Below are 71,631 nucleotides of genomic sequence, written 5' to 3' on the forward strand. Positions count from 1 at the left end.
CTCTCTCTCTCTCTCTCAGCCTCTCACTCTGACCTATTCCTCACCTTTCTCTGTTTGCCTGGCAACCCAGCCTCCAACTCTGCAAAAGTAAACTACAACCAGCGCTTGTGTCAGCTACACAAATCCAGTGGATTTAGCTGTCAGGCCTCAGCCAAAATGCTAACTGAGGCCATAACAGAGGCCTGGATATCGGCCAGTCGCTGATATGGTAGCGAGGCCTCTTGCCTTCAAAGAAATTTGATTTTTGTTGCACTTTTTTCAGTTGCTTAATAGTCTAATCTTTTTTGGTATGTTAATTCAAAAGGCAGTAATGTATCCCAGACTTTCTCTTTGCATTTAACCAACAGAGTGGGTCACCCTGTCTTTAAGAGCCGCTAAAACTAAAATAATTTCATCCATTTGGGTTTTTGTTGCACTTTTCCAGTTGCTTAATAGTCTAATCTTTTTTGGTATGTTAAATCTTCAAAAGGCAGTAATGTATCCCAGACTTTCTCTTTGCATTTAACCAACAGAGAGAGGCTTCACCTTGCCTTTAAGAGCCGCTAAAACTAAAATAATTTCATCCATTTGGGTTTCAGTGGAGTGTTTTAGTGTCCCAGTGATGGTAACCGTCTTGGTGAAACACTTAATGCTTGTAATGTTTGGCCACAGAAGCAGTCAGATTGGCAGTTATTGGATATCGGCACAAAGTATTGGTAGCTCCAGTAGAATAATATTGGCATTGGACTTCAAGAACTGGGAGAAGCCGGTGCAATAATAAGATCAGCAAGGAGATACAAACACTAACACACGAAAACAGATTCTGTGCCGTCCCACAACATATTTGTGGTGATTACATGTATGCCTAATTCATTCTTTCATCATCTCTGGCTCTAGTTGATCATTGGCCTCCTTCTCCTCCATGCGGATGAATGCTAGGCAGCTTAATAGCGAACATTATCAAATAAACTGGTGGCAAACTGTAGACACACTGCCTATACAACATGATGCAGTGTGTGTGTGTGTGTCATAAAAATATTTGGCAGTGTATACATATATTTACAGATGTAGAACCCCGAGGTGCTCCTGTCATGTGAGGAGCGAATGCGTCTCACTTCTGGTTGTCCTGGCTGATTGTGGCTGCGGAGGACGAAAAACAGACGGGAAAAAAAAAACAGTTCGAAAAAGCAGGCGAGTGGACAGAAAGACGAGCTGGAAAACAGCGAGCTGAGAACACAAGAAGTCATGCACGGCAAAGCGGGGTGCAGCCTTTGTTTGTGGCATTGTGATTGACACCCACATGTGCTGGGGAGCTGGCTGGCTGGCTGGCTGGCTGGCTCATGACAGTTCATGCCCAGTGGGAACTGGGACAGGCAGGCTGACAGATGACTGGCTAAACGCTGCAGTGGGCCAGTAAACCCGGGCATGTGAGCTCCGCTGGCTCTGGTATGTAATGAGACATTCAGGTACCTGAAGTGTGAACCATAACTGGAGGTTACACTAAATATCCAAGGTAGCCTGCCTCAAACTCACCGTGTCCAGCTCGCAGGCTTCTGATGAACACCACTGGCTGATACACTGCAAAAACGCAAAATCTTACCAAGATTATTTGTCTTATTTCAAGTCAAAAATGTCTTATTTCTAGTCAAAATATCTCATTACACTTAAAATGAGACATGATCACCACAGAAGTAAATTGTTTATAACTGTGTTATTGCATTATGCAACCGCAGAGGGCAGCGTGAGGCGCGTTCCTCGTGCTCTTGCATAACAAAACACTTGGAGGCGCCGACATGAAAACTGCTGGAAAACAGAAGCGACCAGCAAAGGAAAAGATGGAATTGAATTTGTTCCTGTGTAAACAAAAGGCAATGGTGGCAGATTTGGAGGAAAAGTTGGCAGAATTTATTCGCATGCCACCTTCGTTTTTTTTTTTGTTTGTTTTTTTGGCGGTAGTGGAGCATCACGTAAAGTTCCTGCACGGCAGTCATGCATGTGAGCAAACAGCTTGTATAGGTCAAGCCCTTGAGTTTGCATATGCCTGCCTTGTGTAGATTATGTAACAGGCCGTAGCTGATAAACTTTATAAGCTCAGCCTTGACTGGCAAAGTTGGATGGCAAGGAAGGAGCTGGTCCAACAATGAAAAACTGAAATAGCAATGACATTTTTCAGATGTGATTTAGTAATCTGGGAAGGTCAGCTGGCTCGTGTAGAGATATTGGCTTAACTTGATAGCCCACAGTCTAGCACTAGGTTTTATAATATTGGCTTTCCTCTTGTTACCTTTTGTTTTTTCTCTGGGCTTCAGTTCAATATAATTTGGAAACTCAAGGTTAAATACTTGGGACTCCCCATCAGTCTGTCAGGGCCGAAACAGCTTCTTGGACGAGACGTGAAACATCTTCAAGAATCTACAAACAAGCCCAGCTGACCTCGGTTCAACTCCTATGTGGATGTGGTTCTTTGGCTCCGCCCAGCAAAGCTCAACTCAGCCAATCACATCATTTCTGCCTCTGACAAATGTTTTGAATCGCTAAAAACTCCACACTGTTCCCAACCTGGCGACTTTGCCTCTGGATTTAGCGACTTTTCAAACCGACGGCCGGCAACCGGTGACAAATCTAGCAGCTTTCACCGACCGGAGGGGAGGATGCTGCCGTCTGGACTCCGGTTTATGCCACACGCTCGCCTGATCCGAAGAGATCACACCGTTTCCATAAACAGCAAAGCCCCGTCTCTCCGCGGGGATACCGCTAATTAATTTATGATATCATCTGGCAACTTTCAGCCACTCGCTCCACCTGCTATGAACCTTGGAAAGAGCGCAGTCTTTTCTAAACAGCCAATCTGAAAACAGACAGGGTTTAGTCTGACGGGGCGGGGGTGAGAGGGCGGGGGAGGAGAGGGGGTGTCGGCTTCTCATTAGCCGTCTAGAGAGCGCTGGTCCCGGGCCAAGGCATTTCAGACGAGCGGGGGAAGTACAAAGCTCCAGAGAGTTTGTGCACATCTGCGCCTCTGTGCAACGGATCACATGCCAGGCAGGTCCAAAATTATCAGAGGTGATATACAGTGGTGGGTGGGGGGGCGCGGCCATTAACATAGCGTGGCTATCGGTATGGCTTTACATGGTGAGTCTCGGAGGCTTCGTGTGTGTGTGTGTGTGTACGTGTGTCCCTGTGTGTCGCCAAATGTCACAACCACTTCTTGAGAGCAGAAAAGAGTCTTGCATGTAAAACTCAGATTATGCCTCACCTCTCTCTCTCTCTTTGAGTTATGACTCCCTGGAGAGTTGATGTCCTTAATCTGGATTACAGCGGTCCCTCGTCAATCGTGGGAGTTACGTTCTAAAAAGAACCCGCAATAGGCGAAATCCGCGAAGTAGTCCGCTTTATTTTTTACAATTATTATAGATGTTTTAAGGCTGTAAAACCCCTCACTACACACTTTACACTGCAAAAAGTCAAAATCTTACCAAGATTATTTGTCTTATTTCAAGTAAAAATGTTTTATTTCTAGTCAAAATATCTCATTACATTTAAAATAAGACATGATCACCTCAGAAATTACTTGTTTTTAGACAATTTTCACTTGTTTCAAGTGAAAATTTACTTGAAACAAGTTAAAATTTGCTTGAAACAAGAAACAAATTCTGCCAATGGAACAAGCAAATTTTTACTTGTTCACTTGTGTCACTAGTAAAAATTTATACACTTTTCTCAGACAGGCATTAACATTTTCTCACTTTTCTCTCTTGTTTAAACACTCTCAAAGTTCAAACCTTCGTAGAAAAATAAGTCCAGTAAAAAAATAAGCTAAAAAAATCCGCGAAACTGGGAGACCGCGAAAGGTGAACCGCGTTATAGCGAGGGACAACTGTACTCTGATTTATTTTATTTCCCATGCTGGTCGGTTCCTGCTTTTATGTCCTGGCCGTCCCTCTTTGTTTGTATTTCACAACAAAACGGCAAAGCGCACAGCCCGCTCACCTCACGCAGCCCCTGATTGGAGGTCACATTATGACCTACATTCTTGGCCGAGGGAGGGAGCGCGGAGCTGTCATGACGGCTGCGCTGGTGTGGCAACATCTGGTCCAGAAATCCGTGCAGCCAAACAAGCGGCGTATCGGCGGCTCACATCGAGCGCTTCGAGTCAACAAGCGGCCGTGCCAACCGTGTGGTAAACAACGAGGTCGCATGCAGCGGCCGAGGTTTCCAGGTCTCATTGAAGTTGCATGAGTGTGTGTGAGTGTGTGTGTGTTCAGAGGGGGGTCAGAATGGATATAATCTAAAGCTGACCTGAGAAAAATATCATTCTTATTTCCTATTTCAAGGGTAATGCAGTTTCACCAAGTTATCTATGATTTTGCAATGTATAGTAAAGGATTAGACGGAGTAAATGTTATTTTAAAGGTTGGTCGCGGTTTGTAAAGTGCTGAGATGAAGAATATGTGCATGAGACAAGCTGTGACTCGCATGAATCACAAACACCCACAAGACGCCGAAAGCTCGACTCAACACAGTTCGTGCAGCTGTTGCTGTCGGTTCATGACAGATTTTCACTTCCTGTTCCCTAAAGCTCACCGTGACTCTCCTCTTTTATTTCACAATAAATGAAACAGTGGAAATCTTTTGTTGTTGTTGTTTTTAAGTGCTTGTTGCTGTTCTCTCTTGTCTTTTCTCCTGTCCACTGCTCATGCTAATGACCCGGTTTTTCTTCTTTTTCCGCCCAAACAAACTGGAAATGTAAAATGCATCACTTCCCAGGAAAGCTGCTGTCCAGTCCTCCTCACAGGGAGACTGACAGCTGCTTTGTTTGAATGGGAGTCAATGGAGGAGATGCTGTAGAAACAAATGCCTATCTTTACACAATCAGCCATCGCCTTGGGTGTGTGTCCCGTCCCTCCCACCGAAAGAAACGAAACATTTTATTTATGTCATTCACCTAATTTATGCACTCTCATTTGATTTCAGGTCAGTGTGAGAGTCTCTCTTGCATTTTGCTTTCATTTGCAGGCGTGCTAGTTTCTTTCCTCTCCTCTCACAGGTGAAGTGACGATAACATCGACTCAAGCTGACCACAGCCCGTCACGTTACTGTAAGTGCAACAAAAGCCTCCCGACAAGAGCATTTTATTAACAGAATCTGTCTGAAACCAAAGCTGTGGAGACGTCGACCACAAACGCCCGACACTGCGGCCAAAATTTCCCCCAACTTGTTAAACAGGACTGCTTTCACTGCTTGTTTGTTCAGGTTTAAATGTTCGGTAATGTTGTGATGAATTGGGTTGAACAGTCAAATAAACAGGACTGTCACATTCACTGCCAGGATCTGCGATGGCTGCTGGGGCTAATCAATAACATCCTACTCACACAGAGTCCATCAGCTACAGCGGAAATTTATGTGGAAATGTCAAAGATGATTAAATTAGATCAGATTACTTTGATCTGGGATGATGTGGCACAAGCAAATTCAAATGGTTTCTGAACTTCAAAGGACATATAATGGGGCCGTGCATTAGCCGCCTGCAAGCAAAGCAAAGTCAGGCCGAGCAGATATCGTCTCATCAGCGAGCTCTGAAAGCCACAGGCTCAGGAAATGACTCGAAACAAAACATGAGAGCAGAGTCGCAGCATTTCAAGAAGTCGGCGAATCAGAGAGCCGTCCACAAACGGACGGACAGATGAGGCGATTTGAGCGGTTTTGCGCGGGTGGGTGTCTGACATCGGCCATCAGAGCGATCCTCATCACTGGTGAGTACAGAGCACTGGGAGAGCACTGGTTTGAACTGTGACTGTCTTTCCTCAGTCACAGATTAGAGGCTGAGGCCGGTGCACCAGCCCCTCTGCCCATGACAGCTGATGTCTTCATAACTTTCTCATTTTTAAATTTTTAATTATCTGAGGTCAACCGTAATCAACAAATCTGTCCTTTGTCTGAATTTAGTTAGATTTTCTGGGATTACTGCACTCCAAAATGACAACTTTTGCAGCGGCTTGGTTCAAAATGTATGGTGAATTTTGTAACGTTGTTTGTCTTTGATTGAAAAGTTGTTTTTTGTTTGTTTGTTTGTTTTTTTCAAGAGCATAATTTCAAACAAGGATATGCAAAATCTACAAATATGGAAAAAATAAAGTTTAGGACAGTGTACACACAAATATGAATCTCTTTTCCCTCCACTCATTCTATCTATGACAGCGCACACACACACACACACACACACACACAATCTTGTACTTCAGCCTTTGTCATGACATTATTATTGACTTCCATTCACTCCTTCCATTCCCAAACCCTTACCCTAATGTTAACCTAAACCTAATTCTAACCTTAAACGCCAATCTTTACCAATAACACCGAATTTGTGAGAATCGGCCAAAATGTCCTCAAAAATGTCTCCACTCTGTTGGTTATAAACGTGTTCTGATCCTCACTCAGTAGCATTTACAACTTCCAACATACGGACAATTTCTGCAGAGATCGCAACAATATCAAAAAAAATCCTGGAGGGACTGAAAATCGATCAATATCTGATGTCTTAGTATAAAAAAAATATATTATCGAGGGTGGCATGAGTCTGAAACTGCTGCAGAAGCAAAGTCAATCACGCTTTAAAAGACGTGTAATTAATTTGTAGGCGCATGACTCGGCTCATTTGTTAACTCTGAACAGTGAAACTGGCACAAAACAATCAAAATGAACTACAGATTGTCCAAAAAGAGGGAACGATATGGATCTTGTTGTTAAAACCTGGCTCGTTACAGGAAAGGGAAGCAACATAAAATCAGATTTGAGTTTCTCAAATGAAGTTATGAAGCACCAAATACAACCAAAGAGATCTCTTCAAACACAGGCTTCAAATTAGTGACCATGAGGCAAGATCGATTGTTACAGTAACTTATAGCCTCAAAACATATAGAGAGATTTTTTCCTACTACAGCCAATCACAAAACCAGGCATCGAGTTTTGTCACTTGGTCCATTTTCTATTCATATACACTGTTTATATTATATATATATATACTGTTTATATTTATATAGGCTGTTTATATATTTTTTTATATATATTTATTATATATATACTGTTTATATTTATATAGACTGTTTATATATTTTTTTATATATATTTATTATATATATACTGTTTATAGTTATATAGGCTGTTTATATATTTTTTTATATATATTTATTATATATATACTGTTTATATTTATATAGACTGTTTATATATTTTTTTATATATATTTATTATATATATACTGTTTATAGTTATATAGGCTGTTTATATTTATTCGTATATACTGTTTATAGCGATACATACTGTTTATACTTATACATACTGTTTATATTCATATATACTGTTTATACTTATATATCTTATTTTTTTTATATTTACACTTCTTTTTTTTTTACCTTGCTTTATTTATTTATTTAGGCTTATACCGGGACCTGAGTCCTAATTTCGTACCACTAACGTGTAAATGTGAGCTGGTATGACAATAAAGTTCCTTGGATCCTTGAAAAGAGCCCTATCAATTATTAAGAAAATTATTAATATCTCAAGATGCTTTACAGAGACCCGACAGATTTTGGCTCATCCTTTGAATCAAAATCTGAAACCAAAACAAACAAACAAAAAAAAAAAAAAAAAAAAAAAACATGAGCAAGCACATGGTGACAGTGGTGAGGAAAAAAAAAAACATTTAAAAAGAAAACTCAAGCAGAACCTGTGTCTGTTTGGGTCGAGGCGGATATTAATTGGTATTAAATTCAGTCTATGGGTCATGTTTTTATGCCTTGAGTTTGTGAGCCAAAGCCGCAGCGATCTGCCAGGTCCTTCTGCTCGCTGGACGGGACCTGTTACATAAGAGGTCGAGCGCTGGCCACCCGAAACACCACCTGCCTCACCCACCGGACACCCAGAGCGCCTTGAGTCTGACGCAGAAAACATATTTCCACCGTTAACGCTTGGGGCAGGGCGGCCCGCTGGTCAGAGGGGGCGTCTCATGGCTGGCGGGTCATGGGTTCAATCGCGGCCGAGCCAACACACTGCAGCCGTCCAGGAGCGAGACACCGACCCGCCCCGGCTCCTCTCAACCCCTCTGATCGAAAGTGTGTCTGCCTGAGAGGAAAAGTACCGAGCAAATCCTCATCAAACCACGTGGAACGCGGTGACGGAAGCGTGCTAAAATGCAGATTTGCACTCCGTCTCCCGGGTTTATTGACGGGCCGTATTCTGCTGAGGCTGCTCCTGTGTTTTATCCACTTCTCATTTCGGCCCCTCGCTTGTGCAAAAAGGTCATCCGGGTCTCAGGGCTGCCAGAGGAATGCGACCCGGGGGGCTTTAAAACGAAAGTTAGCCGAGGAAAACTTGCCAGGGGAAGACTTGCTGAGCATGTGGGCTCTTTTTTTTTTTTTTTTTTTTTTTCCGCAACTCGAAGCTTCAGCTCTCACTCGGTTACAGACAGTCACACCTGGTCGCTCCGCAGCTCTAAGAGTCAATCCTGTTAAATGCCACTTCCTAGATTTTGAATTTCAACAATCTTCTCTAACGGGACGGTCAGATGTATTTTTAGCCGACGAATTTCTTCTCTTGATGGAGCAAAAATGACCGGATGTGGTGGGACTTTGCTGCTTCTTATTATTTACCATCTGCACCTGTCTGAAGGTGAACCGCCAACCGAGCCGCCTCGCTCTGCTGCACATTTTTGTAATTTTTGACGATGTTCAGTCGAATAAAACACAGCATGTATGACTACCTCCTCCCCTCTTTTGGATTTTCGACACCGCCTAGTCGTGTTTCTGTTGTGTGGTCAACAAATCTGAGCACAAATCAGAATTGATCTGCCACCAGAAACTAATATTATTCATGTCCCTTAGAGGGGGTTTGAGTAGGACTGAGTTGGAGGAGAAGCCTTCAGAATAACTAAACTGTGGCTGAAACCCCTGAGCATGCCAAGAGTCACACAGTCCATCCTGAAACTTGGTGATGTGGAGAGAGACGGGTTTCTCCTCAAGGTGCTTTTCAGTTTCCAGGCACCGTCGTCATGAGAGCACAAACACAACACCGCCTGTAGTGTTTCTAAAATATTTCTGCCTCCAAAACACTGTTATCCAGGCTGTAGCTGGTGAACTCGCAGGTTTTAACACTATAGCGCCACCGTGGAGTGTGCTGGTACTGCAGTCAAATTAGAAACCTCTGCTGCAGTGGTCATTACTGTGAGCCAAAACTACTTACCAGCAGTTGATATTGCATTGCTGTGCACTTAATTTTTGCCAGTTTTTTTTTTTTTTTTTTGCCATAGGAACTCCTTTAAAGGTGCACTGCTACACCTGTTAGTGTGTGAAGCCACTTAAACCTACAGTTCAAATAAATCACTTTGGAATACACTTACATTTAATGCATTTTTCTATGTTTTTGCTCTAAATAAGACATACTGGAATCAGATTGGAACTGAAAAAAAGTGGATTGGTGAATCCCGGATTATAACGTCCTGTTTTTAGATTACAAAGCTTGCACGACTGTGAACTTCAACAAGACACCACTGATACTGTGGACTGCCTCTGTACATGTGCACCGTTCTCTACTATCGCTCTACCTGTTTGTTTCTCCAAAATAAGAGCGTTAACACAGAGATTCTAAAGAATGAGAAGAATGATAAGAGCTGATGACTTCACAGCTTCTGGGCTTGATTATCAAGTCCTATTCTTAGATTACAAGGCGTGCATGACCGTGAACCTCAATCCACCAGAGATACACTGCCTCAGCGTGTGTTTCAGGCACTCAAAAGACAAAATCGTTCGACAAAAATCACATTTTTTCTTTCTTAAAACGAAGATGACATTTCTCATGAACCCATTTCTGATGTACAACACCTTTTCATGACAGGAAACTGAAATTGAAACAGATACAGTTACACTAAAATCTCAAAATTTTTATGCTCGTGATTTAATATTGATAATCTGACACAAGTAGCGACTTTAATCTCAGATTCAGACTTTAATCTCAGATTAGGCCTAGTTTTTTATTATGTTTTAGCATATCTTACCACTGTTTTTGGCTTTTTTTAAAAAAAATGTAAAGCGTGTTGCCGCAGATTGGTTTGTTAAGCAAACTCTACACGGCTGATAACAGCGTCGGCTTTGCTGTGGCCCTCAACATTCAAACCTCAAGGTGCACATCGCCACATAACTGTTAAAGATGTGCATCTTGCAGCCGGTCGGCATGCCTCGCGGTGTGCACATGCCACGCTGCAGCTAAAATAGGCATGCGAGCTATGTTTAACTGTGTGTGTGTGTGTGTGTGTGTGTGTGTGTGTGTGAGAGAGAGAGAGAGACAAACTGATGTGTAATTGATGGTGTGCCTTATATGAGGTATTTTAGTTATCAGTTATTCAAATCAAAGCATTTAGAGGCGAGCCTGTCTACAGAAAGAGTCGACTCCAAAAGAAACTTGTGTCAGAGCCGGTTGCCTGGAGGTCAGAGGTCAGCCTGACACAACTCGCACTGCCAAGCTGTCCTTGAGCAAGGCATTTAAAGAAACTGTTCACCCCAGAGTGACAATGTTGGCCAGTGGAAACTCTGATGAAGTACAACCATCAACCATCAGAGTGTGGATCGGGCCGAATATTCGAGTCCGAGATTTTGCTCGTCCTCCATCTCTAGGTCACATTAATCGTCTGTAATAGCCTACGTGTTGCCTTCAGCGTCGTCACGTAAACTCCAACACTATAGAGAAAGTTGCCCAGAACAGACAGTAGCTCCGTCATTTTTCACTAAAATAACGCCAACCTGACCGAACTCGACCCACATCCACACTCTATTCCCAACAATAAATAAATAAATAAATAAATAAATAATAATAATAAATAATAATACATTTTATTTATAAGCGCCTTTCACAAACACTCAAGGACACTTTACAAAAGATGAAACAGCAATAAAAACACAGGTAAAAGACTAACTAAAATACAAAGGAAACAATGCAAATACAAAGGAAACAATGCAATTACAGGGAGTACGCAGCTTTAAACAGGTGAGTTTTGAATAAATAAATAAGAGACTTATAAGTAAAATAAATTTAGGAAGCGATATGCTCTAAGAATAAACATTTTATGCCTGGACTGTTGCTGCAGGTCAGGCTAATATGTGGAAAAGCTGAGCAAAGGAGACTTTACAGCCGACTCGCATTTCTGCAGAAAAAAAAAATGACTTGGCTGGCTCGGTATTGGTGTTACAATACTCCATTCTCTGAACCAAATCCTCAGTGGCCTAAACTCATTTTCCGATCAAACACTCCAAACCTCAAACATTGTTCAGGTACTTGGACACAATTTGCAAAACTCATCCGCTCTTTTTTTGCTAAACCTTAAACACATTCTCAGTCACTAAACACATTTCTCACTGTCATACTCTCGTGTTGCAAAACTGTTAAACACTGAGCAGCTAAATGTGAGCACAGCTCCAACACAGCCGTCACATTTTACACACAACAACTCAAAACTGAACACACACGTTTCTAATGATGTGATCAGACCCACTGGGCAGGATAAAAGTCAGTGCACAGGTGGCAGAGGAGGAAGAGGACGTATGAGAGGTGGTGGACGAGGAGGAAGGGGACGAGGAAGACCAAGAACTATCATCACTGATGAAATTTGGGCAACTATTGTTTACCATGTCCTCGTTTATGGGATGACAATGAGGGAAGCAGGACAACACTGCAAAAACACAAAATCTTACCAAGATTATTTGTCTTATTTCAAGTAAAAATGTCTTATTTCTAGTCAAAATATCTCATTACACTTAAAATAAGACATGATCACCTCAGAAGTAACTTGTTTTTAGACGATTGTCACTTGTTTCAAGTGAAAATTTCACTTGTTTCATTGGCAAAATTTGCCAGTGGAAAAAGTGAAAATTCACTTGAAATAAGTGAAAATTAGCTTGAAACAAGAAACAAATTTTGCCAATGAAACAAGCAAATTTTCACAAATAATCAATAATCTTCAAATAAATAATCTTGGTAAGATTTTGAGTTTTTGCAGTGTAAAGAGTCCAACCCAGTTTGAGTAAATCTTGCCTTTGACGTGGATGAAGTCCTCTGGCTGGACCCCCTAACAAAGACATGATGTTGGAGAATGAATCTCAGTGATAGTTTGATTTTGACAGAAAAGTCTGGGGTTTTGTGAATGTAATTTGAGTTTTGGGATTTGTGTTTAAGGTTTTGAGAAAATGGGTGGAGGTTTCAAGAAATGTGTTTTAGCAATTGGGAAAAACTGTAATTGCTGGAAAATAATCCCACAAGAGGTGAACCAAACAACACAGGCACATCAGTTTATTATTGTGGTTATGGATCAGCCTGTGTTTGAACAGTCAGAGTTAAAAACGTTTTACAGGTCAGTTGAACTTTAGTAGTTTCAGACGGTGTTATCAGACAGTGTGTGACACGTTGCACCTTGTGGTTTGGCTGCTGAAGACAGCGAAAGAGACGGGACACTGTCTTATCAGATGTGTGCTGCTCCCTCCTTCCTGTCTGTTGCAACACACACACACACACACACACACACACACACACTGGCTCTGCCTCTTTGACTGAAACCAAACTGTGTTTTCAGAGTATCTGCTGCTGAGTGTGCGGGCAGATGGAGCAGATTCTGAAGAACAAACAGGTGGGTCACCGGAGGAGGAAACACACACACACACACACACACACACACACACTGAGAGGTCCCTGTTCAAGTATTTAACCTTTTGAAACCTGAGAAAATAGAAAATTTGCTTGATTTCATTCTCAAACAAGGGGAAAAACGCAATGAGCAACTCGGCAAAAAGTTTACAAGAAGTTTAGAAAATGAACTGAGAGAGAGAGAGAGAGAGAGAGAGAGAGAGAGAGAGAGAGAGAGAGAGAGTAGGGAGTTAACATAAACATCCATAATTATTATTATTTGGTCATTTAATATCAGTTTAGATCCTTTTTATTGCCAATATTTGGGTCATTTTCTTGTAACCCTTTTCCTAATTTCTTTCTCATTTTTGGGGGTCATTTCTTGTTAAGTTGCTATTTGCCTTTTCCTCCTGTTTTTGAAACAAATCAAGTCAGTCTGCTCAGGTTTCAAAGGGCTAAATGTTTTCACAAGCATTTTAAAGATATGACATCTGACGTCCACCCAGGTTTGAAAGGGTTAACCTGCATCGACCCTACATCAGCTCCACTGTCAAATCAAGTCGATTGAAATTATTAGACAGTAAAAAACAAATATCAAATGTCCCTCAGACTAACTGGTGGCCAACCAATGCAGCGAGTCCAGACAACAGACTGCATCAACGCTGAAACCCTCTGTGAACGCAGCAGTGTGTATCGTGATTAATCCATCAGTCAGTCAACGGAAAATTAATTGATCATAAAAAAATCCTGATAATAAAATAATGGTTTTAGTGTAAAAATGTCATTTTTTCTGACTCATAAACATCACAATTCCCCTGTTCCTGTTCCCTGTTCAAATCTTTATAAAATTATTATTTTTGGTTTGAAGCCATCACTTTGGGCTCTCAGGTCACACCCTGTCTCCCAAAACTGTTTAAATATTCATTACTAGTCAGTCATAATGTCATATTGTAAAAAAAAAAAAAAAAAAAAACTGTGCTTGTTTGACTTAACATTGGACTTTTCTGCTCCTGCATGTCACCACCTGTGAGGCGCTCGTGTCGGCTTTACAGGCCATTAAATCTTTCCATAATGTACCACCAAGAGCATTTTTTTTTTTCTTTTACGGGTTTGTATTTTATTTAACCCTATAAAGCCATTTGTATCATGTATGATGCACGTTATGAATTCACACATTCCGTTTTCAGTTTAATCAATACTTGACCAAAATACTGTTGTATACCTTTGAACCCTTCCCCTGTTCACCCTGGACCATACCATTGGCACTTCAAGTACATATCATATATCATACAACAGAAAGGTCATGTACACTGCAAAAAGTCCAAATCTTACCAAGATTATTTGTCTTATTTCAAGTAAAAATGTCTTATTTCTAGTCAAAATATCTCATTACACTTAAAATAAGACATGATCAGCTCAGAAATAACTTGTTTTTAGACGATTTTCACTTGTTTCAAGCTCATTTTCACTTGTTTCAAGTGAAAATGAGCTTGAAACAAGAAACAAATTTTGCCAATGAAACAAGCAAATTTTCACTTGTTCACTTGTGTCACTTGTTTCAAGTGAATTTTCACTTGAAACAAGTGAAAATCGTCTAAAAACAAGTAATTTCTGAGCTGATCATGTCTTATTTTAAGTGTAATGAGATATTTTGACTAGAAATAAGACATTTTTACTTGAAATAAGACAAATATTCTTGGTAAGATTTGGACTTTTTGCAGTGTAATGTCATGTTTTCTTTTTTTTTTTTTTACATTTTGTTATGGGACTAAATAAAGGGTTCCATTAAAAAAAAAACTGGAATTTTCTGCCAATTCTTTCATAGTTCAGGCTTTATAAGGTTAAGCACCTTGGTAGGTAAGCTGCACACCTTCCAAAAGCTTCAGCAGAGAGCAAAACTCGATTTCTTCCCTCTTGACTGTGCAGCAGACGGTCAGGAAACACCACGGTCTCTCTCTCTCTTGCTCTGTGCACGTTTCACCGGCAGCGTTTTGCTGATGAGCCCTAAACCCTCCGGGGCGTTACGGCTCCCGCCGCCCGGCACCAACAGCCTCAGCGACTCCTGGATGTCGAGGAGTCAAATTTCAAACAGTGGTGATGCAACTCGATTTGCCGAAAGGAGCCTGATACCATGACTGAGACCTTTATCTCACACTGAGTAAACAGGTTGTGAAATCACACTTCTCCTGCTGCCACACACTGGTACGAGCCCTCCATCCTCCCCTCTCACACACACACACACACACACACACACGTGCAGTTCTGCGTATGTGGGGAACTGAACATGAGCTGGCGTTGCTGCTCGGCCTCTTTCACAACAAACTGTTGATGCTCCGAGCTTTGGGGGTGCTGCGTTGCGTTGTGTTGTTTGTTTGTTTGTTTGTTTGTGACGCTGCGTTGTTTGTTGTCTTCCTTTCTCCTGTCAGACCTCAGGTTCGCTCTGATCGGCGCCGGCATCGGCCTGTTCTTCGCCGCCGTTTTCATGGTCATCAAGATCTACATGATCAGGAAGCACATGCTGGACAACAGGCCAGGTGACCGAACACACCAGGGGAAAACACAACAATGCAATTTATTACTACATTATTTTATCACATGTGTAATGTGCCACTTTTATAATTTTTTATCCATTTATTTCTCTTTTCTAATGCACATTTTTACACAGTATTGATGTTTTTGATTGTATATGATAGGGGTGTAAAAATAACAGGTAGCAAAAATATACATATTTCATGTGTAAATCTGTTCTCCCCCATATAGGTAACACGATGAAGAGACCTTCAGAGGTGAGATGGTGACACTACAAGCGGCTAATAATCATCATACGGACAGCTATAATCACAATCACAGTAATAATCACCATTTCCTCTCTCTCTCTCTCTCTCTCTCTCTCTCTCTCTCTCTCTCTCTCTTCAGACTTTGTCGCTGCACAGCCGACGTGAAACCAGACCGTAGACATTTTCTGACGTTGGAGGCTAAAATCTTGCACATTCCTTTTTGTATTTTTTAAAGATGAATATGTTGCTTTACACTGAAGTGAATGTGAGAAACCCTGAGCTGCTGAATTCATTTCAAAGTGTCAAAAATGGCATGACTTAAGGGCAATTTTTTTTAATGTTAAATGATTTAAGTTCCCTCACAGTGCAGGTTTTCTAGCTTTTTACGGTAAAAAAAAAAGAAGAATTTACAATATATTTCAACAATTTTTCACGTCATACTCGACCACAATTTTAAAACCATTTGCAGAGCGCACACAGGTAAGCTCACTTGCGGGCATTCCCAGAGGAGATCCCAGCCTCAAATGGGAGCGACCTTGGCTCGCTTTAAGCCAATCAGATCGTCCCGTGGTGGTGGTTTCCAGTGGCAGGCGGTGTTAAAGGTCAGGCGGAGTGATTTACTGGGTGATGTGCACCCTGCAAAAAGCAGCACGCAGGTCAAAGGTCGTCTCCAAAAAAAAAAAAAAAAAAAAAAAAATTCTCCACACTGACAAACTGAGAGTAGCCATCGCTGTTTGTTCCTTGAAAACACGCAGCATGAGGGTTTGTTTGTTTGTTTTTTGTTTTTTTGCTGCTTTTATTAAACCTGAATTTCTAAAACCAACCACCTTGTGATATTTCATTTGTATATTTTAAAGAACTGAATAAAATGTTTCAATATGCTGATGAATTTGTGTTTATATTCATTACATCCTTGGGGAATCTTGATCCTCTCACACACTCACACACACACACATACACACACACACACACACACACACACACACATTCAACAACACTCAGCACAAAGCTCAGGCAGTAATGAGCAGTTACGACACACTCCACAAGGAGGCGGTATTCACCTCAGAGAGCAAAATGACATTTTCCTCAACCTCAGAGGTGTTGTGAACAAACCATGTGCTTCCCTTTGATTATTGATTATTAGCTCCCATCAGAGCTAAAACAAGACTGCACTGCAAAAAAAAAAAAAAAAAAAAAAAAAAAAAAAAATAATAATAATAATAATCTTAATTTAGAAGTCGATCAGTGTTCAAATCTTGCTTTCCTTCAAACACGGTAAAAAATCTGCCAGCGGGATGAGATAATCCCACCTGTCTCCAACTTGTTTCCTGAATTTTATTGATCCTAGTGGCTGATCTGCCTTATTTCAACATATTTACACTTGTTCCTAGAAAAAATCCTGACACTGCATTGAAAACAAGTGGCATTATCTCATCCTACCGCCTTGTTTGAAGAAAAACAAGATTTTCAGGCTGCATATGAGAGTAAATGACGGGTTAAGATGGAGATGTTTTGCAGCGTGGTGAGCGGACGGATCTGCACCCCATAATGATGACAGCGTCTCATGGAGCGATGTTCCCAGTCTCATTAAAAAGAGGAAAAGTAAATCATCAGTTCCCATCGTTTCCTAGCAGTGGGATGCAGGGTTACTGTGGATGCACTGGGAGAGCTCTGATGGATGAAGATGTTTACAAAGAGGCCAAACAAGCACAAACATTTTCACTAAATCATATGATGAAGCAGTGAAAGGTTTGGAAACTGTTTTTAAAACAATATCAGAACAAGATTTTCATCCCCATTCCTCAAAATAATGCAGGGAAGCAGCGGAGGATCACTTTGGGACGCCACCTCGACTTTCATTTTGGTGCTATAAAGTTTTATTTTGGAAAATGGGACCAGGGAGCACAGAAACATTCGAGCAACCGATCAACGGCGGGATTCAAACTGTCTTTCTTTCTTTCTTTTTTTTTTCCAGTTAAAACCAAACAAAAACAGCATCAGCGGAACACACAGAAGTGAGAAATCAGAGCAAAACACGACGGAGAAAAGCAGTTTCCACCGCCTGTGGTTACGGCTCATGGCTCACGTCCCACACCTCGCTGCAGCCACAGCATTTCACAATAAAAGGCTTAACGGGTCACTGAGGGACACCGCGCAGAGTATATATTTGCTTCTGTGTAAGAGGATGACCGGGCCATATGGAAAGGAGTTTATTAAAAGTTTCCATGCCCTAAATAAAACCCTCTCTCTACTCACACAGCCTCTGTATAGACAAACCTCGAAATATCTCCGAGGCTGGTCCATACCGCTGCTTAAACAAACGACCTGCATAGCTGAAACATGTTCGCCGCCCGAGTTTAGCAGGAAGTCAACTGCCCAGGGAGTCAGCCACTTTCTAGGGCGTCCCAATGCCAAATTCCTTCCAGTTGTCTGTAAAGTAACCTCCCCCGTAAAACTCCCATGACGCATCGTAAAAGCCAGCTAACACCTAATCCGTACAAGCTATATTTACTCAGCAGAAGTACCACAGCCGATGTAAATGTTGGCTGCGTCTTTTATTGGGTAGATATGGAGAGCGATACTCAACCGCTAACGCCGTCAAACACTCTTAACAAATGTTGTCACAGGAAAACGACACATTTTTACTGTGTTTTGATCCTTGAAACCAGCTAACTCCAGACTTCCTTTAGATTAAAACGTTTATGAATATATAATTAGGTTAGCTGATGATAAAGTGCCACAGTGTAACTGTATAACTGTCTGTTAGATTAGGGTGACCATGTTTTCAAATACCCAAATCAGGATCCTTAAATTTACCACATTGGCGCAGTGTAACATACACTACTCACAAAAAGTTAGGGATATTCGGCTTTCGGGTGAAATTTCAGGATGAACCTAAAATGCATTACAACCTTTCCAGGTGAACTTAATGTGACCTTCTGTAAACATTTGAATGCACATGTCCAACTGTTCAGTGTTTCAGTACTTTTTGCACAAGTTGCTGTTCTCTAACAAGGAGTTTAACGGCAAAATTCACATCAGCTGTTTGATGCTCCAGCTCATCGAGGTCGTATCATTAGGGAACGGCTGCTGGAGACTGGGGTACCTCAGATGGAGTGGCCTGCACTTTCTCCAGACCTGAATCCCATAGAAAACCTATGGGATCAGCTGAGTGGCCGTGTAGAGGCTCGGAGCTCTGTACCCCAGAACCTCAATGTCCTGAGGGCCGCCCTTCAAGAAGAGTGGGATGCCATGCCTCAGCAGACAATAAGTCGACTTGTGAACAGCATGAGACGTCGTTGTCAAGCTGTAATTGATGCTCAAGGGCACATGACAAGTTATTGACACTGACATTTTTTGTTGTGGTATATCCACCACTGTTGTTGGCTTTTGTTTCAAGAAATTGTTTGAGATGAGGAAATCACCAGTGTATGCTTCTCCTTAAATGCCCTACTTTCATGATATAATATCACTGTAGCGTGAACTTTTTATATTTTCCATAAATTTCACCCAAAAGCCAAATATCCCTAACTTTTTGTGAGTAGTGTATGTGATGACTGTCAGATACCTTTCAAAACAAAACACAAGGTGATCTGTCTGAGTGCTAAATGGCTGACTGACATTTTCTCTGCTGGCTAATCTACATTGAACATGATGTTGCTGGAATTCAGACAAAAACACTGAACATTTTGGTATGTAATAAGTGTATGTGCGGCTCAAACTGGGGGCATGAATTGCGAAAAACTTGGACAATTTGGTAGTGAACGTTGAAATCGAGGACGTTTTAGTGTTTTACAGATATTTTGTTTGGACTCGGGACACCCAGCTTGGAAACGGGATGATCCCAGACAAACCGGGACGTCTGGCTACCTCAAGTTAGATTTGACTGTTCCCCAAGATCCCCTCCAGCTTCAGCTTCTAGTCAGTTGCTGGACAGCCGCAGACAAATTACAGACTTCGGTACAGTGACATAGACACAAAGCTCATCTGCAAAGACGAGGAGCGCAGAAAACAAAACAGCTGAGACAAACGAGAAACAAAGTTGTTAGATGCACGAGGAAAGACGTGGATCCCAGCAGCGAGCCACCGGTCGCCCCAACCAGGTCAGTTTCACAACTTATTAAGAAATTGTACAAAAATGACACTCTTTATTTTAAGGAGCGTCCGACTGACATGCTAACCTAGCAAATGTTTCATGAGTCATCATCATCCTGTGCGACTGTTAGCTTTCACCGCGTTGCACATCGCTGACTCAGTGTCCCAATATTCATCAACTTGCTTAACCAGATCCTCTGAGTCACTGTCTCCTGGACGGGACGTGGGTTGACAAACTTGCTTTAACCGATTTTTACTGCTTTCAGAAAGGTCAGAAAGTTTGAAACTATGCACTTTGAAAAGGGGAGGGCACCCCTCCTTGTTATGACATGGTAAAGAATGATTAATTCCTCAGAAACGCCTCAGGAGGTGAGGACGAGTCTTTTAGCCCAGAATATAAGAGCACTGTTTCTGTTTTTTGTGTACATTCAATACGGGTTACATTAATTCTATAGGGTATTAGTTTTGGCATGAACCTGAGGGGTTTCCACAAAAACCAATGGAGTGAAATGCTCTTTTATTTTGGGTTATTAAGGGGGTAAAATATTTATCCTGAAGTGTCCTGAGGCATTTCTAACATCTAATCTTTCCAGCATTGAGTGTCATTTATCATTCTTCACCACATCATAACAAGGCGGCCTTTGAAACTGCATCGTCTGCCTTCAACAATCCATTCGGTGTTGAAATGTTTGCCGTGTCACTGCCGGCTGCTTTAAACACCGTTCATCTATGAACTGGGATTTATTTTATTGTTTCGTTCAACTGAATAAACACCAAATAAACACCAGGCGCATGCACAGGTTTCCATCAGCCGACACATGCAGCGTTTTTTTGGCACCGAGTCCCCTTCGGACTACATGATCCGTTTGACCCCACAGTGGAGCCTCAGCCCGCTGCCAAGTTTGCGAGACCGCCTCGTCCATCCAAGAGACGGATGAAGACGAACCAATAAAAAAGCCTCGCGAAAATCCTGGTAACTCTATACCAAAACATAGAATAATAACTTACAGATGTAGCCATTGTTGGAGTCTCGCTGTGCTGCACTTTGACTCTTATCCACGAGAGGAACAGCCTGGAGGAGGAGAGAAAGAAAAAAAAAAATCTGCTTTTTGGTCTTTTTTCAGTTATAAGAAGTTGCACTGAAGAACGTTGCGATGACCTCACCGACTTGAGATCAGTTTACCCCCCAATTTATTCACCACTAGATAATTCATTCTGTGCAGATGGAGCTCTGTTTTCCGCCGACCCAATAATGCACTGTGAATCCATCCTCAAAAGACAAAAAAAAGGTAAAAAATACAAGTTTTGCATGAGGTGGAAAGTAACTAAGTACATTAAATGCACTTCAGTCGAATTTTCGAAGTATTTCCATTCAGTGAGACTTTCTACTTTTCCTGCTCTACATTTCAGAGAAAAATCTTGTATTTTTCTTGCACTGCATTTGCCTGACAGCTGGATTTACTTTGCAGAAGAAGCTTTTCCATGCAAAACATCAGATGAGCTGCATTGTTAGAGTGTAAACCAGCCAACAGGATATGGAGCAGTTAGAGCGGCAACATTAAAATACTAATTACAGTTCAATGCATCAACAATTGAACTGTTTGAAAGGTGCCATTCTTCATTATGATGACTTTTACCTCATTTAAGGATGTGAGGACTTTGGGGTGTTTTTTTGTACTGCAACAAACTAAACCGGCTCTTCCATGATAGTCTGCAGGATAGATGCTGCACAAATGCATTAACAGGGACTGCAAGAATCACCCAAAATTACTGCTGCATGTAAAGAGCAGTTATTCTATGAAGTCTGTACAGGGTTTTGGTGAAGTGAGGGCTTCTTTTCTCAGAGAGAAGAGGAGGTTGGGGAGGGGGGGTCTGCGATTGTCAAAACGCCTCGAGTGTCGAAGCACTTAGCGGTCCCTGCAGGCTGCCTCGTTTTTTTTTTTTTTTTTTTTTTTTTTTTTGTTATCCGCGCATCAGAGGGGTCCCAGATCTCCACACGGCCGCTTTCAAGGGTCTGATGGATCCGGAGCAAAGCGTCCCGAAGCCCCTGACAACCCCGAGCTGAAGGACCGAGGCACAAAGATTCACTGTGGGATCCTGTTACATGAGACGCAGGGCGATGGATGTACACTTCAACACACACACACACACACACACACACTGAGGGACACAAGGGTTAGACTGAGATTGCAAGCCAACATCAGTGCTGATATTTTGTGAGTGAACCTCCAGAGAGCCTACATTTTGTGCAAATGCTGAAAATCGTTTACATGTGACTGTTTTCATGCCAAAAAATAACCAGTATTTAGTGTTTCCCTAAGAATTTTATCGCCCAGACATACACAGAGTGCAGCCCTCCCTCTCTATCACTGGGAGTGTGTGTGTGTGTGCGAGTGTGGGAGGGAGTGGGGGGGCTTACAAAATAAACGCCCTGACAGAGATGTGTGCCTGCTGTTCGCCACAGCTGGAAGTGTGATTTGCTCGGCGTCAATCTCACCAAAACACTCCTCCCTCCCCTCCACCCCGCACAGGAAATTACATTTCCCACTCTCCTGCCAGATGCAGAGGTGTGTGTGTGTGTGTGTGTGAGAGAGAGAGAGTGTGTGTGTGTCCTTGCAAATGGTCACCTGTCTGCATCTCTGTCCGTTTGTGTGTGTGTGTGTCTGAGTATGTGTGTGTGTGCGCACGTGAGCCATGCCAAATGTGTGTTTTCACAGAGTGTCAGGGGGGAGGGGCTGAGGGAGGTTCTGAGTGGAAACAGAGCGGCCAATGTTTCATATTACACTCCACCGCTGAAAGGGGGGAAAAAAGCAGAAGAAGAAGAAGAAGGAGGAGAAGGAGAAGAAGAAGGAGGAGGAAGAGGAGCAGCAGCAGAAGAGGGAGCAGAGGAATCCTGGGCTTCTTTTCTTCAGAGGCTTTTAACTGGGAGTTTATGGAGGCTGCTGCCGTGGAAAATGAAGATCTCCTCTGTGGTCTTCGCTTTCCTGACTCGCACGCTCTTTGAAGGTAGGACAACTTTATTCAGCTTCACACCAAAGAAGATCTGGAGGACATGACGTGTTTTGAACAGTTTTATCTATTTAGAAAAAAAAGGTTTTGCAAAAAAAATGGCTCAGTTTATAACTTGAAGAGATGGGGGAGAAGGAGGAAAAAAACTGTTTTGGACAGCATTTTTTGGATAGTCTGACACAAAGCACTTTAACAACTTTGTTGACTAGAGCAAGCTCTCAGTGTGATGGTGAGTTGGAGCCGAAATAAATATAATCCCAAGTATGATTGCAGGGTGTGATGGCAGGAAAATAGCAAGTTTATCACAATCGAATATTTCTGCAGAAATGAAAGGGGAAGGCAAACAGAAAATTGGTGGCTTCCCGTCAAGTGTACGAAACTAAAACAAAGTCTGCAGTTTAACTTCGGCGTTAATTTGGAGCGACTGCGACTCCTGTCAAAATAAAAGCTTGAACGCAGTCGTCTAGAGTTTAGAGCATAAACAGGCGACAACGAGAAGCCTCTCTTTATCCGGCTCTTGGCCACATTTTCTTTGTTTTGTCGTGCGAAAACCAAATGACAGACAAGCGTCTCAAAGGAGATGCTGAAAGTGAATTACGAGTTTCTCTCTGTGTGTGTGTGTGACAGAAATATGCTTACGTAGTGTGGAAAGTGTGGATTATGAAATGGCCCGGTGTTGGAAAAAAACAGATGTGTGATATATTGTCATGCAAGTGAAGTTCCTCAATATTCCTCCCACGTCAGCCGTCGCATGCCAAAGACAGCAGTTGTCAGCGGGAGAGGGAAGATGCAGCCCTGAGTCCTGCTCTGGCCGGATTTCAAAACTGACCCTTGGCTTCACATTGTGGAAAAACAAAACAAAACAAAAAAAGAAGACATTGATGACATTTGTGATATTACTCATCCGTGTCCTTTGCTGTTCTTTGACGGCGCCGAAAGCATCAAGAGGCAAATCCGGGTCAGTCGGTCAGGCGTTAAGACACATGCCTCCTCTCTACCTGCGCACCTTCAGTCTCAATCGCAGCGCTCGGGAAAAAACAGCTTCCTCGCATCACATCTGCTGTTTCATCAGCAGGATGTCGTTAATGACGGGAAGTAAAACTTGTATTTTTTGTGAATTGAAGGCCTCAGTTATGGCGGTGACTTTCCACACATAACCCCCAACCCTCTTCTCATAATCAGAAATAACTATCTGCTCATGTCAACATATGAGGAAAAAATCTCCACATTTTGTAAAAGCGTGCAATGTGAATTTCTTTGGGCAAATTGAATCGTAGGCAACTGGACTTGTATTTGTCTTAGGACAAGACTCTTTCCTAAGACAAATACAAGTCCAGTTGCCTACGATTCAATTTGCCCAAAGAGAACGATGACCTGGATAAATGAGAATATCCATAGACATGTGCAATGTAAAATATACATTAATACAGAATCTGTACGTGTTGTTCACCTTTGGACCACTGGGCAGCTTTAAATTTCAGGAGGAGGACAGCCAGGGTTTCCATCCTCTTTTAAATTAAAATGATCACAAGCACCTCTGATTTTATGGGATGTTGGAGAGAAAACACTCCCTTATCTCCTTGGAAATGTTCGTGAATCCTGTCATTGCTGGATTTCTCGAGCCAGCCCTGTCCACCAAGACGAACCGGCTGCGTTCACACTGGAGCTGCATCTCAACTTCTGGCGTTTTCCAGTCAGCGTGAACAGCAAAAAGTCTCATTTTTTTTTCAATTCTGATCTCAAATCAGATCCCGACGCATGCGATCTACACGTGATGTTAGACAGAAATAATGAATGCTGCGTCATTCGTCTGAGACTGAGCCAAAATAAGCGTCTTGACTGTCATTTGGGGGGGTTCATTCCATCAAAATTCAAAGGCACATTTCATATCTTAATCTGTAGATACAGAGCAGATGTGGCGTGTTTTGTTTAAACTCTGCATCTTTTATACGCTGCTGTCATTTTCACATTGGTAATGGGAGTTAAATTCTAAAAATAGATATGAAAAGTCATCCAAAAATCACATATGAGGAGGAATTTGGCATTAAGCATGAAGGCCAGCAGTGTGAACACAGTCCTTGTGCTAAACCTTGATACCCAAACCCTGCTGCACGCCAAAAACAGCTTCATATTCCTCCGGCATGTGCAGTTAAATGATTTTTTTGTTGTCTAAATCTTCCTTTCCAGATCTGTGTTGGGCCATCAACGTCACCATCACCCCTTCCCCTTTCACGGTGGCCCAGGAGGGTCAAAACGTCACGCTGTCCTGTGTCGTGTCGCAGCGCCGCCGCAACAGCGCTTTACCGGTGGTGAAGTGGACCTTCCTGCCGGCGGGCACGGACCGGCCGGAGGACGAGCTCCTCATCGCCCGGGTCAACATGAGGAAGGCCCGTTTCTACGGCAACTACACCAAGAGCTTCCCGTGGCCCAAGCTGAAACTGACGGTGGTGAAGCAGGGGAAGATCTTTGACCTGCTGATCCTGAACGTGTCCGAGCGGGACAGGGGGCTCTACATGTGCCGGGTGCAGGAGTTTAAAAAGCACCAGGACCGCTGGAAGGCGTCCAACAACTGCACCGCCGCCACCGAGCTCAGAGGTGAGGGGGCCGATGCGCTGTTGTGCCTCTTTTATCTTTATTTAACCTGGAAAGATCTGCTGAGCACACCCACACCCACCAATTCACAGTCACCGAGTTACAGACAAAGCTGTAGTTGAGAACAGCTCAGTTGAGTTCAAGTCCAAATTAGGAACAAAGGGGACAAACTCTGATTCAAGACTAGAGCAACTCAAGTTCAGTTCAGAACCATGACCAAACTGGGAAGCAAATAGTGTACATGCCTTTGCAAAAGTAAAAATAAAGCTCAAGGAGTTCTTTAACGATGAATATAATGTGGATCTATCAGGAGAAGCTCTGGTCTTCAACATCCAACTAATTGGGACATAGACGTTTGAGGACTTACATGTCTGTAGGTCCTAGGTCATCCAGGTCATGGTTATCCATGTGGAGTTGAATTGAGATCAGCTGGAATCTTTGTAGACTCCTGAAGACGATTCATTTCTCATCCAAGAGGCTTCTTCAGTCCTGAACTGACGCCTTGAAGAATCTACAGATAAGTCCGGCTGATCTCGATTCAGCTCTACGTGGATAAGACCATCACACGAACAACCTTAAATTGTAAAGCTGGAGACAAAAAAGGTGGACCAAGAGGAGACAATCATATCTTTGTTTTTAATTTTGGATAGGTTAAAGTCAAGTCAACATTCATTAACGGCAGCGGCCAAGCCAAATCAGAGTCAGGGGACAGTTCTATCCCAACATTGAGGGGGTTGAGTCCCCACGAAATTGCAACTATAAATTACAGAAGAGAAATCCACAGTGACAGTTTGAGGCGTGGGGCCCTGTGTGGGACTCCGGTGTAAAACTCAACCGTTCCCTTCAAGTTTCATCCAAAACTGGCAGCAGAGGCTCAGAAGACGTACAGGCCGGACAGACAGAGCCCAATCCATAATCCCTGCCCCGACTTTTGGCTGTGGGGGACAGTGACTCACGGGTACGGCCCTGCTGGTAAAAGCAGCATTTACAGTGGAACAGGACCGGAGGAGAAGCCAGTAGCTGCAGCAGCGAGTCTGACAGAGTGACTTCACAGAGCGTGTCGGTGGAGGGTGGAGACTTAATGACCGTTTATACAACCACAAAACAAGTAATGAAAAACGCTGTTTTCATAAGCATATGCACACAGACGGCAGGCCTCTCCAGCAGAAACACTCAGCGGCAGATATTACAAGACTGTGGCTGTACTGAGCAGCTGCCAGGTGTGTAACGCAGATTTTTTAAGATGGCCTTTTAATCTACAAAGATAAAAAAAACAACAACTCAGGATGTGTAGTTTTAAGCCTACAAATATATCCGTCAAAACATCTCCTCCACCACAACACTGGCAGAAGTTGCATTAAAGCAAATGCATCATTTTCACCTTAAGACACAAAGTGCAGCCCCGCCTACTTACTTCTCAATTGGTCAAGTTCTTGCCCCAATACTTGTCAATCATCTTAAAGGAACACTCCAATTTGTGGTCAAAATAGCCTTTTTACAACTTCCCCAGACTGAGACGAGATGTTTGATACCATTTTCACCTCTGTATGTCCAGTGGTTCACTTCCTATGGCTCGCATTTCAGGTTAGCTTAGCATAAAGACTTGATGTCTATGGGAGTCGTTAGCCTGGCACTGTCAAAATAAAACTTACAGCAACCCCAAAGCTGTCTAATTTACACAGTGTATCATGTGGACTTGGATTACACATTTTGGGATTTTAAAAAACTGCCTCAGAGTTGCTGTAAGGTTTATTTCTCCACTTTGAAGAACCCAGGCTAACGACTCCCATAGACTTCAAGTCTTTATGCTAAGCTAAAATGCTATGCTACCCAAAGGAACCAAACCACTGGACGTCCAGAGGTGAAAATGGTATCAAACATCTTGTCTCAGTCTGGGTAAGTCAGAAAAAGGAGATTTTGCCCCAAAATGTTGGTGTATTCCTTTAACGAGCAGTCAATTCTGCATTTAAAAAAAAAAAAGCGTAGCCTGATGTTTAGTATTTCTGAACATTTAACTTCATTGTTTTTCCTCGTACTGCTTCATGTCAGCTAATCTCACCACAGGGTGTCATACTGATTATATATGTGTCCAATTTGTTTGTTATTTTAATGTTAAAGAGTTGCATATTGCAGCTTTTCAGTTACGTTGTGTGTGTTGAGTATAACATAGCTAACATTAGTAGGTGCACGCAGAAATCAATCAGACCGCTACAGGAAGCAAAAACCGAAGGCGGAGACTTTAAAACTATCTGTGCTACCACAACACTGGGGAAAGTGAAATTTAATTGTGATAATGGTAGACCATAGATAGCAGAGAAAATATTTGTCATTGGGGAGCAATGGTGTGTCTCCAGTAGTAGCGGTTAGCCCGACCGCAGCGGGATGACCTAATGCATCTGGCTGAAGAGGCGGTGAAGTCAGTTCACCGAGCAGGAGGACGGTCCTGCTTTTGATTTGGGAGGGGAAACGCCATTGGTTCGCAGCGAGCGCGGAGATAAAAGGATCCTCCATCGCCATGAGCTGCGGCTTTGACAGAGCAGATTATCCTGGAGAAAGAGCAGAGAGAGAGAGAGAGAGAGAGAGAGAGAGAGAGTGGTTTTGATGCTGCGGCTGGCACTCGAGCCTCTCACACAGTGGAATGGATGACACATCGACGTTGTACCCGACGCTGCAAAGAAACCCCATCGTTTTCATAAAACAAGCAGATTTAAAAGTAGATTTTTTTTTTTTTTTAATCTCTCTCATGAGTCATGACTCATTCGGTTGTGGCAGATTTTCAATTTCAGTTTCTTATCGCCAAAAAGGCCCGAGTGCAAGATCGCTGATTTTTGATTTAGTCTCGATCTTTGGCGCTGATTGGTGCGCCGTTTCTGCACCGCACTTCTGATCACCTGTCAATCAAACAGTGTGGGCGGGACTGAGATGTCTCTCTCGTTGACATTTCCGCTGATAGAGTTTGAGTTCCTGCAGGTGGCTGACATACCGAGAAGAAAGAGCGACTACACTGTATAAAACATCCATCTTAAGTCATTTAATCTCATTCTGTGGTCAAATCTTATCTTCTTCTTCAAACAAGGTAAAAAATCCACCGGTGGGATGAGATAATCCCACTTGTTTCCAGGGCTTATCAGCTTTTTTTCCTGAATTGTCTTGAATTAAGTGTCATTTTCTTGATCCCAGTGCGCCAATCTGCCTTATTCTGCCTTGTTTCAACAGATTTACACTTGTTCCCAGAAAAATAACTGAAACAAGTGAAGCTACATTGGAAACAAGTGGGATTATCTCATCCCACTGGCAGATTTTTGATCTTGTTTGAAGAAAAAAAAAGAGGTTTTAACACTGACAGTCTAAATGACTTGTTTATATGGATATGTTCTCAGTGAGTGTCCATGTAAAAAGGGTTTCGTAAACCAGTCATAGGTCAAAGGCAGCAGCAAAATGGACATTTATTTATACGCAGATTACTACTTTAAGTGCGGCCTCATCCAACGAGCAACTGCCTCGCAATAATTCATCCCTGCAGCTTTCTGAGGACGACTCATCTCATTACTGCAGCCTTCTCCGCTTTTGAGCAACACCGAGACGTTGCTCACCACATTTTCCATGGAAGCGTTCCTGCAGGCGGTGACTTTCGGGGCATCTACGGCCAAGTCTGGGGCCGGGCAGACACGCCGTCCCCGCCGAGCGCTGTTGACGTTGGCCTGGACGCGGAGTTTCCCCCCTGAAAGTAGAGCAGACACGCGGAGTCCGGAGAGACTCAGCAGAAAGGGAGCAGGAGATAGTCGTGCCTGCGGAAGGTGAACGTGCGATGTTTGTCTGCAGCGACAAGGTGAGTGGGCGGTTTGGCTCGCGCCGCGCCCTCAACCTTTTAGTGGTCAAGGATGTGGGCTGAGCTATTTTCATCCGAGGAAGCTCCAGGCCACGGTGGGTTTGCAGCAGGGCGGCATGGTATAAATAAAAAAGTCCAATTGCGACATTTTTGCTGAATGCTGCAGTTGTGACAGGAGTCTTTTTCTGGCATCACGATTATTTGAGGTGGGCGACTTCATGCATGTGTGTGTCTTTATTTCTTAGCCAAAGACCCTGAAAAACACCAAAATAGCTGCTTTGTCAGGGAAGTGGTCTGAAAAAGCTCACAGGCAAACTGAGCTTTGAGATTTTGATTTATGCACAGTTTGCAGCCTCACTTTTCTGGCTGTATTCTGAAAATTTGACCTTTTTTTTTTAACTCCAAACTCCAAAATAAAGTGTAAATGAACATTTTAATCTACGATTCGAGATGCAAAGGCTGTATTTTCCTCTCATATTCACTTATTACATCATAATGTCTTGGCTACATATGATGCCTTTCATGTCTCTAAATCCAGTGGAGGCAAGATTAAGCTATTTATTATTATATTACAACAAACACACACAAATATAAGTCACTGAACTGCCAACAGATTATTACCAATAGATAATTACCAAGATGATCCTATTTTCTTATATGAAACTTTGCGAATTGCACTATTATTGAAGGCAGGGTTGAGTTATCCGATCCAAATCCCAATTTAAAAGTGATCAAAATCTCAGTTATCGCTTTTCAAAACACCCCAAAAATCCCACATTTAATCCACTGTGATCCGGCTGAACTCCTGTCCAAAGTGTTTTTCTGTGACCTACATAGGCGAGCCAGCGACTCCAAAAACAAACCAATCAAGGCTCCCCTCATTTGTGTTAGGATTTATATTTACGACCAACACTTTGTGGAGTTAACCGTCCACATCCAGGCTGGGTCGCTGGAAAAATGGAAACTGCGCTATTTGTGTCCAGAAGACCACCGGGCGCTGCTTTTTTCTCCAAACTAACGTCTGACAGCTCGCGATGATATACATTAGCTCCACATCTGAGGGGGGAAAAAACCCTCTGGTCCCCGTTTCAGATGAGAAACACCAGATGACAAGAGGATATGTGCACATGTGTGTGTTTGTGTGTGTGTGACGTCAAACTAATGGAATTCGGGTAACATTAGGTGACCAGGTGTTTCCACCAGCTCACACTCACACACACACACACACACACACACATAAAACTCCCACCACTTACTGTTGTAAACACATGAAAAAGGTCAGAGGATTAAGCGCAGAGGACACGTATTCCTCCTGGCACAAACAAAAGCAGCTTCGTTTTAGGTATTTCTATAACACATGTGGGCAGTTTTTTTTTTGTTTTTTTTTTTAACGTTGGTGGCAGGCGGATGTGGTGTGCATTTAAGTATAGACGCGACAAGGAACTCTGGGTACTTTGTGTAAAACGGGGGAATATTGCGGAGGAGCCGATCTGCAGGACACTTTCCTCTCTGTTAAAGCTCAGGCAGAGGAATAAATGAAAAGGGGACATAATGAGAAGCAAAAAGAAAGGCCTGCGTATAGACGGCACAATGCGAACGGCTATATAAAGATGCTAATTGTCGGAAGAAAGGCCGTGCAGAGACAACAGGAAGCAAATGGCGATTATTCCAAGCTTTGCTGGGACACACAATGCCGCCATGCACTCGGGTTCCCCTCCAGTCTTTCATAATACAGTAAATTAAATGGACACAGAGCGCTGACTCACTCGGACAGAGAGGCCCATTATTCTGTCCGGTTCACATCCCTCTATTGATGTTTACAGTATTGGGTTTGTTGGGGCACAAATTTAAAAAAAAAAGAAAGGAAAAAAAAAAGGAGGCACAAGCCAGAAACCCAGTCGGACGGCATTTGGATGCAGCTGAGTGACTCCGGCGAACAAAAAGCAGTTGTGTGAGTTGTTTCCACCGTCCTCGGCCATTCAAAACGCGCTCGTATGAAGATGACATTTTCTCGGATGAGGATAAAGACAGTTTTATGGCGTACAGTGCGGCGCGGCAGATTTTCTCCAAGCCTCTGATTATTCCAGCATGTGCAGCTGCCCCCGCTGACAGAGCGCTGAAAGAGCGACACAGAAAGCGAGTCAGAGAACGCCGAGCCGAGACGAGCATCTCGCAGCCTCCCGTCTCTGACAGCCCAGATTTACGGCGCCAATAATTCACTCTCGAGCAAAGGGACGTTCTTTAGATTATAATAAATTTGCCCTAATGTCCCGGGTGTGCTTAAACTAGCAGGATTTTTTTGCAGAAATATTATGAAAACATACAGCAGCAACCCCACGCCGCTGAGACCACAGAGAATATGAACAACCTGACTCAAAAAATAATACCAATCATTTCAGTTTGCCTTTCACTCTTCAACATGACAAAGTGTTATCTGATTTAGTGGAAGGACAAGAAGGAGGAGGAGGAGGAGCAGGAGGTGGAGACGGAGAAGGAGAAGAAAAGGAATAAGATGGAGAAGGAGGAGGAGAAGGAGAAGGAGAAGGGGAAAGAAGCAGCAGGAGAAGGAGGAGAATAAAAAGCAGGAGAAGGAGTAAAGAAAGAAGCAAGGGGAAGTGAAAGAAGAAGCAGGGGAATAAGAAGGAGAGGAAGGAGATGAAGAAGCAGTAGAAGGAGGGAGTAGAAGGAGAAGAAGCAGGAGAATGAGTAGAAGGAGAAGGAGAGGAAGAAGCAGAAGGAGAGGAAGAAGTAGAAGAAGCAGGAGAAGAAGAAGGAGAGGAAGAAGCAGAAGAAGGAGAGGAAGAAGCAGGAGAAGGAGTAGGAGAAGGAGAGGAAGAAGCAGGAGAAGGAGTAGGAGAGGAAGAAGCAGAAGAAGGAGAGGAAGAAGCAGGAGACGGAGTAGAAGGAGAAGGAGAGGAAGAAGCAGGAGGAGTAGAAGGAGAAGGAGAGGAAGAAGCAGGAGAAGGAGTAGAAGTAGAAGAAGGAGAGGAAGAAGCAGAAGAAGGAGATGAAGAAGCAGGAGAAGGAGAAGAAGAAGAAGGAGAGGAAGAAGCAGGAGAAGGAGTAGAAGTAGAAGAAGGAGACGAAGAAGCAGGAGAAGGAGTAGAAGAAGGAGAGGAAGAAGCAGAAGAAGGAGACGAAGAAGCAGGAGAAGGAAGAGAGAAAGAAGCAGGAGGAGGAGAAGAAGGAGATGAAGAAGCAGGAGAAGGAGAAGGAGATGAAGAAGCAGGAGAAGGAGAAGAAGGAGAGGAAGAAGCAGGAGGAGTAGAAGGAGAAGGAGAAGCAGAGGAAGAGGATGAGGGAGAAGCAGAGAAAGAAGAAAAAGAAGAGGAGAGAGCAGCCCGCGGCACTTGGACAGAAAGCTTTAGTGTGAATTTGGAAAGTTACACCCAATTAAAACGACTCTCCAGCTCACTGGAAAAAATCTGTGCCTTCAGTCGTTTAGTCTCATATTCAGCATTAAAATCTTGTTTTTCTTCAAACGTGTTGAAAAAAAAACCTGCAAAAATGGATGAAATAACCCCACTTGTTTCAATCATCTCACGAGGATCAAGGTCATGACACTTGATTCAAGAAAATTGTGGAAATAAGCTGATTACCGCTGGAAACAAGTGGGATTATCCTATGTAATATTCCAAGGCAACATATTCTTCAGTCTGCTGGGCAAATTCACCATGAAATTGACTGAAACTTAGGGTGCTTTCAGACCTGTCCCGTTTGGAGCAGTTGTTCCGAAACAGGGAGCGTTTCCCCCTAAAGATCGGTTCGTTTGGACACATGTGAACACAGCGATCGCTCTCGGATGCGGGACAAAACAAGCGGGCCGAGATCGCCTAGAAGAGGTGGTCTCGGCTCGATTCCATTCGAGCCCTGGAGCGGTTCGTTTGCAGTGAGAACAGAATCGACACAGCAACCGACACAACTCACTCATAACTGTGGTTCAGCGTCAGAGCCCATCTTCGTCGGCGACTCCTTGTCGCGGCCCGTCTTCTTCTCAGTAGATGCAGTATGATATTATTTTCCCTGCGCAGTCTTGATTCCCGGTAGAACGGGATGTTTTCCTCCGTTACAGAACACCGGTACATTCAGTAGCGGTTTTAGGCACGGGCGTGTCATGTGGGGGGCGGCTCAAGAGCAAAAAAAAAAAAAAAATAAATAAATAAATAAATCATCAGCGCCGCTCACCTGTCAGATCCGGTACCGGCCTGCCTGATGCCGACCGGTGCCATGGCCGGTGGCTTTTTATTCAAACAAGATTTTGTCCATATAAAAAGTAGGTAGGAGTAGTAACACGAAAGGGCACAAGGCAGTAATTTGGCCTAGGGCGGCAACATGGGCAGAACCGCCACTGGGTACATTAACCACAGAAACACACAGAAACAAACTAGCCACACGCTGAAGATGCTCCATGGTTTTTGTTTTTTCCGGGGTAAGAACGGAAGAGGAAACTTCTTCTTTCGGGGTCATTTCTGACCAATGAGAGAACAGTTTTTTCGCGCATGGCATTTGTTTACAGCTTTGAACCGCTACAGACGGCTGCCCTGTGAACACAAACGCTCCAAACGAAAAACGAAACAACTGTATCGCTTTAGCCCCTGAATTGGAACAAAGCAAATGGGCCACAGGTCTGAAAGCACCCTTACTCTAACACCACCCACAGGCCAAATATCAGCTTTACACAGAAGATGTCACGAAATGGAATCAGCGGACTGCCATGATGTTTGGTGAAAGATTCCTCTCGATTGTGGCGCCCTGATGATCTTCCCTTTAGGACCACCGCTTAGGCCAAAATGTCAAATTCGATATCTCACTATCTATTAGACGAACTGCCGTGAAAATCGGAAAGCACATGCCACCCTGAAGATGAACTCTGTCAACTTTGGTGACCTGAAGACCTTTCCTCCAGTGCCACACTCAGGTGAAAATGACCAAATCCTGTTTCTGATTTACTTGTTTTTTTTTTTCTTCTGGGACTCTATTAAACAGTTTCTCCGTCGCTGCTCACAGCTGGAAGTTGGATTAAGCGAGGCAGACGGGACGCTCCTCGGCCGCAGCCCCACTTTGTGATGTAGCCTGATAAAACGTCTGTGTTTTTACATAAAGTCTTGCCTCGGGCAGCCTTTAAATCCTTCAACCTGCAAACCTGCTCAGGTTCATAAAGTAAATATCCTCGAGCTACGGCAGTCTGAGGCCAAGTCTTATTTTTTTTTGTCTATCCTCCTCCTCCTCCTCCTCAAAAAAAAAAAAAAAAAAAACTATTAAAGCCAAACAGCAGAATGTAGGTCACATATGCTCCGTGTAGGGTTTAGCGGTTTCACAGATGGGAAGCGACTCCGAAGGTAACTTCCCGAGAGAGAAGAGTCCTCCGGCTGGGCATCCAGACGCAAACGCCTCTCCAGCAGCAGTCTGGAAAAAACGATTTAGCGAGCCACCGGAAAGAGGTGAAGACGTCAGTCACCGGCTCGCAAGGGTCTCTGAGAGGCTGCCGCTTGGTATCAGCATCAACCTTAGTTTATAAAAAAACCTGAGATATCATGGGATCTTTGGAAATTTATGAGAGGGGTGCACTGGAGAAAAATGGGAGGAGGGTCGTAGAAATCTGAATTCACGATTCCAACCCGGAGAATACAGCCAACAGGATTGGCCGATTACACAAGACCACGCCCCTCATAATTCCACGTACAACTAATGTCTCAAACAAACTTCTGTAGCGACCATGTATCACTAGGCTACTAGACTGTAACTGAAGTCTTGCGGTGAAGAAAATTATTCTCAGTGCATTTACAATACATTAGTAACATTACTAGTCCTTGACACTAGAAGGCGCTCTAAGACCGCCCAGCTATCCGCTCCCAAACCAGAGGCTGTTTCAGGTGAGGATTCAGTTCACCCAAGGAGGTCAAAAGGAGTTCACCAGGCATCTTAGCTCCAGACGTAACAAACGTTAATGTGTGTATATAGACGTCTGTCCTATGATACATATTTAGCAGGTAAACAGATGAATTTGTATGTAAGTAACGTAGCCTTGAGTGCTGCAGTGGGATATGCTAACGTAATGACATGTCCAACAGTGCAACGTTAGCATAACGTCAGCTGTTTGTTGTCGCTAGCCTAGGTTAGCTAGGTAAAATAATTTAGCCCTTTAGTTAAAATCTTCTTGGAGAATATTGTTATGTCATTCGTTAGATAATGTAGACCTATATTATCAGGGATTAAAGTGAAATCATCTGACATCTTGAAGTTGAAACTGCCTAGGGGAGGCAGGTGATTGCACTGAGGTAGGGCATTGGCTTGTGAGACATAGCAACAGTAACTATGTGTGCTGCCAGCGTTGGAACGGTGAATTGACCAAATAAAACAGTTTTTGTGTGTGTGTTTTGGGATTTTCTGGAATTCAGCAGCTATACTGAGTTCCTTCAACGACTCCTTTAGTCCAGTAATTTTAGGCCAAAATTGGGGTCAACCTAGGACAAACTGCAAGAGAAGCAAACTCAACTGGTTTTGTATCCTCAGTTTGTCCTGAGTGAGGGGAAAAAAGTCCCAAGGAATCCCATTGGTGGAAAGTTTTGAAAATCACCTATTTATGACCATATAATACCAAAAAACACTGTTTTTAACACACAGGGGAAAGGGGTTCAAAATTTTACTTTCAGATATCACTATAAAAATTCACAAGTTGATTACACACACAAAGACAAGAAAAAAAGTCAATTACAAGTTCTTTGAATTATCCTGTTTACACATGCATATCACACATTATCTGATTTGATATGTGCTAATAAGAAATATAAGGAATAAATGCCAGAAGAGATATTTAAAAAGTGAATTAAAAGGTTACTATATATATAGTAACCTTTTAATTAATTTAATTTAATAACCATTTATTCCAATTAGCGCATCGAACATTACTCGGAGAAACCGAGGAGTCAAACAAGATTGTGGTGCCTCGCAACAGCCACCACAAACTGCATGGACCGCTCGATTTTAACTTTGCGTTTGAGCCATTTTGTTCATTTTTCATGCGACAGCAGATTCAGATTGAATAGTTTCAGGATTACCTGTTAAACTCTGCATTCCTGTTTTAATCTACAGGATTAAATCAGGGAAACAATAATTCATTAAACTCAAGAGACAAGGGACAGCGGCATTTTTCTTCACCTGGTTGAGGACGAAGAAAAACAACAAAATATTTTATTAAACATGACTAAAGACTGAACAGTGTTTCGCCAGCAAAAATAGTATAATGTTAGGCGAGGGAGGGCCCGTCTTTTTTATTCTATCCACTTGGGGACGGTCAAGGAAAAATATATTTCGTTCAGAGGGAGGGTCACTGCTTTTTATTCCGGAGACCCCTCGCTCTAAGTAATGCACAGTCTGTAACTAATGTCTAAATCACAATGAGCATCTAAACCTGTGGCTCCTCGTGTGTGTTAGCACCTTGTCCATAAACACCTAATGGCACAGTTAATATTGTTAGCATTTATGAATCTGGTTTTGTATTTTTCTCTCCTCTGACTATGTTGTTCATCTCTTTTTTCTGACTTGGCACCGTTTGACTTGCCAGACTCATTTGTCGGTGAAATCTAACCAGTAAATGCTTTGTGCTTTGCCTGCTGGTGCGTATGATGTGCGCTGTTGTCTGCTGGCCTTGTAAAATGAAAATCCGGTTAAAATGCATGTTATCCCACCACAAAATAAGCAGTGTGACAGTAGAGCCAGTGGGAGGCTGAAAGGAACGTTCCCTGCCTTTCATTTCGTTGTTTTCTTTCATTTCCGACAAAAGTCAATGCATGCTTGCACTGTTTTGTGAATCGCTTTACTTTTCAGCAGTCAGACCTTACAAGGAACATGAGTTTTGTGCTTTAACTTATTTCGCTCTAGTGTGTATCTGCACTGTACAAATACTTAATGGTGCACCTTCAGTTCATTCACAAGGGGAAGTGCTCAATTTTCAGTCATCAGACGTGACTGGAAGGGCCTTGAAGTCTGTCTGCAGTGTTACTGCAGGGTAAACGCTTGAATGGAGACTTCATGGTTCCCACTTTAGGTCCAATGTAAAATATCCATGACTATTCCATGAGTAAAATGGTGAATTTCAATTACACATATAAACATAACATTCAGTCTTTGCTATTGACCTACTACTCTATTGAAAACTGGTTTGACAGACACATGGGGTATCGTCTGGTCATTGGAGGGTTGCCGGTTTGATCCCCGGCTCCTCCAGAGAGCGTGACGAAGTGTCCTTGAGCGAGACACTGAACCCCTAACCGCTCCTGATGCTGATGGGCAGCTTGGCACCTTGCACGGCCGCCTCTGCCAACTGTGTGTGTGAATGTGTGTGTGAACACTGTAAAGCGCTTTGAGTGCCACAGAAGTGCAGTCCATTTCCATTTAGCTCTGTCTCACATTCACAAAGCCTAATGTCTGCATGTGAGAGAGGGAAGTGAACACGGCTTTCGTCACATTTATTTCTGCAAATACTTGTGTAATTATCATTTGTCAGAGAAAATAAAGAAATGCATTGAATTACTAGCAGGTGTTCGGCAAAAAAGGCAAATTTAGCACAAAACAAGCAAATTTATTGTTGATTTAAAGCACTAAGGCCCAACCAGGCAGGCTGATTTCAGTCTTCAGTATTATGTTTGAATTCATTTATTAGAGGAAGAAACACCAACAATCACAGACATCATTTGTACTGCAGGCTGCTGGGCTCTTATCTAAAGCAGCTGGGACAAATTCCTCCATAAGACACTGTCAAAAATCAAGGCGGAACAAACAAGTTCACAAATTATGGACCTAGCAGAGGCTGATTTCCTTCTCAGAGACAAATAAGGCTGGATGAGTGCAGGTTGTGTGTATTTGGTGTCACACCTATCTGATCGCCTGAATCTGTGGGAACGTCTCCAGCCGGCGTGGCCAGCCCGCCCGTCCTCAGCTGCCGGCGGTTTGGGGGTATTTTCAGGAGGCCCTGGTGGGTGTCACTTCAGCCGCTCGCTGCCACCAGCTCGGCCGTGTGAAGGCGGGTGCGGTCAGATGGGGTGGAGAAGTGGTGTGTATGCGGGGGCGGCGGGCGGGGTGACGGCGAGAGCGCGGGGTGAGCATGGGAAACATATTTTCCCCAGCCGCTCCGGACACAAAACACATGGCTGGAATTCTCATCTCACAGATTGAGGCGGCGTTCACACCGCAGGCCTCCAGATCGACTTCCGAATGCCTGCTCATGTCTGTTTTTTTTTGTTTGTTTTTTGTTTTTTTGAGATTTTGGATGGCTGTTCACATCTATTCTAGGATGTAAAGCATGTCCAATATGAACTGACAGCACAAATTCACTGCAGAAAATCTCCAGTCATTCAGTCTCATCTTCAATGTTCAAATCTTATTATTCAGACAATGTAAAAAAAAAAAATTAGATGAGATAATCCCACTTGTTTCCAACACTAATCAACTTGTTTTTTTTTTTTTGAGTCAAGTGACATTTTCTTGATCCCAGTGGGCTGATCTGCACGTCGCAACTCAAGAAAACACAAACACAAGCAATTTAAGAAAACGTCTTCATCAATTTGACAACACGCGCGCAGCATTTACACAAAACGCTGCAAATTCAGACCAAAGCAAATTCCAGAGGACACACAGCATTTAGGAGAAGAGAAACACACCCTGCAATTAAACCAAATGACAATGGAAGAGTTCAGAGTGTACAGGGAAAATATCTCAAATATTTCTCTCTCTCATATCACATAATCAACCCGTCTCAGGATCCAGACTTTTTTTTTTTTTAGAAATGTGACCCAGACCCATGTGGCTTTTTGCTGTTTACATTTATCACAAAACATATTTATCAAATGTGAGGGGGAAAATAGAAATATGGGGAGACTTTCAGTTGCAGTTTTGCTGTAGTGCGGCCAAAATGTGGCCAGTTTTTCTCATTTAGGGATTAGAGGTATGTGGAAGCACCACTGTATACATTTGTGTTCATATTTGTTTTGGAGCAAATAATTCAGGTTCAGGAAAAAAAAGTGGCTACGGCTTTTTTTATCTTCTGTTTTTTTGTAAGTGATAGATTTGAATACCTGGATTTATGCTGCTTCAAAGTAAAAGACTGGATGTCGAGGACAGTCAAAGCGGTGTCATCCTGCAAGTAAACCAAGATTGCAAAGATATTGTATGCATTATCTAAAGCCAGACTTTTAGAAAAATGTTCCTAGGGGTAATTTCTTCGGCGGAAATCCATTTTTCCTTACTTGCTGAATATGGATTCGGATTCGGGTGCGTCTCTACAGAAAATCTCACAGAAATCTCATTAAGCACACATTCCTCCATAAAGGACTCTGTAGAATCATTAATATGTGAACAAAAACTTTATATTTGAAGCATTACATCAGAATAAAGACACTGAGTTACAAGTGCAACACTGATCTGTAGCCTTCAAGTAGAAACTAAACAACAAAACACTGACTTCAATGGTGAGATGATGTGCTGTCATTTTAATGTACAGTAAAGCACGACGGACACTATTCCAACTTTTAGGTTTGCTAAATCAGCTTTTGAATGTGTAATAATATGTAAGAATGAAGAATATATGTGGACTGGAAATCTTGACTCGTGCTCTGCTTTCTGCTCTCGGCTTTGCTCCGCTCGTCGTTTCTCCATTCGCACACAGTCACTGCAAGCTAATTAACCACAACGCCAACTCTGACCCACAGCCCAGCATCACACGGCTAAATAAAATGTCTGAAATTCACAAGAGCCACATGTTGTCGCTCCAGAAAATCAAAAAAAAAAAAGTGTCCGGTGATGCTTTGGTTTCCTGTCTGATGATGCAGAAACGCAGTCAAAGTAGGACGTGCTGTGTGAAATATGTCATTCCGAACACGTGAACCACTTTTACACCAGGAATCTGAAATAACATCTGCAAACTAAGCAGCCGACAAAGCTCACACACACACACGTGTAATGAGGCCCCGGCTTCACAACAGCCACATGTCATGGCTTTTTTTTTTTTTCTTTCTTTTTTCAGCAACAGCGAGCCGCTACCGCCCACCCCGTCCAAATTCACCGATTGGACAGTCGAGCGGACACACAGTCGTTCTCTTTGTATTATTTTTCCGTACGGTCATGCATTGTGTGTCTGGCAAATGTTGAAATCTCGTCGCCGCAGCCAAATAGAGAACATTTTGATTTAATTTTACAATATTCTGTCAATGAACGTTTAAAATAAGGGTTAGCCTGCTCAGTTATTATTTTGCCCGTTTGTCAATTCCAGATTTACCCCAAAAAAAAAAAAAAAATTAATGTTACGAAAACTACTTGCGCACCTTATATTGGACTGTTCTGGCCTTCTTGCTCCCCCTTGTGGATGTTGTGTGAACAACAGGAGTCGCCTGAGAATATTATGGCCACACTACAGTTTCATGATGCATTTGATGCAATGTTTCTATTTATTTTTTTAAAATAAATTTGTTGTTGTTGTTGTTGTTATTTTTCCATACGGTCATGCATTGTGTGTCTGGCAAATGTTGAAATCTCGCCAAATAGAGAACATTTTGATTTAATTTTACAATATTCTGTCAATGAACGTTTAAAATAAGGGTTAGCCCGCTCAGTTATTATTTTGCCCCTGTTTGTCAATTCCAGATTTACTCAAAAACAAAAAAAAAAAATTAATTAATGTTACTAAAACTACTTGCGCACCTTATACTGGACTGTTCTGGCCTTCTTGCTCCCCCTTGTGGACGTCGTGTGAACAACAGGAGTCGCCTGAGAATATTATGGCCACGCTACAGTTTCATGATGCATTTGATGCAATGTTTCTATTTATTTTTAAAATAAATTTGTTGTTGTTGTTGTTGTTTTGGAATACAATATTTGAATTTGATTTTTTTGGTCCAGCTGACAGCCCTGTCAGTCAGTATGGATTCTTGTGAAACGCCTCGTCCTGTTCCACTGCAGTATTTAAGATGTAAAGACGGTACCCAATAGGTTTGTTCATTCCTGCGGATCAGCGTGTTCCCATGCTGCCGCTCTGGAGGAGCACGGGCAGAAACTGGGTCAAAGTTGAGGATGGCACATGAATTTCGCCCAGACTTACACAATGACGGTTAAAGGTTGAACGCTGCGACTCAGGAGGAGCATCAGGCAGGGAGGAGGCCGACCTCAGCTCGTTGTCTTCCTACAATTAGCTTTATTTAAACTCCAGGCAGCGTGTAATCAGGCGGCAGGGAAGCCACAGTGATGACTACGGACTTTACATGTTTCCCCTCTCTCTCTCTCTCTCTCTATCTCTCTCTCTCTCTCTCTCTCCCTGCAGTGCATGTCCTACCAGCCACCAAGGCCAAAGAAAGTCTGTGGAGCTTGTTTGAAGGTAGGCGTCATATTTTTGGCGTGTGTGCACGAATGTGTGTGTGTGTGTGTGTGCTTGTGGTGGACTGAGATGGTATCGTCCTTGGAGGGTAAAAAAATAGCCCAAACCAAACGATACGCTGCGGTACCTGAAATAGCAAAGCAAAACATGTTCTTGGAAAAGTTTTTTCTGTCCTCTTCAGTGTTTCTGCATCGTGCAAAGCAATGTACTTGACTGCTGTGTGTGTGTGTGTGTGTGTTCCAGATGTGTACCTGTGCGCCGTGCTGATCTGCTCGGTGGGCCTGCTGTGCATGTGCATGTTCACGGTGACGGTGACCTGCCAGTACATACAGAGGAAGCAGAGGTTAAAAGGTCAGCATCGCCATGACGACCGCTCTCCTCCCACCTCGCCCGGTCTTTCAATGTTTCCTGTTGTTGTGCCTTTAACGTGTCTGACGGTCTTTTTTCAAGGTTGCACTGTGCAAAACTACCGAGGGTTGAATGAAGTGAGGATCCTTTAGACTAAAATGACCAGGAAACCGATTGAAACAAGTCATTTTTTGGAAATACGGTCCGAGGCACTCATCTTGCAAAAAGTTTAAAAGCCTTGTTTGTGTCTATTTTAACAAGCACATGTATTGTCTATGAATAAATCCCTTTTAAACTCTTTGCCAGAGAAGAGCTATGGTCCTTTGTTCTTGTCCTCTTTTGAACTTGGACTCGTTTGAACTTCCGATCGCTCCTCAGACTTTTTCTGGTTTTCCAAGCAATTTCATGGTTGAGTTTGTGTGTATGACTGTGTGCTTATTTATTTATTTTTTTTTTTTGTCATTTGAGAGTAAAGGGTTGTCACTTAAAAAATCAGCCGCTGGATATTTTGCATGGTGCACCTTCAAAAGTCCTGCAAGGCTCCATTTACACCGGGTCATTTCATGCGACTTGTGTCTGAATTATATCCAGAAAAGGTTCAGGATGAGGATTCTGACAAAAAACACAAAGAAAGCTGACAGTGACCATGATCGTGTACGCATCCACAACATGAAACTGATCGGCCCAAGTCCCATAGCTTCACAGGAAAACCAATTACCTCCATCATGACTTGCGCCAATCATGGGCGATGCCATTTTTGACTTGTTTATTTGTCAAAAGTTGAGTTGGACAGCTGATGAGATCAAACGTAGTATTGACTTGGCTGCCAACAGCAAATACCGCCGTCTAGTTGGACTGAGAATGGATCCAAGACCGGCTGGAGTTTCTTAATGAGCTGGACCGGACTGGAGATTTTAGGTAGAAAGTGTCTACATCGCATGATATCATACTTTTGGCTGCAACCTGTGCCATTTTATTACAACCGCAATGCATCTCAAACCTCCACAAGTGTTTCATCAGGCAGATTTATATCCACCTTAAGTACGTCTCGATTTACAACCAGCTTTTTAATGAGGATGAACCCTCTCTGATATAATCCAGATGCTCAAGTCGCATGAAAACAGGTGTAAATGTTGTATAAGAAATAAGAAATGTGTGTTTCACTTGACTAAATGAACATTTGCCCCCACTCCAGGTGATTTTCTAACTCTGTCATCTCTCTGCAGATAATTACCACTTGGTCAAAAGCCCACAGAACAGGTAAACATTTACAGCAATCCTTTATAACTTAGCTTAAAAAAACGTAAATATACTGAAAAAAGGGATAGAACAAAATAAAGACAGGGGTGCCGACAGCCTCACTAAATCTCTGGTAAACTTCAGTTCAGGAGAGACGGTCACCAGCGTGATCAGCGTGTCTCCTGCCCTGCCCAAGAAGGAGAGGCGGTACAGGAAGAAGAGGAGCAAAGAGCACCAGGAGGACACGCCACCTGAGATACCAGCAAAAGGTAACCCCGGGTTTACGGGGGGGAGCGCTCGGTTTCTCGGGTCCAGACTTTCCTGGAAAAGCCGACTTGGTTTGGTTCGTTGAGGTTGGCGCTGCCCGGTTACGAGCCGACCAGGGCCTCGTAAAAACAGAAACGACACGGACTGACAAGGAGCTCGTTTACTTACTGAGCAGAGGCTTTTGGCTTTCCAAATGACCGCCTATCACGTCAACGCCATGATCACCACAACGTAAAACCGTGTGTTATGGGGCCGTTTACCAGTGGTTGATTTGGACTGAATTCTCGCCCCTAATGAACCACAGCTCTTGTTAGAGGACAGACAGGCGTTTTCAGGCGTCTGGTTGGGATCAATAAAGTATATCTATCTATCTATCTACACTACTCACAAAAAGTTAAGGATATTTGGCTTTTGGGTGAAATTTATTGAAAATATAAAAAGTTCACGCTACAGTGATATTATATCATGAAAGTAGGGCATTTAAGTAGAAGCATGCACTGGTGATTTCCTCATCTCAAACAATTTCTTGAAACAAAAGCCAACAACAGTGGTGGATATACCACAACAAAAAATGTCAGTGTCAATAACTTGTCATGTGCCCTTGAGCATCAATTACAGCTTGACAGCGACGTCTCATGCTGTTCACAAGTCGACTTATTGTCTGCTGAGGCATGGCATCCCACTCTTCTTGAAGGGCGGCCCTCAGGACATTGAGGTTCTGGGGTACAGAGCTCCAGCCTCTACACGGCGACTCAGCTGATCCCATAGGTTTTCTATGGGATTCAGGTCTGAGAAAGTGCAGGGCACTCCATTTGAGGTACCCCAGTCTCCAGCAGCCGTTCCCTAATGATACGACCTCGATGAGCTGGAGCATCAAACACCTGAAAACACCAAAGTACTGAAACATTGAACAGTTGGACATGTGCATTCAAAAGTTTACAGAAGGTCACATTAAGTTCACCTGTAAAGGTTAGAATGCATTTTAGGTTCATCCTGAAATTTCACCCGAAAGCCGAATATCCCTAACTTTTTGTGAGTTGTGTATCTCGGCGCCGGAATGCACTTCAAGAGATGCAAGGAAGCGCCGGAACGGATCCGAGTTTTGTCCCCCAAAAGCACAAAAGACAGCTCTGGGGATATTTTAAGTTATCTGGAGTTTGCACCAGCGAGTTACCTCATGATTTTATGTCTGACTCCATGAGACGACTGCACAGAAAATGATTCATTGTTATTCAAAGCATGAATCCGCATGCCGGTTTAACCAGTGTGGGTTTTTGAAGCTTGATATTTTGTGATGTACCGACTCGATGCCAGTGAGTTGCAGGGTTTCCGCATCGTGGACGCCACTGTGGAAGAGTCAAACTTGGATTTATCAAACGCTTTTTGTGTCCTGTGAACAAGAGGAGGGTTGGGTCTGTTGTGTCTGTGGTCATGTCTCTGTGAATCCGCTGACTTTTTGTTTTTTGTTGTTGCTTTTGTTTTTTGTCCCTGCAGCTCCCATTGAAGACAAAATGCGGAAGCCCAAACTTTTAAAGCCACAGCCGAGGAAAGTGGTTTTGGTGAGTACCGTCCGTGGATCGAAAAACACCACCCAACTGTGTTCAGAACTCACCATGTTCTTTTACCGGCTGTCATGCCAACTTGCTGCGGTGATCGGGAATCTTGTTCGACATTATTGCTGTTTTCTCCGACATTTATTCCTGTGTAACATGATGCTGGTTCTCATGTGGCCTTTAGAAACTGACTGTGTTTACCTCAAGTGATGCTCACAATGCTCGGCATGGCAATTTACAAAACCACATCACTGTATTACCATGATCATGGTTGAGGACGGCCTGCGGAGGAAAGGGACAATAAATGTCTGTCATCCAAACTACAGGAAATTATTACATTTGCCACAAATTCCCAACGTTAAGGGCTCTATTTTAACGATCTAAGGTCACGGTCTGCAGAGCATGGGGCACGTGCATTTAGAGCGTACGTCCAAGTCCACTTTTGCTATTTTAATGGCAGAAAAAAAGGTCGTTCTAAAGGCTTTTGGGCAGTAAACCAATCAGAGCGCCGTCTGCTGTCCCCTTTAACAGCCAGGTGTGTCACACCTTGGAGGGTTGCTGTTCTAATGGAGGATTTTCCAGGTAAGAAAGAAGGCTTCTCTGCAGAGGAGACGGATCCTCCTCGGCGACAGCAGGACTCCATCGACGCGAGGGGAAAAAAAAAAAAAGATCTAATGTTTATCTGCGTTACCACAAATCAAATTCCCTGTCAGATTTCACGTGGGAAAACGAGATGAATCCGGGGCGTTTCAGCCGGGGCGGATGTGAACGTCTCCGCCCGGCCCTACTTTAATTCATGATTTATGTCTGTTTTTACATCAATTGCCTAACACTGTGTGGTCACATGTAGTTAAACACACTCACAACAAAATATATGTTGCAGCACAACTAAAGAGGAGACATTTTCAACTCTAACCTGAACGTCATTAAATATCTCCCCCATCTTCTTCTCTTCCTCCTCCGCCTTTTTCACCTCCTGGGTCTCCAGCCGAAGATCGCGGAGGAGAGCCTGACCTACGCCGAGCTGGAGCTGGTGAAGCCGCCGCCGGAGAGCAAGGCGTCGTGCTCGGGCACCGTGTACGCTCAGATACTGTTTGAGGAGCGGCAGCTGTGAGGAGAGCAAACACACGCACCACTAATAACTGTGCCTTATGTACAAAGGACTGTTTATTTATAGTCTGTGTTATTATTGTTTTTTTGTATGCCAGTGTTTTTTTTTTTTTTAATGTAGTAAAACTTGTAATGTCACAGAATTACGACAAAATGTTGAATTGTACATATGATTTTACGTCTTCTTCTGTCTAATTTCCTCCTCCGAGGCCGAGATGCAAAAAACAAAGAAAAGAAAAGAAACGCCTTGTGTGTTTAACGGCGGTCTGTGTCGTCTGCGTTCGCCGCCGTGCGTCTCAGGCGAGGGACACACTGGAAGATTATCGGGCTGATTCACACCAGATGTGCACAACCTGACAATCACAGGGAAAATCCACATCTGATTGTTGAAGCAGACATCGTTTTTTTATGTGAATCGTCACCGAAAGACCTGCCAGACGTCTTTATTCCAGACTTTATTCGGCTTCTTACAGCCCAACGTGTCTCCTCGCTCCACTCCGCTCAGGCTCTGTGGGTTTAACAGCCTCCGTCTCAACAGCTGATGCGACTGTTAATCTGGAGATAACTTTTTCAATTGATCGATTAATCAGTTAGTCTGGATCGCGTCCAAAAATAACACCAAATGCTCTTGGTAAGTTTGCAAAGTGACGTCTTCAAGTTGTTTCCCAAGTTAGACAAAACAAGCCAAAGTTTTAATTTTATCACAATATGAACAGAGAAAAGTAAACAAAATCTATTGTCTTAGTGGTGTTTTTACTTGATAATTGACTTAAACTGCTCATCGATAATCAAAATTTCGATTACACTGTAAAAAAAAAAAAAGGTTTGAAGAAATTACAGTAAAAACAGCAAAAGACCATAAAATTCAAATATCACTGTGCTAAATACATTAAATTACACTAAACCAAGAAACACTTTTTGATTCACTTTAAATTTTAAATTTTTTATTGTTTAATTTTTACTGTCGTAACATGTAGAAAACATACAATTTCACTGTGAAAGTGATACATTTTGGGTAAACTTAAAGGGAAAATACCATAATTTCATGTAAACATGTAATTACCCTAAAGTTAACAATGCTATTCTGTTTCAGAATACAGATTTTGCTCAGGTGTACATTTAAATTTACAGTAGAAAACCTCTTAAACTACTCTAAAAATATATACAATAACATACCGTACACAGGTTTATATTTCAACTATTATTTTTTTTTTTTTTTTTTTTTTTACAGTGAAGTCCTGGCAACCACAGCTGCCAGGATTTTACTGTAAATTTCACAGATTTTTTTTTATTTATTTTTATTTTTTACAGTGTTAATTTTTCTGGGAAGTGACTGATTATCGTCTTGCGGTTCGTTCTGAGCCGCTCCACTTATACACATATTATTTATATATTTTAGATTTACAGCCAAATCACCTGCAGATCCCCGACAGCCAATGAGAGTCGAGCTGTGTTCATGTCACACTGGCTTTAGATAATACTTAGACAAATTATCAGTTATATTCACACGACTATAATCCTAATACTACTAAGAAACCCCATTAACAAAAGAAGTGATTATTATTTGTTTATGAAGTGACAACCTTATGCTTTTTCCTATTTGATATGAACCCAGCACAGGTCTATTTTTTAATTTAATTTGATTTTGGTTTTGGGTTGCGCAAGTTCCTGCGGGATTAGAGGTCCTGATGTCAGCAGGCTAATCCCAGCTTCATCGTTGTGCGTGTGAACCCAGAGGACGAGATTGAAGACGTTTGTGATGCCCTGCGTTTTCCAAATCGGTTTGCATTTTCCAGTGTGTCCCTCACAACATGTGTGTGTGTGTGTGTGTGTGTGTGTGTGTGTGCGCACGCAGTTTGTCTTGACCGCAGATCTGCAGGGCTCCCAGCCTTCCCTCTGCAGACAAGCATGTTATCACACATCCTCTTTAATCTGGTGCCAACATCCACTCTAGAGGCTGTTAGTGACACACACACACACACACACACACACACACACACACACATTCTTGCAAGCGCAACACTCCCACACACAGGAAAGCCTTCTTACACAAAAGCACATTTTGTAAATCCACAAAAAGCTGCAAACAATCGTGACAGCTGCTATTACAAACGGCCTCGGCGTGGCTCCCGGTGAACCGCGCGGCTCATAATCTGGAGGTCGTTTTCGTAGTTTCACCTCGCGATAAGAGCTGCCAGCGGCCGCCGCGGCGCTCGGGGGCGTTATCGATCACAATCGCGCGCGACGCTTCGCACGGTCTCCTGGCTTTCTCACTTTCCACAAACCGGTGTGTGAAAATGCTTAGCCCTCTTTTTCCGCTGAATGATCCTCTGGATTTAGGCATGGAAAAGCAAAAGGAGAGCAGCAAAAGGAGATATGTTTTTTTTTTTCTTTTCTTTTTTTTTTTTTTTCCGCCTCACAAAGTGAACTTGAAACCCCAGACACAAAGGCGGCGGATCCCTCGCTGAAGTGGAGATCTCCTCGCAGATGTAATCTCTGTTGAAAGAGGAGAAATCCAGCTTTTTACCGCTTTAGGCTTCTCCAACTCTTTCTGAGCTTCATTTCCAGGTGAAAAAGTTCAGAAAAATCAATTTTCAGCACTAAAAAAAAAAAAAGATTATGAAAACTTCTGGCACTAGATAAAATATAGGATCTTTTAAAGTCCCCCTCCAGCCACCGATTAAACCCCTAAAAAAATCACCAATGTTCATCTTCTGGTCATCAGTGTTACATATTTAGCTGTTTTTTTTTTTCCAGCATCCCTTCATCCTTAAAGCAGCAGATGTACCTCCACACCGTGCATTCATTAAGTATGTGTGGATCAATGTAGTTAATAATCTTTTTTTTTTTCAGCAAATCTCTTAGTTACATGGATATTGTTCATGTGAAGCAGCCATTTGCAGTTCGTCTTGTTGTGTTTTTTAAAAGATAAAACAGGACTGATGCACACACACTCACTTCTACCTTCAGCAGCAGAGTGGAGGTAGAAGTCAGTCGAGTCAAATTTTAGGGGACGTAAACATCAGAAACACACATTTTTGGAGTGGAGGGGGGCTTTAAATGTGCTGCGGTGCGGTGATTCGGCCGGATAACGTGAGATTCGGTTTGTCCTGGATCTCCTCGGGTTCAGGTGAGGATCTGGGGCCCGGTGTACGTCGTTTGTCCACCTCAGGGCCGTTTTCAGGTTTTCACGCCTGCAGCTCGATGCCCCTCGATTCCCAGGCGGAGGAGGAGGAGGTGCAGAGCGTCTTAAAAATGCCCTTAAACTGTGAAATGTAAAGTCTCCTCCAAACCACATTGTCCTTAATGGGAGGCCGCTAACTAGAACCATCTGTGTGAAGCATGGTTCTCTCTCTGTGTCTCTCTGTCTCTCTCTCTCTCCTCTTAGCAACATTGCAGCGTTTCTCTTGTTCATTTTGTACATGTCAGCTGTACAGTGTGTGTATCAGTGTGTAAAGTAAACATAACGGTGGATGATCAAGTGGTCTTTACGTGCTTTATTTTAAAAAAAAAAAAAAAAAAGGTCATGTAATTTGCATTCTGAAAGTTTATTTTATTTCATTTACATATTTTTTTTTTCTCCATTGAGGTCAGGCATTATTGCAACTTGATATTGGCTTGCAACTGGATTAAGAACTGGGTCATTCCATGTAAAATCAGCCAATTCAGAAAAAAAAAAACCTCAGAATCAGCTGATTTTTTCCCCCTACAATATCTTTTGCATATTAATTGAAGCTGTACAAATTTTCCATTCATACTATAATATTTTCTGAGTTACAGATCCTCAAAGTCCATACAAGTAGGTCCAAATTTCATGCTTCTTTGTTCACATTGTTTTTTTCTGACATTTTTGATCCTTATAACTTCATTCCTAACAGAGATCGCCACATGAAACTTTCAGGGCTGAGAAACAAATTCGAGCTCTGTTCAAAACTGCAACCAGGTCAGTTTTACATCCATCCTCAGTGTCACAATCCTGAGCCAAAATCTGTTTTTTTTTTTTTCTGTAATCAACTTTGAGCATCAATATGTTGGGAAAAGTGAAAGTTTCAGCAGCAGAACTGGAGCAGTTTCATGTCGGTGACTCAGTGAGACAGAAACAAGCCTTGGTGTCCTGCAGGTGTCGTGTGTTTTCTCATAATTCATCAGAGAAAACTGGAAAAAGTGCATTGTGGGGAAACGTTAAAGGCTCATATCACCATGTGGGACAGGCTGCTGGTTAAAACAAGTTCTGACAGATGAAAAGTCTCATTTTAGCTTCATTTTGAGACGAGGCTCATGTTTCCAGCTGTGATTCCTTCTAAAACAGGCATATTTTGACTCTCACAAAATGTAAAACTGGAGATTCCCTTCTACAAACCTCATAAACCTTGCAGCAAACATCTCAAGAAATACAAACTAAAAAAAAAAAAAAGTCAAAACCCCACAGGACTTGTGATTTCCATCAGTATAGCATCCTCCATTGTTAATCCTCAATAAAGCATCAGCACTGTCATGTCGGTCAGACAGGGAGGTGTGCAACTGTTTTGGGTGTCAGCTTCTTCTGTGGTGGTGGAGGCGCTCTGATGAGACAGGGGGAGGTTTCAATTCCAGGTTCAGTCTATTTCCAACTCTGCAACTTCCACATTGTTTTGAAAAAGTTTTGAAAAGGGAGAAGAAACCCAGCGCGTGGGTGAGACAAAGGGAACCCCGCGGTGCTCATGAAAACCTCTCGCCCCACAAAGAAAATCAATAAAATGCATAAAAGAGTAGAGTCAAACAACAAAAAGACATAAAATCCAAATCGTGTGAGAGGGCAGGATTGTTGAGATTGTTGAGAAAGAGAGGACAACATCGAGGAGGGAGGGAAAGTAAAAACAACAGAGAGGACAGAGCAGAGAGACAGGAAGGGGTTCACGACAGCAGCAGCGTGCACACACACACACTCCAATTAAAAAAAAAAAACAGCTGATGTCACCCGGTAAGTGGCAAAACAAAGCTGTTAGCTGCGTCTGGAGGGAGGAGGCGGCCCCTCGGCGCGCGGCCCAAGCAGACGCTCCATCATCGCCGTAAAACGCGCCGTAAACACGCCGTCTGAGATGCAACACGACGAGAGAGGAGGCTAATGAAAGAGCTCGGCCGGTGGAAATCACAGGAGCCTCCGAGAGCAAAGATTACGGCTTCAGACGGAATGAAGACGCGATGATGGACGTTCGGTTCGGAAAGTGGCTGCAGGGAAACTCCACCATGTTGGAGGACTGAGAGTTAAAACCTCCTCCTGTCGGGGCCTCTTGTGTTAATACACACAAATACACACATCTGTTATTGTAAATACACAGCCCCGGAGTAGAGATCCAGCTTCAAACGTCTACCCTGAACGCCCTCTCTTTCTCTATTTGAATATCAATCTATATACACTAGGCAAAAAAAGTTCTGCACCGCTTTTTCAGTCTATATTTCTCCCCTTTATTTATACCCAATAGTGTTCCTGCATTTCTGGAATGAGTGACACCGGTATTTGTGTGGGAAGCGACCAATTTTTTTTTTTTTTTTGACAAAATCCCCTCCAATATTTTTTCAGTTGATCATTTCTTCCATTTATCAATACCGATTGGTGTTGTCTTTTATACCGTTAGAAAGCCTGATTAGTCCCCTTTTCAATGAGAAATAAGTTGTAAGGATTGTCAATCAATTGGTATGACCAACATGGCTAAACATGTCCCCTCGCCCCCTTTTTGAGGGGGGCAAAATCCCATTCAGTGTGTTTTCAGTCGATCAGCATGAGGAGGAGGTGTGAAGCTGTCATTGCTGCAAATGGAAGCTCCACACGCTACTAAGGTCCAGTAGAAAATGAATAAAATAAATTATTGTGCTTCCCACCTGTTTAGCTGTGTTGCCTCATCCTTACAGTTATACCCTATTGTAAAGGGGACTGGCATTCCAATAGTATAACTCACAAATCCAATTGTCTTATCACAGGTGGAGAAATGATCCACTGAAAACACTTTTTTGCCTAGTATATATATATATATATATATATATTAAAAAAAAAAAAAATCGAAGAAAATTCTGGTTGATTGAAATTCAAATCTGACCCTGTGTATAAAAGAGTAGGCGAGGTTTAAATATAAATCTGCTTTAAATTTGATTTTGTCCTCTGATTGAATGCTTCATGCACCACCTGATTCTATAATAGCCAGCTGGTAAAAATTCATAAAGTCATGGTGCACTGCCAAAAAAAAAAAAAAAAATCTCCATCTCCATCAGCTCAACTTGTTTTAAACCTTTTTTTTTTCTTATTCAGCTGTCATTTTCTCGATCCGAGTGGCCTGATCTTCCTTGTTTCAACATGTTTCAAGAAATAAATCCTGAAATAAGAGAAACTGCTTTGGAGACACGAGGGATTATCTCATCCCACTGGCTGATTTAGAGAAACAAAGATTTTAAGCCTGACTATGAGATGAAAATGACTTCATTAAAATGACTTGGTGCCATGCACGTTTTTCCAGTTTACCATTTCATCCCCACATTCAGTGTTTTGAAATTCAAAACAGCAGCGAGCGAACGAGCAAACGGCATTTCTGACGTCCAAAGACCCGACAGCCGACGTGCTGCCAGATGTAAAATGCATGAAGGCTTCCTCGTTTTGTTGGTCGCCTAATCCTAATCAGACAGAAACTGTTCAGACGTTTCACTGCCACATTCATTATCCTGCAGCGAGCGTCTCTGGGTCTCACAATGATGACATCATACGAGGGTGACATCATTGGTGCTTGAAAATCAGGAGCTCAGGATCAAACTTCCCTCTGACTGCAGTTTTAGAAATGTTGTTTGTTTTCATGCTGTTACGTGGCCCAGTTTTTTGTCTTAATCGCTTTTAAATGGGTTTAACTTTATAAATCACTTTTCTTAATGTAACCGTGTTTCATGGTTACATAAAGAGCATCATTTGCATCTTCCTTTTCCAACATGACAGAACACAGAGAGCAGGAGGTGAGAGATTTGTTTATTCGAATATTTTTTAAAAAAGCCGCGACCAGCAGCTCTGTGGCTCGCTCTGATGGCTGGTCAGAGGTCAAACGTGAGCATGTGTGTGAGTGTGTGTTTGTTCATGTGATTTGGGGGCGTGGCAGTGGGAGTGGCCTATAGCAAAAAAGGTGCATAACTTCCAAATAGATTCACAAACTTGCACATGATTTTGTGGAAACGTTGGTCATAGACAAAAAAAAATCTAATTAACTGTTAATGCCAAATGGTAAAAAAGGGGGCGTGGCAGTGGGAGTGGCCTATGATAAAAAATGAGGGTGCCCTAAACATAAGGGGGCGTGGCCTATAATAAAAAGGAGGGTGGCCTAAACAAAAAAGGGGGCGTGGCAGTGGGAGTGGCTTATAATGTAAACGAGGGTGCCCTAAACAAAAGGGGCGTGGCCTATAATAAAAACAGGTGTCCTAAACGAAGGGGGCGTGGCCTATAATAAAAATGGGGGTGTCCTAAACAAAGGGGGTGTGGCCTATAATAAAAAGGAGGGTGGCCTAAACAAAAAAAGGGGGCGTGGTAGTGGGAGTGGCCTTCAATAAAGACACACAGAACTTGTAAACAAAATCACGTAACATGGACAAACTTTGCAGAAAGACACACACACACACACACACACACACATAGATATATGAAGGTTAGCCGATACTTTAGCCCCGCCCCCTTTCACAACTCATGAACCGGTTGTCATGGAGCCTTGCTGGAGGCTTGCCATAGAGGTCAAGTGTGTGTGTGTGTGTGTGTGTATGCATGGATGTCGTCACAGATATTGCAAACTTGTGCTTGTTTTTTAGCATCCTGTTGCTTCTATATTGGAAAACAACATACATTCATAATGTTTTCCATCAAATAAAGCTGCTTTCCTCCCCCAGTTAAATTGCCATTGGCTGAAATATAATTATTTGCCCTGTCTTTTCATTATGTGATTAAAAAAAAAAAAACCTGCGACACTGCTTTGTGGAGAAAATGGATGTATATTAGGTCATGCAGGGGCATTTTAAAGCCAGATATTCCAATTTTTGCATCAGAAGCAGCTGTAAACTCGGCCGTGGCTCAACCTCTCTGGTGTTAACAAAGAGAGAGAGAAGAAACCAAACCCAGCGCCCAACACTGACTTAACAAAGGGAAGTCAGGAAACGCTCGCCCCATTAACGCCCGCAGATCTTCAAGATCCACTCCGTTAATTTAGAAAACATGTTGGACTCCCAACAAACAAGTAAACAATGACGCTCCAGATGAGAGCGAACACAAATTATCACATCAGTGCCAGATTATAAAGACGTCGTAAAAAAGATGATATTTTATTTCGTCAGATTGATTGTTGGGAGGGTTTTCAAACCCTTACAGATTTTGTTGTTGATCTTAAACGTTCAAACACTCAAAAGGACCCGTTATATGCAGATAATCCCAACAAAGCAATCCTGACAGTCACATCATCCATCACGTCCACAAAAACGAACATGACTCATTTGATTTTCCCTCCCAGAAACACTTTCTCAGACAGGCTGATGAGCGTCGGGCGCATGTGAAGTGTTCCCGGACGAAACGTGGACAAACATTTATGAAATAAGAGCCGCCGCCTTTGAAGCTCCAGGCCCGGAGCCGGAGGAGACACGACAGGCTTGTGTTCGGGCGGAGGGGAGGGAAGCCGCAGCCTCTCAGGGCTTGGATAAACAGCGGGGCCCGGCTCGGCCCCCGCGGTGCCAGCTTTCCAAAACACGTCCCGCGAGACATCACTCTTCTCCCTGTGCAAAAAAAAAAAAAAACTCTGCTTTCTTCTGCTTCAGCTTTGAATTATGAAGCCTAAACAATACTTCTTAAAAGATGACAAAGAATGACAAAGTATCCCGGGCAGAGGGAAAGCACGGAGTCGCCATAACAACGTCTGGAGCGTTCAACTCACTGCGGTTTGTTCCACGTGTCTGATCTAAAGCCGGCTCTAATTTGGTACCATTTATGCTTTTCTTTAAAAAAAAAAAAAAAAAAAGTAATAAGCATTGCACAGCACGGGCTGACCGAGCATGAACTGTATGCCATGTTTCAGCGATGCATGCAGGTCATACACTCACACACACTCACACACACACACACACACACACGCTGTTCAAAGCTCATTTTCACCAACATCAGTGTGTGCAGCCGTGGAAAAAGCACTCCAGTAATTCACTTTAATGTGCAATTACAACCGTGCAGGGATCCCTGAGGGGTTATTTCTGACAAGCTGCAGGAAAAAGAGACAATCTGTAAAATCAGCTGTGCAGCAGCAGGACAGGACAGGAAGGAAGGAAGTGTGGAGCGAGAGAGAGGACGTCCCGAGCTGCTGAGGGAAAAGCTGCGGGGACACGCTGGCTTTTGACTTGTGTTGTTACACGAGCAGCATCTTGTTTTCATTACCTGCTGCTCATGTCTCTCTCTGCTGCTCTACAAGTCTTAACTTCCCCCTCTAACCTCCCTTTCTTTATTATTGTTCTTTATTATCTTTCTGTCTCTCCCATCAGCTGTTGCATCAGTGCAGTTGAATCATGAAAAGCAGACACGGTGTCCCCTGATGCGTTGAGGACAGAAGTCGTGTTGCGTCGCTCTCTGCAACCCGAAGGCGACCTCATCGATTAGAATGGGAAACATTCAGCTGTTGTTGTTTTTATTGACGCTCACTGGCTTTGTTTACCGTTGACACAAGGTGTAACGACGGCTCCGCTCAGCTGACCTTGATTCTACATTTACAGCTTCTGTCTCAGCCCAGTTCAATAAATCCCCTGTTAGAAACCCGGCGGTTCATTTAAAGTGCGGAGGCCTGTGGGATCAGCTGATTTGATTATTTCTGTTATTTGCTCGGTCAGTTCTGTTAAACTCCAAGGTCTGATAGATCTGACGTTTTTGATGTGATTATTCTGTGTTTCTGATTTGCTTAGCTTAGAGTCTTTAATAAGCTCCTTGATCCCCATGATTTGGTGAATTTAATTGCTGTTGTTCGGTGTTTCAGTATTGGCCACTGTGGCCATGATATGGTTGTATTGTCCTAATGTCATCATGATGTTAACTGTGGCTTGTCTTTTGTCTTTTGTTTCTGTTTTTTTTTATTTATTTATTTATTTATTTTTATTTGTCATTGTATTGTCTTGTTTTCTGTTTATTGGTTTTGTTTCTGTGTATTCTGTATATTGTTGAGTTCATGTTTGTTTATGTGTCTGGACCCCCTTGAAAACGAGATGATGCATCTCAAGGGGTTTATCCAAATAAATACATTTCAGTTTCAATAAGGTCAAATCCACACAACAGCGCCATCTAGCAGCAGTACAGCTGACGTCAGATGAAGGAACAAACTTGCTCCACTCAGACAGAAATCGAGAAAAATCAAAGCCACTTCTTCAAGTCTTTACTTAATACCCTCAAACACAACAATTTTCACCATTTTCTCATGTTTCAAATTCAGTTTCAATCTCAGTTGCTACTTGTTTAAGAACAACAGCCACTGAACTTATATGAACATTATACACAAGTTTTCTACCCAAAAGTCACCGTATAACCTTACAAACACTGTGACCCGGTCTATAGTTCATTACTGCACTGCTTTTGACCGAGAACTTATCATTGATAATTGTGATCAAGTTATTTTTTTTACATATTTTGGAGCCTCCTGGAATCAGCAGACAAACAAAAAAAAAAACTACATGTAACTCTGTTCTCTGCACACATGGTTCATAATCCATGTCCTGGAATTACGAGTCCATGCACACAGATTACGGCCCCTGTTCTCTGAAGAAAAAAGTCACATGGATTGCAAATCTGAAGGCACAGTCTGCAGATCCAAAGGCATGGATTCATAATTCGAAAGCACAGATTATGAATCCAGTGAGGGTTACAAACTCCGGGCAGAGGTTTCTAAACTGAGAGGGCAGATTGACACATGGCTCTGGTTTTTGTCGGCAGACCCCAGGGGAGATGGGGGGGGCTTGCATGAAACGTTACTGAACGGATCTACACACACCACACACACACACCACAACAAGCTAATTGTCTTGTTCTTCCTCGGCTGATTATTTATGGGCAGTTTGGTTCTGCAGTTGAGCTCCATTATGGCGCCGGCTGCGGTTACAGAGCCAGGAACTGCAAAGTCTCTCTCTCTGGCTTTGTTTCTCTCTCTCTCTTCCCCGCTCTGTTGCTCTCACGTTCAAATGTAGGCATATGTAAACACACTTCACACACGCACACACACATTTGTACTGTACTCAAATTGCAAATCATTAAGTGTAATCTGAACCGCGGTGCTCAGCGCTTCACTCAATTAGGCCGGCGAGCTCCGTTTCCTCCGCTGTGACCTGCATTCGCTCTGACCTGCACTTCACACCGCCGAGGGGAAATGACTCGCGCTAATTAGGCCGTGCTGCGCCGCCGCCTGGCGTTTTTTAGGAAAGAGCAAACACAGCAGCAGCAGGGGCCTGCAGGCAGAGCCGTGGGCTGCTCAGTGTGCAGGGCCTGCTGGGAAAACAGAGCCACGGCGAACGTTTAGGCTGTGGATTAACGTCGCAAAGACTCTCTCTTACCGTGACAAACCCTTAGCATGCAGGGTTAGTGTGACCTGACCTCCTCTGTAATTCAGATTACAGGTTCAGACAAATATTTAGAAATTATGATCGGGTTCAGGTCACGTCGGCGTTATTTCAGTGACAAATGATGCAGCTGCTGTCTTTTCTGGGCAACTTCCTGTACAGTGCCGGAGTTTACGTGATGACGCTGAAGGCAACACGTAGGCTATTTCAGGTGGTCAAAGTGAAATCCGCTTTCTAGAGTGAGTTCGGTTTGTCGGCTGCAGTTTGCAAACACAAATCTAACCCTAGGAAAGCTAAGCTCCTTTCCTAAAATGACGATGGAATGAGACGACGGCACGAGATGTAAAACATTCCTTTGCTGTCCTAGAATAAAAAGACTCTTCATCCTCCTCCTCTCCCTCAGTTCTCGAAAGCCAAACCGCAGATTCTCTCTCCTTGCGGATCGAGGTTTGTCCGCTTGATCTTTCGCCTCACCAGATTCTCCTTTTTTTTTCTGCATGTGATTTTCGTAGCTTCTGATTGGTTGTGGTGCTGCCGATCTGGCACCGTGCTGCGCTGTGATTGGCCGGGAGCTACACACCCACTGTCCAAAGGCCGACGCCCACAAGAAAAACCAGGCGGAGGGCAGAGTCTCTGCAGACACACACACACCAACACACACTGTTAGTGGCTCACAAGTCAGGATTGAGAGGGATTATTTTTGTAAGAATCTATACAAACAATACAATCCTACTCATTCTGCCTTTAAGTGCATATGGCTTAAGACACTACAACACCTTAATGGTATGTTTTTATCAGAAGCAGTGAGAATTTCACAGAGATTACCACTGACATCCTCATTTTCCCCGTTTATTACAGAGGTAACCAATCAGTGTCGGTCGACTGATTAATTTGTAAGTTATAATTTAAGATTTTTATTTGGCAAGCCATGTTTCAAGTCTGGTTTATTCACAGCAGCGGGGAGACAATGCAAATCAAATAACAAAAAAAAAAAAAAAAAAAAAAATCCATCTTAACAGGTCATTTACTCCCATATTTAGTATTAAAAATCTTGTTTTTCTTCAAACTTCTTTGTTCCCGATGCAGTTTTTAAGGATTTTTTTTTTTTCTGGGAGAAATTATAGATGTGTTGAAACAAGGTGGAATAAGGCAGATCAGCCGTCTAGAATAAATAAAAAAAATAAAAAAAAAAGACACTTGATTCAAGAAAATTCTGGCTAAACAAGCTGATTAGTGTTGGAGACAAGTGGGATTATCTCATCCTGTATGCAGATTTTTTTTTACCTTATTTGAAAAAAAAAAAAAAAAAAAAGATTTGAGCACTGAATATGGGAACAAATAATTTATTAGGATGGATTTTTGTGCAACTTTTGATTTCCACACACAGCTAAAGCGTCACACTGCAGCGTCTGGACGGGAGCCGGGCAGACTTCAAGGTACAGTGACATGATTTTTTTTTATCCAAACATGTGCAAACACAGCTCCCCCTAGTGGCAGATGGGAGTCACTGTCTGGCACAGAGGTGGAGTGAGAGCTGAATCATATGAAATGTATCAGGATAAATATAGAAGTGTCACAGCTGAGTAACGTCTGAGGAGTGACTGATATCTAATACAACCACTGACAGGAGTGTGTCCGTGCTTCTCCATCTGTCCGTCTGTGTGTGTGTGTGTGTTTGCATGAGGTGTGTGAGTGAGTGAGTGAGTGTGTGAGTGATGTCGATGCAGCCGTGTGACTGCTGGATCACGTCGAGGCTTGGGAAACGGGTCAGTCTGGAGGCTATTTACAAACACAGCGGTGGGAATTAAAAAGTCAAAGGTCGGACCTGCAGCATGACCTCATTTTATTATGATGTCAAAAGTTTTAGACTCTCTCTGGTCTGCGTGAAATTTGTTGTGTTTTATTACATCTATTTTCACTTTTTAATAAGCATCTGTGTTGTGCAGCTTTGTCCACTATCTAGGTTTTCCTTGCAGGGCTGCAACATTCAAATGACCAAATGTTAACAGACGTGAACAGACATGCACAATGAAATCACATTTTACAGATGCAGTTACTGCACAAGTCCCTTTTTAAATACATGCTTACTGAAATATACACTTCATTATCAGCCACTGACACCAGGCAGGGTCTGGTAACTACTGCGGCTTTTTCTGTTTCAATGAGCTGATTTTGTTGGTAATACAGCCTTAATACAGGATTTATAAAAGTATAAAGTATATAGGCAAAGCAAGGCAAGGCAAGTTTATTTGTATAGCACATTTCAGCGACAAGGCAATTCAAAGTGCTTTACATCGAGCATAAAGGCATTAAAACAATATAAAAGCAACACAAGAAAACATACATAAAAACAATTAATATAAAGAAGCTAAAAGGAGAATAAGATGATAAAGCAGGACATTGAAAGTTACAGTGCAGTGTAAAATAATTAAACCTTAATGTGGTTTAATGGAAGGCAGTGGCAAACAGAAAAGTCTTCAGCTGTGATTTAAAAGAACTGAGAGTCGCAGCAGATCTACAGCTTTCTGGGATATAAACCAAGAACAAAACGGACTGAACTGACATATTAAGATTATATATTAGTGCAACTGCAATATCTGCAATACTTGTCTATTGGTAAATCAAGTTATTTTACTGGAAAAGGGCCACTTTAAAGTAAAGTGTAGGGTTCAGCTGATATGGAAAGGCCAGTATCAGTTATAATATTTTTTTGGCTGACAACATCTGACATTTTGTGCTGATAACTAGTATCTTTAAACTGGACTATTTCTATTATTATTATTATCATTTTTTTTTTTTTTTTAAATCCCAAAATAGGAAAGATCAGTTGAGAAAAGTTCAATTTCCTAAGTGCATTAGAGAAGATAAATATAAAGATAAGCTCTTTATCATCCACAGATTTGTGCAAGTTAAAACACATCACAGTAAATCACAAAAATGTCTAAATTATGAAAACACACAACATGCACAGTACAAACAACAAAAACAGATGAGTTTATCAGAGTTGTTGCATTTAGTATGAGACTTTTTGTAAATGGCTGGTTGCTGCAGCGGCTCTACAGCGCCCTCCTGAGGACAGATTCATGAAGTCTTTAAAGAGGAGATGAACAGAGCCAGACAGAATAATTCCAGCTTTTAGTTTCATCTTTGTTTTATATTATACATCCATCTATAACTGTCTCTGCTCTCTCGCTGTAATCTGACTGGCCTTGTTCGTAACTCTGGACAGTCTATTTTTGTTCTTCGACCCCGGGTGGCCACAGCATGTCCACATGTTAGAGGTTAAAACACTTTCAACAAGACTTCTGGAGACAGTCTCTGAAATGTCCTGGCTTATACCACATGAATCCAGTTTCCTGATTAGATACTAGCGCTCTGTTGCTTTTTTAAAGATTAGCATTCTGTGTTGTAAAGTAAAGTGCCACAAAAAAAAGGTTCCTAAATATTTAAACTCCTCTGCTGATCATTAACCAGGAGGAGAGGAGCTGCAGGCTCCGTGGTGACTCCTGACCAGCAGCTCCTCAGTTTCAGGCTGCGTTCACACTTCAGCTCTTAATACTTAATACTCTGATTTGCTGCCTTTATTTGATTTTTTTGACCATCAATTTACATATCATATCCGACATCACTGTGCTCACACTTACACCTGAGACAGCCTGCATGTGCACACACAGGTAAACAACAACAGGCAGGTAAACAACCACACGCAGGGACAGAAACGGAAGTGACAACATCGGCCGGCGACAACAAAACTGAAATAAACAAACATTTAGAAATGGACAAATGGAAAGAACGGACATTTTCTCTATTTAACACTCTGTGCAGCCCCGAGATTTCATAATTTCTGGCAAACACACACTGTAAAAAAAGAAAAAAAATAAGAAAAAATGTCAAACAGCAACAGTAAAGGACCATAAAATCCAAACTATATCACTGTGGCAGATATTAAATGATGCTAAACCAAGAAACAGTGCATCACTTTAATTTTTACTGTCATAATATGTAGAAAACACACAATTTTACCATGAAAGTGAACATTTTAGGTAATAAAATAATGAAAAAATACCATAATTTCAGAAGCATGTATTTACACTAACATCTGTTAGTGTTTAAATTAAAGGTTTCACTCATGTGTACATTTAAATTTACAGTATTCTCCATTCTGCAAAAACACACCTAAACTGTAAATATATGCCATAAACAGGTTAGAATGAAGTTTCTTTGGCAACCACAGCTGCCAGGACTTTGCAGTAAATGTCAGGGGTTTTTTTTTTTCTTTCTTTAGTTTCAGAGCAGAGGGCCGGCAGGAGGTCTCAGGCCTCAGCAGCAAACAGCAGAAACCAAACCTCAGTTGCCTGGAAACAGAAGAAAACACGTCCGGTGTTCAGAGCCGAGCTCAACAACAGCAACACGGCTTGTCTTTCCACTTCCAGCTACAACAGCCTGCCGCCGCTCGCTCGCTGCTCTTTACTTACGTTTCAAGGCTCCTCGGCGGCGTCTTCATGGATAATTCACAGGCTGGGAGACGGACGGACGGCTGACGGACACACCGGCTGCACAACCTGTCTCCCTGCCTCTGACCCGACTGTCCTGCCTCTCCTGTCTGCCTTCCAGAGAACAACTGAGCCTGGTAAGACTCTACTCATTTTTTTTTTTTATGTTAATATCCTTAATTTCTCAAAAACATAAAAAGAAATCAGTTTTATCTCCTTTTAGATAAAACTAACAGGTGGCATTAACACCCAAACCTTTTACTTTTAATTCTGTGATGGCTTTTTATTTATTTATTTATTTATTTGCATGCTCTTACAGCAAATAAAATGTCAGCTTGTGCCCATTCCAGCTTATTTAAGCCTATTAACCTGCATAAAAACGCTCCAAAAAGCACTGAAAGGTCACAGAAACATGATATATTTTAAATAAAAACAAATGTGAAAATCTCTCTAAAGCTGTAGGGGAGAGTGGGGTAAGTAGTGCCAATTTTTACTTGAAGTGCCTTTAAAGCGAGGGGATTACAGTAATGCCTCCAACTAAAATATGCACATATAGTTTAGGATGTTGTGCATCCCTGGGAACAATCACTTTGGATCTAATATAAACTGTTTGAGAAATATAGCTTTCGGAAAAAAAGTGGTTCTGTGGCACAACTTGCCCCCGGTGCGGGGTAAATTGTGCCATTAGAGAGAATACACTGGGGTAAATTGTGCCATTGATAACTGAAGTAAGACAGATCATTTTAATCTCACAAATGATAATGCTATATAAAAGCAAAACAAATTCAATACAAAATTATTTATTTAACATTTATTTATTATTTTAACAAGATCACAGGCCACTTTTCTATAACGAGGCCTAGTGCCACATGAACACATACCCAGAACAAAATAAAACTTCCAAAATGAGCACCTGCAAATCATCTTCATCTGAATCTGAATAGTTTTAGTGATCAAAGGTAAGAAGACAATGTACAATAACAATAAAATACAATAAAGTAATATATAGTATATAATCACAAGTTGTGCTACTGGCACAACTTACCCCAGGCCCTTTGGCACAAATTACCCCAAGCCCACCATTTTGAAAAAAATGCATCCCCCAGCTGTTTTGAGCTAACATCATGCTAACTGTATAGACTCATGGTGTAGCTTACTAAAGTACTAAAACCTGTGTGAACTGTTTTCAAAGTTTTCTATAATTGTTCAAACACAGCAATCAAAAAATGTTTTTTGAACTTAAATGTGCTTACCTCTCAAGCCATGTGTTTCCCAGTGGATGCCTCTTCAAAAATATGTGGTCACATGACCAACTTCTTCTATGGTTTTCTAGATAACAGGGGTTATCTAGAACACAAATTTACATGGCACAAATTACCCCACTCTCCCCTATTACAGAAGACAACAATGTAAATGTCAGCTGTATTTGTTTGCACTCACACTGTGCTGTTGTACTTGTGTCAGCAGAGAACACACACCAGCAATCCTCCAAATAATGATCTTAAACTATTGATGAAAGACTTTTACAAGAAATGATTTGCATTCAGTGAAGCTTAAGGCTTTGGCTGTGGAAGTGGAATTAAAACAGCGTGACAAAAAGTCCACAGGTTTAGGTTTCATGCCGTCCGGGTGATGAAGCAGCGAGTCAAGACAAACACACTTCTGATCAGGGCTTTGTCTGAGCGTGACCTTTGACCTGAGGCAGCTCTGAACACTGAAACAAGGTCACGAGACGCTGTGATGCGACGTTTGAAAACTCTAAACAGCGACCAGGAAGCAAGCGGAGAGTTTTTGCTCCAAACGAATCAGAAAATGACTTAAAATGGTCGAAATCTGCCTGCTGAAGTAAATCCTAAGTCATTAATATCAATCGTCAGGCCTATAAACTAGGGGTTCAGCAGTTGTGATAGTTCAATAAACCCATGGTTCGGTGTGTATTGTGTGTTTTTTGGGTCACGGTTTCGGTTTCAGTTTGTTTTTGTACATCAACGAGAAAAAAACACCACCACGTTCCCAGTATTTTATCTTATTTGCAAAAAAAAAAAAAAAAAACTACCATTCAGAGATTTGGAAAAACAACATGAAAGCAACAAATATTCTTTCACTTAGACCGTTTCAAACATAAAAATACTTTCAGCATATTCATCGTCTCAGTGTGTGTTGAGAAGGCTCTCATACAGTATATGTGTGTGTGTGTGTGTGTGTGTGTGTGTAACACTGCACGTTGTCTGGTGTAGTGTGTGTTGAGTTTTGCAGCCCTACTCTCAGCCCTTACACACATTTCATTTGTGCTATGAGATGCTAAAATCTTACTTATTGGTCCTTTACGATCCAGTGTGGAGGAACAAATTTGAGTGCAGCACAGCGGACATGTGCTGCGACTTTGCTTTAAATATGTTTCCAGAAAACAACACACATAGCAATGCACAACAATACAATTCCCAAGTGTTGGTTAAGTTCCTCTGTAGTGGAGCGGTGCCTGATACGGTGTCGGTATTTTATCTGAGGACGGATGAAAGAGTTAAGGCGGCTCTTGTCTCCTGTTACATCTGACGTGGACTTTTAGGGCGAACTCAATCTCACACACCTGTTCCAACCTCAGCTCCTTTGTCACGGCGGATTAACTGAACACCGGTAACTACAGTCTGCAACAATGCAAAAAAAAAAAAAAAAAAAAAAAAGAACTGCCTTCATAAGTGATTTAGCCTCATCTTCAGTGTTCAAATCTTGTTTTTCTTTAAACAAAGTAAAATATCTGCCTTGTTTCCAGCTTGTTTCTTGGTCTTGGTGTCCTAATCTGCCTTGTTTCTATGCAATTTCATGGATTATGTCATCTCACGAGCAGATTTTTTTACCTTGTTTGAAGAAAAACAGGATTTGAACACTGAATATCAGACTAAATGACTTCAGGTGGATATTTTTTGCAGTTCCCTAAACCTTGCCTTGCCTCTTTCTGCCCCTCCAGCGACATGGCCAAGGGGAAGAAAGCCCGTCAGCCTAAAGGTAAGAAGATCACGCTGAAAATGGCCAAGAGCTGCCTGCAGCTGACCCTGGACGGCAAGCGGCGCCTGGACCTCAGCAAGAAGGAGATCACCGCCGTGCCCAAGTGCATCCTGCAGCTGTGCGACGTGGACGAGCTGGACCTGAGCAGGAACCTGATCAAGAAGCTCCCGGACTTCATCGACCGCTTCGCCAACCTGCACCTCCTGGATCTGCACAGCAACCAAGTGAGAGGATGAGCCCATGTGGTAAAAAGCTTTGCATCCCAAACCGGACGGCAAAGCGCGAAATAACACAAATCTGTGACATTCGGTCTTGTAGTTGTAGTTACTAATTTATATTTGCTTTTCAAATATACATTACTAATTTCTGCTGCATTTTTAAATCTCTTTTTCCGTCTATATCTTTCAACATCCTTCTGTTTTCTCTCTTATTTTTGCATCTTTTGCTTTCCAGTTTTAACCTTAAATCTTGATTTTACTTTAATTTTGTTTTGCTCTCGTTTGGCCTTTCTCTGCAGCTTCCTGTTGTTATTTTGCTTTCTGACAATTCTGCTTTGCTGTGTCTGTCAAAGCACTTTGTAAACTTTGCTTTTAAAAGGTGCTATATAAGTAAAGTTTACTATTAGTTAGTATTATTAGTTTAATATTAGTAGTAATGTGGATATAATGACCAGACTGAAAGAACAGCTACAACAAATGAATAACTTTCAAAAAACTGCATCCTTTTACTCTGATACATCCTTTAAAACTAAGAGATCACATGCCATGTCATAATACCCAGACGATATCTAGTCTTATATCGCAATATCAATATCATATTGACACATCGTCTAGCCGTAACAAGACTACTTGCACATTTATTCCATCCTTGTGACACAATGATAGAAAAATATATTTGTTTTCATCATCAGGTCAAAAACACCTGACCGAACATCATATTCGGCAAGACTCTGGACAGAATATCACAGTACAGGGGTTACAGTTCAACATGTTGCATCTTTTTAATCAAATTTTAGGAAAACTGATATGCGCTCATTTGTTCCTGTCTCAGTTTATGATGCAGTACAAGAGTCAAATGTCTTCAGATAGATTACAGCACGGCCATCTGGCAGATTTAAACACAACAAAATGAAGCACAAATCCTTGCATGTCAGCTACAAATTAAAAATCAACGCTCTGCTTTTGAGAATCAGTGTAGTATCACAAAACATAACATTGCAAGTGTACTGATATTTTGTTACAACCCTACTTCCAGCATGGCAGTAGAAATAGATCAGCTTTGACAAAACGGTGTCAGATGGGGCTGAATCTGTGTGGTGTGACCCCGGCTTCACTGCCTGTCTTCCCTCCTCAGTTGGAGCAGCTGCCCCAGACCATCGGCCGCCTGCAGAACCTGCTCACCTTGAACTTGTCCCACAACCGGCTGACCGCCGCCTCCCTGCCCAGCGAGCTCGGCCTGCTGGGAAAACTCCAAAACCTCAACCTGGGCCTCAACCAGCTGGAGACGCTTCCCGCCTCCATCGGCGCCCTCAGGGAGCTGCGCCACGTCGGCCTCTTCGACAACCGGCTCACCCGCTACCCGGCCTGCCTGCAGCGGCTGAAGAGCCTGGAGAGGGTCAACCTGGACGGGAACCCCATCCTGACCGAGCAGCCGGCCGACCTGGATCCCATCCGCAGGGTGGAGACGCTGCACCTGGTCAAGGAGAGCTCCCTCTGCGCCGACTGCGTGTCCAAGTTCCAGACGGAGAGGAGGAGGCTGGAGGAGATGGCCAAAGCGGAGCCGGTCAAGTCCAAGCTTCTGCTCGCCGGGTTGATCCCGCCCCGCTCGGACGACCAGGAGACGTGGAGGTGAAAAGCTGGAGGAGGAACCCCGGAAGACGGCGGGGCGTTTGATGCGAAGAAAGCCTTATTCTCAAGATGATTTCTGCGTCTCCTGCTCTGTTCTGAATTGTATTTTCTTATTTGAAAACACAATATTCACACAAAACATGCACCAGAGAGTGAATGGTTACACTATTCATTAGTACCAGCATTAGTTCTGTTGTTAGATTTTCACTGATCCTAATATTTAGTGTTAAATCACTGATTTCAGAGAAGCACTGCAGCCAGCGACTGTGACTCTTAACTTGAGCTGCAGCGCCATCTACTGTTTTAACATTTAATCTGCCTCATTATATCACCATATAATAAAAGCACTATGATTTCCAGCACAATTCAAATTTGTCTTTCATGCAGCTTGCGGGTATTTCAGTGTCTTGATGCTGACTACCAACACAGGGCGCTGAACCTGTTTCCTGTAGTTAATGTGGTCTTTTCAAGAAAGTTGTTAAAATAAATTATTATTATTTTAATCCAATCAGAGCATGTTGGTTTTGAAGACAGAAAACATAACATGGTGTTACTGACAGTGGCAGGAGGCAGATGACGTTGCCCTCGAATCAGCCAGAGAATCAGCAAAAACAAATAATAATACATAACAAAATAACATAAAACTATGAAGGTGTGTTGTGCATCAGTACTGGCACTGTAAACACAGTAAAAGACATGACTGACCTCATGAAACAATAGATGTTAAACAGATTAAAAACAGCAGAGGCAGTGTGAGACAGTTATTAGCGATGTAGTTACTCAGTATAATTATTGTGAATAATTATGAGATATAAATACAATATACACTCAGTGGCCACTTTATCAGCTCCTACTGTACAGTCTAATCCAGTCCAATCCAACTGTTGTGCCATAAAGATTACTTTTTCTTGTTGTCACGGTAACAGAGATGATCATTCAATTCTGTGTTTGGCATTGAGCTCATAGTTAGACATAGTTCAGACAAGCCTGGAGACTGTAGTAGTAGCAGTAGTAGTCACAGTAGTAGTAGTAGTAGTAGTAGTAATAGTAGAAGTAGCAGGAGTAATAGTAGTAGTAGCAATGGCAGTAATAGTAGCAGCAGCAGCTATAGTGGCAGTAATAGCAATAATAGTAGTAGTAGTAGTAGTAGTAGTAGTAGTAGTAGTAGTAATGGTACTAGTAGTAGTACCAGTAATAGAAGTAATGGAAGTAGCAGTAGTAGCAGCAGCAGCAGTAGTAGTTATTGTAGTAGCAGTAGTAGTACTAGCGTTATCAGAGTAGTAGTAGTAGTGGACTGCATTTTATTCAAAGGTGATCCTGATCTTCTGTCCCCACACATGCATATCAATAGGGAGGACATAAATTGTATATAAATTGGTTAAGGTGAGGTTAAGGTTAAGGTTAGGTGTCTATCACAGTTAAACACAGTGTGAGAAAGCTGTGACTGCAGTGACTGTGACACAATTTAAAAAAAAAAAAAAAAAAAAAAAAAAAAACTAAACTAAAAAACAATGAGTGCATGAAGGGAAACACTCATAAGAGGAGCTGTGTGTCATGAAGATCTGTTTGGCCTAGAGGGCAGCAAAGCCTCACCGCACACCAGAGAGAGGAGCTCAAACCCTTTCAAAACTCTCACGGGGTCAATTCAAAAACACATGATGCTGACCTCTGGGAGACATCAATCATTCAGTTAATAAGGATGTTTTGTTTTTAACCTTCATCACATTAACTCTCATCTTCCTCAGTACATCTGCACAAGAAGTCAATAAAAAATGAAAATGTGGGACAGACACTTCCAGTGAGATTCAGTTTTCGTGTTCCAGTGAGCCGAGGCGTGCCAAGCGGACTGGACTAAGATCTCAGCCGACAGACTCGTTAAGAGGCGAGCGTCCTCGTATCGACGCGGCTCGCTGCGAGAGCTGAGGCATGAACGCCTCGTACAACACGCTTCATTACAACTGAGAAAGGCTGGAGCTGAAGAGAGAGAGAGGAAACAACCGGAAACAAGTAGTCAGAGTACTTTAACCAGGAGTAGTAGTACCTGTAGTAGTGGTAGTAGTAGTCGTAATACCTGTAGTAGTAGTAGTAGTAGTGGCAGCAGCAGTAGTAGGACTAGTAGTAGCAGTGGTAGTATTATCAGTAGTAGTAGCAGTAGTGCTATTATCAGTTGTAGTAGTTGTAGTGGCAGTAGTATTAGTGGTAGGAGTATTATTATTGGGAGTAGTAGTAGTAGTAGTAGTAGTAATAGTTGTAGTAGCAGTGGTAGTGGCAGTAGTAGTATTTTCAGTAGTAATAGTATCAGTAGCAATATTATCAGGAGTAGTAATTGTAGTAGCAATAGTAGCAGCAGTAGTACTAGTAGTAGTAGTGGTATCAGTGGTAGTAGCAGTAGTAGTATTATCAGTAGCAGTAATAGTAGTAGTAGTAGTAGTATCAGTAGTAGTATCAGTAGTAGTTGTTGTATCATTAGTAGTAATAGTAATAGTTGTAGTAGGAGTAGTGGTAGTAGTAGTATTTTCAGTAGTAAAAGTATCTGTAGCAGTAATTGTGGCAATAGTAACAGTAATAATACTACTAGTAGTAGTGGTATCAGTGGTAGTAGCAGTAGTAGTAATAGTAGTATCAGTAGTAATAGTAGTAGCAGTAGTAGTAGCAGTAGTAGTAGTAGTAATAGTAGTTATAGTAGTAGTATCAGTAGTAGTAGCAGTAGTAGTAGTAGTAATAGTAGTTATAGTAGTAGTATCAGTAGTAGTAGTAGCAGTAGTAGTAGTAGTCGTAGCAGCAGTAGTAGCAACAGCAGCAGTAGTAGTAGTAGTATCAGAAGTAGTGGTATTACCAGTAGTTGTTGTAGCTGTAGTGATGGGGTAGTAGTAGCATCAGTAGTAGTAAAACAGTAGTAAAATGTATAAAATAGTCAAGGTAAACTAAAAGCTAAGCGAAATAGAATAAAATAAAAATAAATAAACTGAATACAGACAGAAAAGTAGGACAGTGTCTTTGGGCCACTGGAGGACAAAAAGGAGCTGGAGGAGAGGGGATAATATTCTGAGGAGAAAAAAAACAATGACACAGGAAACGTCTACTGTTTATCTTTATGTTTTGTATTTAACTTCATAATTAAAGGATTTAAAGATGGTGATGTGTCATGTGTGATGGCTGCTGGAGCTGAACAGGTTTACTCTATCACCTGTCTGTCTGTCTGTCTGTCTGTCTGTCTGTCTGTCTGTCTGTCTGTCTGTCTGCCAGCTGCAAAAACTCACAGTCATTGATTTTATTTTCCTTTTTTTCTTTCTTTCTTTCTTTCTTTCTTTTTTTTGGGGGGGGGGAGTGAACGTGTGGATTTTGTCTCGGTCGCTCCTGCAGGCGTGAGCCCGGCGTGTCACGGCTGAACGGTCCGGCGCCCTTTACGCAACGCTGCCGGACGCACGGACGCCGCATTGAAAATCAATGCACGCACATGCACACACATACAGATTCAGGTATTTCTGCTCACTCTCCCTTTCCAGCTCTTTCTCTTTTTTTCTCTCTCTCTCTGTCTGTCACTCTCTGTCCACCCCCAACAACCCCCCCAACACACACACACACACACACACACACACACACACACACGCCTCGCTCTCTCTCCTTCAATCAGCCAAACACACACCGACAGGCTGAGTGGAATAGAAACGCTGGCGAAGCGACGTGGCCCAAAATAGAATCCAATTAATTGTGATTGCATGGCCGCTGCTCCCCTATTGGCCGACACAAAGGTCACTGGGATCTCGTTAAACTGAAAGAAATGAGTAGAACACCAAAAAACTCAGCAGGGACTTTCTTTTAAAACCCTTTAATGCAACGCAAACCCCGTCATACGTCCTGAGTTTCACCTTCCATCTCCTCTGAACACAAACCAGGCACCTTCACGGGCTGTTTGCTTCAAGATGGAGCCCCTTAATCCTGTTTCAAATAAGCAAAAATCAAGACGATGCGCCTTAAAAAATATCAAATCCCTTAAAACTCTTCATGAAAAGAACAAATTCAGGTATTTGGACATTTGAGCAGAAAATATTGTGGAGCAACTCAAATTTTCTTCATCCATACACTTGTATTTTTTTCATTTTTTCAAATTAAATAGCACTGTAACACCGATAAATAAATAGCATGTTAATTTTGAGATGGACAGCAACAACCTGGAGGTGTTATCACTTAAATCAGTATCTGTTCCTGTTATATATATTTAAAAAAAAAAAAAAAAAAAAAGGCTGAGGAGCCAAAGTGTTGTGCTAAAGAAGTCAGCTTATTTCTATTTTTATTTTCATTTTTTTATTTTTTTCTCAGTTTCAAATTTGTTTCAAGCTTGATATTCATCTACAGTTAGACTACACGTTTGCTGGTTAATGCACCTTTTTGATTGTTTCTGTTTTCTTTTCAACAGTAAATCAGCCTACTCTCTTTATTTATGCTTTATTATAATCTCTTAATTTTCGTCAAAGTGTGACTTTCTTTATTTTAACAAAACAGAAAAAGTCAAAATGTTTTTCCAAAATCTGATGTTGAAATAGGGGTGTCGTCTTATAATCAGGGTTGCTGTGTATTCAGGTGATTTATTCATTTTTAAACCGGCCGAAACACGACTCCGCTGGCGGCGAAGTGCAGAAAAACCGACCCGGGCTGACCTGAGGCTGCGTGTCGAGGTGCGTCTCATCCCGCCCGACCGACCCGCCGCCGGCCCGACATGGCGCACGCATCAACCAATCAGAGCGCGCGACCTCACAAGGACCTGACGCAGAGGCTCTGTTTATTTATTATTTTATTTCCGACTCCAGAAAGTGTTTGGGTGGCTGAAGCTTCGACCCTCAGCCGAGAGACTCGCTAACGAAGAAAATGAAAACGTGCACAGAGAGACAGACAGACAGACA

At 42.4% G+C, this 71,631-nt stretch overlaps 3 protein-coding genes and 1 long non-coding RNA gene across 4 annotated transcripts; 3 read left to right on the forward strand and 1 right to left on the reverse strand.

Annotated features, from left to right (window-relative positions):
* The first annotated feature begins 5,648 nt into the window (after positions 1-5,648).
* On the forward strand, positions 5,649-16,226 carry LOC115377913 (transmembrane protein 273-like). Its single transcript, XM_030077991.1, has 5 exons — positions 5,649-5,729; positions 12,590-12,643; positions 15,066-15,173; positions 15,400-15,425; positions 15,556-16,226. The coding sequence occupies exons 1-5, from the start codon at positions 5,660-5,662 to the stop codon at positions 15,592-15,594; spliced, it is 297 nt and encodes a 98-aa protein (XP_029933851.1). The 5' UTR covers positions 5,649-5,659; the 3' UTR covers positions 15,595-16,226.
* Positions 16,227-22,465: 6,239 nt separating this feature from the next.
* On the forward strand, positions 22,466-46,496 carry vstm4b (V-set and transmembrane domain containing 4b). The gene is made up of 8 exons (XM_030077990.1): positions 22,466-22,517; positions 24,708-25,115; positions 41,252-41,305; positions 41,549-41,656; positions 42,880-42,913; positions 43,037-43,161; positions 44,654-44,718; positions 45,701-46,496. The coding sequence occupies exons 1-8, from the start codon at positions 22,466-22,468 to the stop codon at positions 45,824-45,826; spliced, it is 972 nt and encodes a 323-aa protein (XP_029933850.1). The 3' UTR covers positions 45,827-46,496.
* Positions 26,922-58,016, reverse strand: LOC115377915 (uncharacterized). The gene is made up of 5 exons (XR_003930075.1): positions 57,862-58,016; positions 45,629-45,820; positions 44,772-44,994; positions 41,557-41,621; positions 26,922-27,658 (listed from the first exon to the last, which is right to left on the reverse strand). It is a non-coding gene; the product is annotated as an uncharacterized LOC115377915 (long non-coding RNA).
* A 6,833-nt stretch (positions 58,017-64,849) lies between these two features.
* Positions 64,850-66,774, forward strand: lrrc18b (leucine rich repeat containing 18b). The gene is made up of 2 exons (XM_030077992.1): positions 64,850-65,107; positions 66,237-66,774. The coding sequence occupies exons 1-2, from the start codon at positions 64,850-64,852 to the stop codon at positions 66,732-66,734; spliced, it is 756 nt and encodes a 251-aa protein (XP_029933852.1). The 3' UTR covers positions 66,735-66,774.
* The last annotated feature ends 4,857 nt before the right edge of the window (positions 66,775-71,631 follow it).

This window comes from Myripristis murdjan, chromosome 19 (genome assembly GCF_902150065.1).
Source record: "Myripristis murdjan chromosome 19, fMyrMur1.1, whole genome shotgun sequence".
In the NCBI taxonomy this organism is placed as follows: Eukaryota; Metazoa; Chordata; class Actinopteri; order Holocentriformes; family Holocentridae; genus Myripristis; species Myripristis murdjan.

What these genes read in the sequence shown, in the direction of transcription:
- LOC115377913 (XM_030077991.1), top strand. Translation starts at nt 5,660, where the DNA reads ATGAGGCGATTTGAGCGGTTTTGCGCGGGTGGGTGTCTGACATCGGCC. An exon ending in CAGAGCGATCCTCATCACTG is followed by an intron (nt 5,730 to 12,589) that starts GTGAGTACAGAG and finishes CTGTGTTTTCAG; the next exon opens with AGTATCTGCTGCTGAGTGTG. An exon ending in CATGCTGGACAACAGGCCAG is followed by an intron (nt 15,174 to 15,399) that starts GTGACCGAACAC and finishes TCCCCCATATAG; the next exon opens with GTAACACGATGAAGAGACCT.
- vstm4b (XM_030077990.1), top strand. Translation starts at nt 22,466, where the DNA reads ATGAAGATCTCCTCTGTGGTCTTCGCTTTCCTGACTCGCACGCTCTTT. An exon ending in GACTCGCACGCTCTTTGAAG is followed by an intron (nt 22,518 to 24,707) that starts GTAGGACAACTT and finishes CTTCCTTTCCAG; the next exon opens with ATCTGTGTTGGGCCATCAAC. An exon ending in ACCTGAGATACCAGCAAAAG is followed by an intron (nt 43,162 to 44,653) that starts GTAACCCCGGGT and finishes TTGTCCCTGCAG; the next exon opens with CTCCCATTGAAGACAAAATG.
- lrrc18b (XM_030077992.1), top strand. Translation starts at nt 64,850, where the DNA reads ATGGCCAAGGGGAAGAAAGCCCGTCAGCCTAAAGGTAAGAAGATCACG. An exon ending in TGGATCTGCACAGCAACCAA is followed by an intron (nt 65,108 to 66,236) that starts GTGAGAGGATGA and finishes TTCCCTCCTCAG; the next exon opens with TTGGAGCAGCTGCCCCAGAC.